The 60,948-nt window shown below is 39.7% G+C and overlaps 1 protein-coding gene across 7 annotated transcripts; it reads left to right on the top strand.

Moving 5' to 3' along the window:
* The first annotated feature begins 443 nt into the window (after positions 1 to 443).
* On the top strand, positions 444 to 47,757 carry SLAMF6 (SLAM family member 6). 7 transcript variants are annotated; one of them, XM_045841605.1, is made up of 8 exons: positions 444 to 573; positions 18,716 to 19,039; positions 23,355 to 23,618; positions 24,257 to 24,367; positions 24,709 to 24,747; positions 25,799 to 25,875; positions 27,363 to 27,437; positions 27,806 to 29,358. In XM_045841605.1, the coding sequence occupies exons 1-8, from the start codon at positions 474 to 476 to the stop codon at positions 27,830 to 27,832; spliced, it is 1,017 nt and encodes a 338-aa protein (XP_045697561.1). In that variant the 5' UTR covers positions 444 to 473; the 3' UTR covers positions 27,833 to 29,358. The 7 variants fall into 7 exon arrangements, with proteins under 7 accessions (XP_045697561.1, XP_045697560.1, XP_045697566.1 ...); XM_045841604.1 differs by having other exon boundaries at positions 25,796 to 25,875; XM_045841610.1 differs by lacking the exons at positions 27,363 to 27,437; positions 27,806 to 29,358 and adding an exon at positions 47,537 to 47,757.
* Positions 47,758 to 60,948: the final 13,191 nt, after the last annotated feature.

Raw genomic sequence — 60,948 nt, 5'->3', positions numbered from 1 at the left:
TCCCATCACACATGGCTATTTGTTTAAACCCTAGCCTGGATGCTCCTCTGTAACCCCATTTCCGACTCCTCCCACAATCGGCTACATCTGCTAGCACTTCTATATTTTCCACCTTTCTTGACTGTCATAATTAGTCCAGGCAGGTGTGGCCCCATGGCATGGGGCAAACTATCACTGTAACTGGGGAGGTGCCTCCCAGCAACATCACAGGTCAAAGTCATGCCCCTCTCCCAAGCTCACACAAACTATTCAGTATTCCTAAGAAGCTAGCCCGCTGTTATCGGTATGCAAAGTAACTCTCAATTGCTGTGCTGCTGCTCTTCCCAGCCCCACCCCCAACTAGGCTTGTTGGGGTTTTCGGGGCTTCTTAGCCTATACTCAGCTCTGAACCTCATTTTACATCTGTTATATTGCCACACCTCTAAGAGGAAGGGAAAGTTTCAGTAAGAAGCACTTTCAGATTACTACAAAAAATGAACTTGGCTGCCGTGGAGTCTCCAGCAGCAGTCTCCTATACTAAGAGCATGATCTGGCTGTTCCAGTTTCTCACGCTTGTCTCCTGCCTTGGCTCAGGTAAATGCCTAAATGGACCCATGTAGTTACTGAGTGACTCCCTGGTTTTGTGTAGCTTGCTCACTCTAAATCACCTATACATAGGTGTCTGAATGTCCCTCTGCCAAGGGTCTGGGTTGGGCTCACAGTGGTGCCTGATAACCTGTTACCTCCTCTCAATTTAGAATGTTAAATGGTTACCAAATTAGTTGTGTCTGCATTTAAGGAAATTGTCTCCTGGGACATGGGAAATGAGTTTTTATAAGACAAGACTCTTCCAGGTTTATCACCAGCATGTTGTAGAATAAGAAGCAGTAAGATTGGGAAAATAAATCATTTTGCCCAACTAGCTACTGTCTTACTGTGCAACATCAGCTACATTATTTATTCCTCCTGGGCCTCACTATTCTCATCTAAAACACTGAAAATCCATGAATCAATTTAGCCAAAATCTCTAGGCCCAACAAAAAGCACTAGAAATAATCTTGTTAGTTTCTGTTTACTATTTTTTTTAAAAGAGTTCTCCAGCTCTCTTTCTTTGATACAAATCAGGAGTTAGGTGGTAGTCCAGCAGTACTTTATATGGCAGAAAAAAAGGAATTATCTGACACTGCCTGCTTCTTGTTCCATGCTGCTCATTATGTAAAACATGCAGGTGTATGTCATGTTTGGGTAACCACAAGTGGTCCACTGGGACCAAAGCATATGATTCAGGAACATATGGGGCAGGAGACAAGACAGGAAAGTTAGGTCAGAACGAGCTCCAGGGTAGGAGATACAAATAACTAATATTTGCTGAGTGTCTATTCTGTTTTCCAGTCATTTGACCAAGTGCTGTACACGCATTATGTGCATAAGCCTCATGACAGTCTGTACTATTATTATCCCCATTTTTATATGAGGAACTACAATAATATAAATAACTTACCAAATTTCATTAGCCTGCAGGTGGCAAGCCCTTGTGATAGTTCTGAGAAACAATGGCATGTTGAACAAACATGGCAGGAGCACGAGAAAAAAAAGGACAGAAATAAGAGTGACTGTAGATGTAGAATTACTGGCAATGGGAATGAGAGGAAAGGTGAATTCATTAAGTCATCCAATAAATATTCATTGAACACTTACAGGATGCCTGGTGTTAGGCTGGAATTGTTCAAGAAAACAGACAGACTCAGTGAGCTAAAGAGCAGGGTTTATTAGCAGGGAATAAGAGGCAAAGTACAGCCAACGAAGGCAGGTTAAGACTCACTTGGTTGTTCTTAGGTCAGGGTTTTTAAGCACAAAACCCTGCGAAGGGTAAATGGTTGTGATGTGAGAGTCTGATTGGCTAGAGCTGGTTGCTGGGTGCCATTTCTGCTGACCATTGTTCTTTTTTTTTTCTTTTAATCTTTGTTCAAGTACAGTTTTCTCCCTTTTACTTCCATTCCAGCCCACCCACCCAACCCTCCCCACTTCCCTCCCATTACCACCCTCCCCCTAGTTTTTGTCCATGTGTCCTTTAAATTGGTTCCTGTAAACCCTACCCATTCTCCTCTGAAATTCCCTCTTCTCTCCCCTCTGGTCACTGTCAGCCTGTCCTCTATTTCATTGTCTTTGGTTATATTTTGCTTGTTTCCTTGTTTTGTTGTTTAGGTTCCTGTTAAAGGTGAGATCATATGGTATTCATCTTTCACTGCCTGGCTTATTTCGCTTAGCATAATGCTTTCCAGCTCCATCCAAGCTGTTGCAAAGGGTAGGAGCTCCTTCTTTCTGCTGCATAGAATTCCATTGTGTAAATGTACCATAGTTTTTTGATCCATTCATTGATGGGCATCTAGATTGCTTTTAGCACTTAGCTATTGTAAATTGTGCTGCTATGAACATCGGGGTGCAAAGGCTCTTTTGTATTGGCGTTTTAGTGTTCTTAGGATATAGTCCCAGCAGTGGAATTGCAGGGTCAAAAGGCAGATCCATTTTTAGTTTTCTGAGGAAGTTCCATACTGCTTTCCATAGTGGTTGTACCAGTCTGCAGTCCCAGTGCACTAGGGTTCCCTTTTCTCCACAACCTCTCCAACATTTGTTGTTTGTTGCTTTGTTTATGATGGCCATTCTGACTGGTGTGAAGTAGTATCTCATTGTGGTTTTAATATGCATCTCTCTGATAGCTAGCGATATTGAACATCATTTCATGTGTCTTTGGATTTTTGTATGTCCTCCGTGGAGAAGTGTCTGTTTAAGTCCTTTGCCCATTTTTTAATTGGGTTGCTTGTCTTCTTAGAGTGGGGTCATGTGAGTTCTTTATATATTTTGGAGATTAAATCCTTGTCTGAGGTATCATTGGCAAATATGTTTTCCCATACAGTTGGTTCTTTTTTTATTTTGATACTGTTTTCTTTAGCTGTGCAGAAGCTTTTTATTTTGATGAGATCGCGTTTGTTTATTCTTTTCTTTATGAGCCTTGCTCTAGGGGACATGTCAGTAAAAAGTTTCTGCTTGAAATATCTAAGATTTTCCTACCTACGTTCCCTTCTAGGACTTTAATAGTGCCACGGTTTATATTTAAGTCTTTTATCCACCTTGAATTTATTTTTGTATAAGGTGTAAGTTGGTGCTCGAGGTTCATTTTTTTGCATGTAGCTGTCCAGCTCTCCCAACACCATTTGTTGAAGAGGCTATTTTTACTCCATTTTATGTTGCTGCCTCCTTTGTCAAATATTAATTGACCGTAGCTTTTTCTTTTTTTAAGATTTTATTTATTTATTTTTAGAGAGAAGGGAAAGAAGAGAGAAAGGGAAAGAAGCATAAATGTGTGGTTGCTTCTCATGTGCCCCCGACTGGGGACCTGGCCAGCATCCCAGTCATGTGCCCTGACTGGGAATCAAACCAACAACCCTTTGGTTTCCAGGCCAGTGCTCAAGTCACTGAGCCACACCAGCCAGGGCCTTCTTTTTCTTAAATAAGTCCCTTTAACATTTCATGTAATAATGGCTTGGTGTTGAGGCACTCTTTTAACTTTACCTTGTCTGGGAAGCACTTTATCTGCCCTTTCATTCTAAATGATAATTTTGCTGGATAAACTAATCTAGGTTGTAGGTTCTTGCTTTTCATCATTTTGAATACCTGCTGCCAGTCCTTTCTTGCCTGCAAAATTTCTTTTGAAAAATCAGCTGATAGTTTTATGGAAACTCCTTTGTAGCTTACTCTTTTTTCTCTTGGTGCTCTTAAGATTCTCTCTTTATCTTTAACCTCTGGTGTTTTAATTATGATGTGCATTGGTGTGTCCTCTTTGGGTCCAACTTGTGTGGGACTCTCTGTACTTCCTAGGCTTATATGTCTATTTCCTTCATGAAATTAGGGAAGTTTGCTTTCATTATTCTTTTCAAATAAGTTTTCAATTTCTCGCTGTTCCTCTTCTCCTTCTGGCACCACTATGATTTGAACGTCGGTATGTTTGGTGATGTCCAAGAAACACCTTATACTATCCTCGTTTTTGAATTTTTTTCTTTTTACTGTTCTGGTTGAATGCTTATTTCTTCCATATGTTCCAAATTATGGATTTGAATCCCAGCTTCATCTCCTCCACTGTTGGTTCCTTGTAGATTTTTCTTTATTTCACTCAGTGTAACCTTCATTTCATCTTGGGTCTTTTTTATTTTGTTGCCATGCTCAATAAGTTCTTTGAGCATCCTTATCACTAGTGTTTTGAACTCTGCATCTGATACATTGGTTATCTCCATTTCATTAAGTTCTTTTTCTGAGGTTTTGTTCTGTCCTTTCATTTGGACCATATTTCTTTGTCTCCTCAATTTGGCAGTCACCCTGTGTTTGTTTCCATGTATTAGGTAGAGCCACTGTAACTCCCTGTCTTAGTGGCATAACCTATTATACAAAAGGCTCCTATAAATTGTGTAAGGAGGAGCTATAGGTAATCACCAGGGTGGAGCAATCACCGCTTTGTGGCTCTGTGTGGGGGAAGATGGCTCATAGAGGAAACAATGCTGCTGCCTGGCTTCTGGACATTTGCCCAGCGCTCACCTTGCACAACTCACACCCTTCCAGTTTTTGCCCGGGTAATAAATCCAAGAGGTGGTTTGTTTGTGTAGGTTTTAAGTCCCTGTGGGTCCTTTAAGCAGAGTTTCCTGACATTCTGGTAATTTTTTCCACCTCCCCAACCCCCCCCCCCTGGATTTTACAGCCAGAAGTTAGGGGATTTATCTTCCTGGCATTGCAACCCAGGACTGTGTGGTCTGGACTTGGGCTAGAATCACTTTCTCCCAAGGTATCCATCCCCATTTTTGTTCACCACACATGCATGCAGGACCACCCATTCCGCTGCTGCTGCCTCTACCCCACAGCACATTTCCACACCCCTCAGCCTGTTTCTGCATCTCTGCCCCTCCTATACATCTGGATAAATGTGGCTTCTTTAAATCCTTGGTTGTTGGACTTCCATACAGCCTGATTTTCTGATGGTTCTGCATGTTCTTTTAAGGTCTAATTGTAATTCATTCTGTGGTTGTGTGAGGAGGTGAAGCATGTTTACCTACACCTCCATCTTGACTAGAAGTCCTCAGAACTGCATTTTAAGAAGCTCTCTTTGCTTTTGGGTAGAAATGGGACTCCATTTTCTTGACAATATCCTTTCAAAATAAAAGTTTTTAATTTTGATTAAGTCCAATTTTTCTATTTTTTCTTTGTTACTCATGCTTTTGGTATTGTTTCTAAAACTCTATTGACAAACCCAAGGGCCGAAAAATTTAAACCTGTTTTCTTCTAAGAGTTTTATAATTTTAGCTCTCATATTTAAGTCACTGAAACATTTAGAGGCAATTGATGTATAGGTGTGAGTTAGGGATCCAACTTCTTTTTTTTTCATGTAGGTATGTAATTGTCCCAACACCATTTGTTGAAGCAACTTCTTTCCTCATTGAATAATCTTTTTTTTTTTAAAGGAAGCAAGAAAAAAAATTATTCTTTTTTTCTAATTTTATTTTAATCATTGTTCAAGTACAGTTTTCTATCCTTTACTCCCATCCCAGCCCACCCACTCCTCCCTGACCACCTCCCTCCCATTTCCAACCGCCTCCCCCAGTTTTTGTCCATGTGTCCTTTATATTTGTTCCTGTAAACCCTTCCCATTCTCCCTGAAATTCCCTCCCCTCTCCCCTCTGGTGGCTGTCAGCTTGTTCTCCATTTCAGTGTCTTTGGCTATAATTTGCTTGCTTGTTTGTTTTATTGTTTAGGTTTCTGTTAAAGGTGAGATCATATGGTATTTGTCTTTCACTGCCTGGCTTATTTCACTTAGCATAATGCTTGGCAGCTCCATCCATGCTGTTGCAAAGGGTAGGAGCTCCTTCTTTCTTTCTGCTGCATAGAATTCCATTGTGTAAATGTACCATAGTTTTTGATCCATTCATTTACTGATGGGCACCTAGGTTGCTTCCAGCACTTGGCTATTGTATATTGTGCTGCTATGAACATTGGGGTTCATAGGTTCTTTTGGATTGGTGTTTCAGGATTCTTAGGATATAATCCTAGCAGTGGAATTGCTGGGTCAAGAGGCAGATCCGTTTTTAGTTTTCTGAGGAAGTTCCATACTGTTTTCCATAGTGGTTATGCCAGTCTGCAGTCCCACCAACAGTGCATTAGGGTCCCTTTTTCTCTGCATCCTCTCTAACACTTGTTTATTTCTTCGTTTATGGTGGACATTCTCACTGGTGTAGAGTGGTACCTCATTGTGGTTTTAATTTGCATCTCTCTGATGGATAGTGTTGCTGAGTATCTTTTCATGGGCCTCTGGATCCTCTGTATGTCCTCCTTGGACAAGTGTCTGTTCAAGTCCTTTTCCCATTTTTTAATTGGGTTGCTTGTCTTCTTAGAGTGGAGTCAAGTGAGTTCTTTATAAATTTTGGAGATTAAATCCTTGTCTGAGGTATCATTGGCAAATATGTTTTCCCATACAGTTGGTTCTCTTTTTATTTTGATACTGTTTTCTTTAGCTGTGCAGAAGCTTTTTATTTTGATGAGATCACATTTGTTTATTCTTTCTTTTATGACCCTTGCTCTAGGGGACATGTCAGTAAAAATGTTTCTGCGTGAAATATCTGAGATTTTCCTACCTATGTTCTCCTCTAGGACTTTAATGGTATCACAGTTTATATTTAAGTCTTTTATCCACCTTGAATTTATTTTTGTATAAGGTGTAAGTTGGTGCTCAAGTTTCATTTTTTTGCATTTGCTGTCCAGTTCTCCCAACACTATTTTTTGAAGAGGCTATTTTTACTCCATTTTATGTTACTGCCACCTTTGTCAAATATTAATTGACCATAGAGACTTGGGTTTATTTCTGGGCTCTCTGTTCTGTTCCATTGGTCTATGTGCCTGTTTTTATGCCAGTGCCACGCTGTTTTGATTACAGTGGCCTTGTAATACAGTTTGGTATCAGGTATTGTGATCCTTTCTACTTTGCTCATTTTTCTCAAAATTGCAGCAGTTATTCAGGGTCATTTATGGTTCCATATAAATTTTTGAAGTGTTTGTTCTATGTCTGTGAAGAATAGCATTGATACTTTCATAGGTATTGCATTGAATCTGTAAATTGCTTTGGGTAAAATGGGGACATTTTGATGATGTTAACTCTTCCAGTCCATGAACACATATATGTTTCCATTTGTTTGTGTCTTCCTTGATTCTTTTCTTCAGTGTTGTGTAATTTTCTGCATACAGGTCTTTTACCTCCTTAGTTAATTTCTTTGCAGGTATTTTATTTTTCTTTTTGCTATTTTAAATGGGATTTTTTCTTGATTTCTGCTTCTGCTGTTTCATTGTTGGTGTACAGAGATGCCTTCGATTTCTGGATATTGACTTTGTATCCGCTGTTTTGCCAAATTCATTTATTAGGTCCAGCAGTTTTTTGGTGGAGTCTACAGGATTTTCTATGTACACTATCATGTCATCTGTAAACAGTGACAGTTTTGTTTCCTCCTTTCCAACTTGAATGCCTTTTATTTCTTTTTCTTGTCTGCTTGCTGTGGCTAAAACTTCCAGTACTATATTGAATAGAAGTGGTGAAAGTGGACAGCCTTGTCTTGTTCCTGATCTTAGTGGAAAAGATTTTCATTTTTGCCCATTGAGTATGATGTTGGCTGTAGGTCTCTCATATATGGCCTTTATTATGTTGAAGAATGCTCCCATTATTCCCACTTTGCTGAGTGTTTTTATCATAAATGGGTGCTGTACCTTATCAAATGCTTTTTCTGCATTTATTGATATGATCATGTGTTTTTTGTCTTTGCTTTTGTTTATGTGGTGTATTACATTTACTGATTTGTGAATGTTGAACCATCCTTGCATCCCTGGGATGAATCCCACTTGGTTATGGTGTATGATCATTTTAATGTATTGTTGGATACAGTTTGCCAATATTTTGTTGAGGATTTTAGCATCTATGTTCATCAGCGATATTGGCCTGAAGTTTTCTTTCGTTGTTATGTCTTTATCTGGTTTCGGGATTAGGATGATGTTGGCTTCATAAGTAGAGTTTGGGAGTCTTCCATCATTTTGGATCTTTTGGAATAGTCTGTGAAGGATATGGGTTGGCTCTTCCTTACATGCATTGTAGAATTCTCCTGTGTAACTATCAGGTGCAGGGCTTTTGTGTGTCAGGAGTTTTTTGATTACTGCTTAAGTTTCATCTGCTGTTATTGGTCTGTTCTGGCTTTCTGCTTCTTCTTCATTGAGTTTTGGAAGATTATATTTTTGTAGAAATTTGTCCATCTCACCTAGGTTTTCAAATTTCTTGACATTTCTTCATAGCAATTTCTTACAATCATTTGTATTTCTGTGGTATCAGTCGTAATCTCTCCTCTTTCATTTCTGATTGTATTTATTTGGGTCCTCTCCCTTCTTTTCTTGATAAGCCTGCTTAAAGGCTTGTCAATATTGTTTATCTTTTCAAAGAACCAGCTCCTGGATTCATTGATCCTTAGTATTGTGCTTTTAGTTTCTATGTCATTTAATGCTGCTCTGATCTTGGTTATTTACTTCCTTCTACTTGTTCTGGGCTGTCTTTGTTGTTGTTCCTTGAGTTCTTGTAGGTGTAGAGTTATGTCATTTATGTTGTTTATTGAAATGTTTCTCTTATTTAGGTAGGCCTGTATCACTATGAACTTGCCTCTCAGGACTGCCTTGGCTGTGTCCCATAAGTTTTGGGTTGTTGTGAGTTCATTTTCATTTGTTTTGAGAAACTTTCTGATTTCTTCCCTAATCTCATTCTTCCCCCATTCATTGTTTAATAGCATGCTATTCAATCTTCATGATTTTGAGGGTTTGGGGTTTTTTTCCCTTGTGGTTGGTTTCTAGTTTCAGTCCTTTGTAATCAGAGAAAATGCTTGGTATGATTTAAATTTTCTCGAATTTGTTGAGGCTTGTTTTGTGTCCTATCATGTGGTCTATCTTTGAAACTGTTCCATGTGCATTTGAAAAGAATGTGCATTTAGCTTCTTTGGGATGGAGGGCTCTGTATATATCAGTCCATTTCACCTAGGGCATTGTTCAATGCCTCAATATCTTTGTTGATATTTTGTTTGGACGATCTGTCCATTTTTGACAGTGGGGTGTTAAAATTTCCTACTATAATTGTGTGGCTGTCAATATCTTTCTTGAAGTCCTCTAAGATTTTCTTTAGTATTTGGGTGCTCCTATGTTGGGTGCATATATATTTACAATATTTGTGTTTTCTTGGTGGATTCTTCTCTTGAGTATTATGATGTGACCTTCTGGGTCGCTCTTTACGGCCCTTTTTTTGAAGTCTATTTTGCTGATATGAGTATTGCTACACAGGCTTTTTTTCCTGTCCATTTGCTTGGAAAATTTGTTTCCAGCCCTTCACTTTCAGTCTGTGTAAGTCTTTTGTCCTGAGGTGGATCTCTTGTAGGCAGCATATGTGTGGATCATGCTTTCTTATCCATTCAGATATTCTATGTCTTTTGATTGGAGCATTTAATCCATTTATGTTTAAGGTTATTATTGACAGGCACTTATTCATTGCCTTTTTCATACCTGTGTTCCTCTCTCTCTCTCTCTCTGTCTCTCTCTCTCTCTCTCTCTCTTTCTCTTTTCCTTCCTTTCCTTAAAGCAGTCCTTTTTGTATGTCTTGCAGTGCTGGTTTGGTAGAGGTGTATTCTTTTAGACTTCTTTTGTCTTGGAAACTCCTTATTTGGCCTTCTATCTTGATTGAGAGCCTTTCTGGGTAAAGTAGTCTTGGTTGCAGGCCTCTAGTTCTCATTACTTGGAATATTTCTTGCCATTCTCTCCTGGCTTGGAGCGTTTCCATTGAGAAGTCAGCTGCTAACCTTATCGGAGCTCCCTTGTATGCTACTTACTTCCTGTTTCTCCCTTACAGCCTTTAAGACTGTCTTTATCTTGGAATTTTGCCATTTTAATTATGATGTGTCCTGAGGTGGGTCTCTTTGGGTTCCTCTTGATTGGGACTCTCTGTGTTTTCTGGATTTTTGTGACCTTTTCTCCCATCATATTAGGGAAGTTTTCCATCATTACTTTTTCAAACTGGTTTTCTAGCCCTTGCTCTTCTTCTCCTTCTGGTATCCGTATTATATGGATATTATTATGTTTCGTATTGTCTTGCATTTCTCTTAATCCCTCTTCATTCTTTCTGAGCCTCTTTTCCTTTTCTTGCTCTTTCTGGGTGTTTTTCTCTACTTTGTCCTCCAGCTCACTGATCTGATCTTCCACTTCATTGATCCTGCTTTTGATTCCTTCTACTGTATTTTTCAGCTCAGAAATTGTATTCTTCATTTCCTCTTGACCCTTGTTGATAGTTTCTATTTCCTTTTTCATGTTGATATAGTTTGCAGTGAGTTCATTGTAGTTTCCCTGTAGTTTCTGGTAACTCACTGTGAGCTCATTGAGCTTCCTGATAACCATTGTTTTGAACTCAGTATCTGATAGTTCAGTTGCCTCTATTTCATTTAGCATTATTTCTGAGGCTTCCTCCTTTCCTTCCATTTGGGGATTGTTTGTTTGTCCTCCCATTGTTTGTGAGACTCTTCTTGTTAGCTTCAGCTTCTTAAATTGATTTGTTCTGGCTCCCTGGGTTTATGGTGTGAACTTCTGTTGTAGAATACCTGTGAGGTTCAGTGGTGCAGTCTCCTTGATCTCCTGAGCTCACTGGTCTTGGTATGTCATTTGAGTAGGCTCTGTGTTTGTCTTTGGGTTTTGATTGTTGTTGGGTCTTTTTTGGTGGGTCCTTCCTTCCAGCTGCTTAACTGAGGGTCACTCTGTCCACCGTCTTTGTATTTTGTTGTGCTGGTGAGGGAAGGTTGTGTTGAATCTGGTTCTTCTATGTGTACAAGGTTTTGAGGATTCTCTCTTACTCTTGTTGAGTTGTTCGTACTGGATAGTTCCTCCACTATTTAGTTATATTTCCAGATAGGTCCTGGATTGAAGTTTGTGTGGTTTTCACTCCCTCCTTCACCTTCTTCTGTTTTTATCTGTTGGTGATTCCTATGTTGTTGGGTTTCCTCTTCCAGTGGGTATCCTGGTGTTCAACACTTCCACCCACTTTTTTTTGTGATCATTTGGAAGGGGAAGGCAAACTGGTTTAAGACAGCAAGAGAGTATTCTATGACATTTACAGTAGCAGGCAGTAGAGAAGAGATGGGATATCCTTTGGCTATGTTAACCGTGTTAACCGTGTTAACCGTGATCTTCCACCTAGCTAGCCACTTTTAAGAAAGGATGGAAAGAAGATAAGACACTTGTTGGGGAGGGAAGGATTGTGAGTTGGATCTAGAAAGCAGCGAGGTTGTGGGAGGTTAGATTCTGAGGTAACGTGAGAGTAAAGGATATTAAATAGGTGTAGTGTATGAGAGAATAGTGTTAACCACTATAGTAATAGAGTTCAGGAAACTGTGAAGTGGGCTAAGATCCAGGAAGGGTGTGAAGTGTTTGCAATTGTATGGAACAGCAATTATTTACAATAATAATGGAGCAACAATTACATGGCAGAATCTATGTGATCTGGATAACAAGAATAGGGAGTATAGGACCTTGAGTAGTATGCTAAAAGAACACAGGCGACCTGAGTGACAGATTAGCAATACACTATGAAAAAGAGAACAGGGAAAACCTGTCAAATGATGCAATATAACCAGCCAAGCAACTAAGACTATATATAAAGAAGAGGAATACAAAAATACTATTAAAATAAAAGATGTAAGAATGATGAAAAAATAATACAAATATGCAATAATTTACAGGTTCTCTGTAATAGCAAAATGAATTTTGTCTCACCATCTCAACTGTTGGGATGCCCCCTCTTTGGGTCCCTCTCTGGTCTTTTCACACTTTCAGGTCTTTTTGTCTCACGTCTGGTTTTTCAGTGTCCACTATAATTTTTGGTCTCTTATTTTCATATATGATGGGGTACTGTTGTCTGCTTGCTCTGTTCCTCCATAGGTCAGCTAGGTTTTTCTCCCGTGTGCAGGGAGAAGTGGAATCTTCTCCCTCCTACCCTGTCACCATCTCCCCTCTCTAATCCTAGATTCTTAAGTGTGGAATGGTATGAGATTTTGTTAAATACTTTATCTGTGTTGATTGAGATGATTTTTTTCTTTTATTCTCACATTGTATCACATTGATTGATTTTGACACATTGAACCACTGTTGTATCCTGGGGAAAATTCCATTTGATCATGATGTATAATCCTTTTAAAATGCTCCTGGACAAAGTTTGTTAGTGTTTTGCTGAGGATTTTTACATTAATATTCATAAAAGATATTGGTTGGTAGTTTTCTTTTTTTGGGGGGTGTCTTTGACTTTGAAAAAGGTATCAGGGTAATGCTGACTTCATAGGATAAATTAGAAAGTATTTTATCTTCTATTTTAGGGAAACATTTGAGAAGGATTGGTGTTAATTATTCCCTAAATAATTGGTAGAATTCACCAGTGAAACCATCAGGTCCTGAGCTTTCATTTGCCAATATATCTCTGATTACTGACTCAATCTCTTTGTCATAGGTCCTAAAACATTTTATTTTCATTCTTATTTTTTTTTTAGATTTCTAGATGTTTTTAAGAGAGGGGAAAGGAGGGAGAAAGAGGAAAAGAAACATCAAGGTGTGGTTGCCTCTCACATGCCCCCTACTGGGGACCTAGCCCATAACCTAGGCATGTGCCCTGACTGGGAATTGAACCAGCAACCCTGTGGTCGACAGATCAGCACTCAATTCACTGAGCCACACCAGCCAAGGCAAATTTTCTTCTTATTCTTAAGTCAGTCTTCATAATTTGTACTAGGAATTTGTCTATTTTATAATATCATCTTATAATCCCTTTTTATGTCTATAAACTCTGTAGTAATGTCCACTCTTTCATTTCTAATTTTAGTAATTTTAAGTGTAATTTTAAGTAATTTTAAGTAATTTAGCATATATATATATGCTAAATATATATATAAAGCTAAGTGCTAGGAGCAAACCAGGTGCCTATCAGTAAATGAATGGATCAAAAAACTATGGTACACAGTGGAATTCTATGCAGGAGAAAAAAAGAAGGAGCTCCTACCCTTTGCAACAGCATGGATGGAACTAGAAAGCATTATACTAAGAGAAATAAGCCAGGTGGTGCAAGACAAATACCATACGACCTCACCTTTTTAAGTATATTTTATTAATTAGGCCATAACAGTTATACCATTTATTTTCTCTCCTTTATCCCCCTCTGCCCTGTACCACCCCCACCAGCATTTCCCCCACTTAGTTCATGTCCATGTGTCATACATATGATTCCTCTGGCTTCTCCATTTTTTATACTATCCTTTTTAAAAGTATATTTTATTGACTATGTTATTACAATTTTCCCAGTTTTCCCCCTTTATCCCCACTCCACTCTGCACTCCCAACCCTCCAGCATTCCCTGCTTAGTTCATATTAATGGACTGTACATATAATTCCTTTAACTACTCTGTTTCCTATTCGATTCTTAACCTCTCCCTGTCTATTTTTATGCCTACCAATTATGATTCTTGTTCCCTGTACCATTTCGCTCATTCTCACCCTCACCCTCTCCACTGAAAACCCTCTATGTGATGTCCATTTCTCTGATTCTGTTCCTGTTCTAGTTATTTGCTTAGTTTTTGTTTTTGTCTTTTTAGGTTCAGTTGTTGATAGTTGTGAGTTTGTTGTCATTTTACTGTTCATAGTTTTGATCTTATTCTTCTCTTAGATAAGTCCCTTTAACATTTCCTATAATAAGGTCTTGGTGATGATGAATTCCTTTAACTTTACCATATCCAGGAAGCACTTTATCTACCTTTCCATTGTAAATGAAAGCTTTGGTGGGTAGAGCAATCTTGGATGTACATCATTGCCTTTCATGACTGAATACTTCTTTCCAGCTCCTACTTGCCTGTAAGGTTCCTTTTGAGAAAGCTGATAGTTTTATGGGAACTCCTTTGCAGGTAACTGTCTCCTTTTTTTCTTCCTGTTTTCAAGATTCTCTCTTTGTCTTTAATCTTGGGTAACTTAATGATGATATTCCTTGGTGTGTTCCTCTTTGGGTCCAACTTCTTTGGGACTCTCTGAGCTTCTTGGACTTGCATGTCTAATTCCTTTGCCAGAAAGGGGAAGTTTTTCTTCACTATTTTTTTTAAATAAGTTTTCAATATCTTGCTCCTCCTCTTCTTCTGGCACCCCTATGATTCAGGTGTTGTAATGTTTAAAGTTGTCCTGGAGTTTCCTAAGCCTCTCCTTGTTTTGTTTTGGGTTTTGTTTGTTTTTTTTTTTATTCTTGTTTCTTCATTCAGTCCCAGTGGAATATTTATTTCTTCATTTTGTTCCAAATTGTTGATTTGAATCCTGGTTTCCTTCCCTTCACTGTTGGCTCCCTCTATATTTTTCTTTATTTCACTTTGTAAAGCCTTCGCTTCTTCCTTTATTTGTGTCCATGCTCAGTCATTTCTGTGAGCATCCTGATAACCAGTGTTTCGAACTCTGCATCTGATAGGTTGGCTATGTCCTCATTGCTTAGTTGTTTTTCTGACTTTTTATCTGTTTTTTCATTGGGGCCACTTTTCTTTGTCTCCTTTGAGGATCAATAGGAGCTCACCTCTTAGAAAAGGTGGAGAAGAGTATTTCAGGCAAAGAAAACAACAGAGCAAAGAAATAGCAGGGCATTATTGGAAGAATCACAAATAATCAAGCAATGGAGAACCTCTGTTGTTATTCAAAACACTGCTACAATTTTATCTCCTCTCTGAAGTGTTTCCTGACAACCCCCAACTCTCCTTGACCATCATTCTCACAATCTGTGCTCTCACAAAGCACATATCTCTGTCAGTTCAACATTTAGTGAAGTAGAAATTGTGCTAAGTACTAAGCATACACAGATAATAAACATAATTCCTACCCTCAATATTATGGAAAAGAGAGGGAAAATTCTCATAATAAAAAGAAAGAAGTTCTTGATATTTAGCACGCAGAGTGCAATTAGTGGTTTGAGGACAATGTGGAGGCAAGCTCTATCCTACCTAGGTCAAGGCCTAACTCACCACATCATAGCTACTGTCTACCAGTCAGATTCCTCTATCACATGCTGATCCCAGAGGACTGATGTGTGTTATTAATATTTGTATTCCCAGTCTTCAGCCCAGAAACTAGTACAGAAAAGGAACCTGATACATATGGTCTGAATTCCATGTTTCCTAAAACTTTGCTCACTAAATTGGCACAGAACTGAGAAAATATTAGAATAAATGGCTTGTTAAATAAACAAATATTTGCAATCTATAAAAACAAAGGAACCTTAAAGGAATGTATTGGTGCCATATAAACAGTTCCTGGATAGTCCTTCGGCCACAGAGTATGCCCAGGCTCCTTAAAAAAAGTCCTTGATATCCTGGATAGAGAACCTTCAAAAGAAGGGATAAGATGTGTCCATTCACTCAACAAATACCCATTGAATACCTACTGTGTGCCAAGCACTGTGTATAGATGTTCACTATAAAAACAAACAAAAGACAAACAAAAAAATCTTGGTTTTAATGAAGCTTACTTTCTAGTGGAAGGAAAAAAGAATTTTTAAAAATCAAATATACAAATTATAAGGTATGCTAGAGAGTAAGTATTATGGGGAAAAACAAATTCAAAGGCAATTGAGTGTATAGAAGTAAGGGTGGGTGATGAGGAAAGAGTGGGCACAGAAGGCCTCTCTAAGAGGGAATATTTGTGTTAAAGACCTATGGAGACAAAAAAGTAAAACACATGGATACCTGGGAGAAGCACATTCCAAGTAGAGTGAATTGCAAGTGTACCATCACTGGCCATCTCAAAGAATACCCAAGTCAGCATAGTTTGAGCAAAGTGAACACAGGGAACAGTTAGAGGAAATTAGGAAGAAGAGAGAAAAATGACCAGAACATTTGGGTCAATACATGTCATGGTCAATGTTTTGTTTTGGTTTGGTTTTTGTCGTTGTTTTAACATTTTTTACTAAAATGTAATATACAGAGAGAAAATCCTAAGTGTCAGCTCAATGAAATACCATAAAATGAATAAATGGGTATATGCAGATGCCAGTCAAGAAGTATAACATTACCAGCACCCTGGAATTCCCCCTTTGTGCTCCCTTTCTTAACTTGCCATCCTTCCCTCCTTCTCAAAGGTAACCACTACCTTGACTTCTAATAACATAGATTTGTTTTTTCTATTTATTAACGAAATAAATGGAATCATACCATTATATTCTATTTGTATCTAGATTTTTTTTTTGCTCAAGATTTTGCCTGTGATGTTTACCCAAGTAGCTTCAAGATAAATAAGAGTGTGTTAAAGTGCTGATGGGAAAGATTTAGTAGATAGGTGGGAATGATGATAGCCATGTTCATGTGCCTAGCATTCACATGACAATTTAGGAAAAAGGAAGCATGAGCACACCCAGGAGCTGAGTGTCAGGATTCCAAGAACATTTCCTCCCTTACTCAGATCTTCTCCTGAGAATTAGGAGGTTTCAAGAAGACTGGGGTCATGGTTATAGTTATTTACTGATTGATTTACTCAAATAAATACTACTTTGAATCAGGCATAATGCTGAAATACAAAGATAATTAAAACATGATCTCCTAGACACACAAGTATACAGAGATGTACAAAAGGGTGTGATAAGTGCTAAGTATTTAACAAAGGTGTTAAGGAAGCATCTTCTTTAAGAATTATTGAAACTATTTTACCTTTCTTGTTCAAACATTATTTGGCTCTGAGATAGTCTCATGAGAATATGGCCATTATATATCCTTTTGAGATATTTATTACTTTTATGTTTCTCTCTTCTTCTAGATTATAATATTTTTTGAGTTTTTTTATTGCTGTTCAGTCACGGTTGTCCCACCTTTTTCTCCATTGCTTTCCCCTGCCCATCCACCCACACTCCACAGTCAATCCCCCCACCATTGTCCTTGCCCATGAGCCCTGTAATTGTGTTCCTTTGCTTGTCCCTTCCCCGTCTTTCCCCTTTACCCCATCCCCCGCTCTGATCACTGTCAGTTTGTTCTTTATTTCCAAGTCTCTGGTTCTATTTTGCTTCTCATTTGTTTGTTTTGTTGGTTAGGTTCCACTTATAGGTGGGATTGTATGGTATTTGACTTTCATAGCCTGGCTTATTTCACTTAGCATAATGCTCCCAGTTCCATCCATGCTGTTGCAAAGGGTAGGAGTTACTTCTTTCTTTCTGCTGTGTAGTATTCCATTGTGTAAATGTACCATAGTTTTTTTATCCACTCACTTACTGATGGGCACTTAGGCTGTTTTTAGCCCTGCAGTATTGTAAATAATGCTGCTATGAACATTGGGGTGCATGGGTTCTTCTGAATTGGTGTTTCAGGATTCTTAGGGTAAAATCCCAGCAGTAGGGTCACTGGATCAAAAGGTAGTTCCATCTTCAGTTTTTTTAGGAAATTCCACACTGTTTTCCAAAGCAGCTGCTCCAGTCTGCATTCCCACCAAAAGTATACTAGGGATTCCTTTTCTTCACAACCTTGTCAGCACTTGTTTGTTGATTTGTTTATGATGGCCATTCTGACCATGTGTCATGGTATCTCATTGTGGTTTTAATTTGCATCTCTCTAATGGCTAGTGATGTTAAGCATTTTTTCATATGTCTAAATGGGCTCTCTGTACATCCTCCTTGGAGAAGTATCTGTTCAGGGCCTTTTCCCATTTTTAATTGGATTGTTTGTCTTCTGGTGTGGAGTCTTGTGAGTTCTTTATATATTTTGGAGATCAAACCCTTCTTTGAAGTATCATTGATAAATAGGTTTTCCCATATGGTTGGCTCCCTTTCCATTTTGTTGATGTTTTCTTTAGCCATGTAGAAGCTTTTTAGTTTGATGTAGTCCCATTTGTTTATTTTTTATGCCCCTTGCCTTAGGGGATGTATCAGTGAAAACATTGCTGCTAGGCAATAATCTTTTTGAGAAAAGAATAAATATCTTTGGGTATCATGAAAAGAGCAAAAAGTATTTGGAGTCAAAGTAGTTGAGTTTGAATCCTGACTCATTCTTTAGCTATGTAACCCTGGGAAAATTACTAGTTAACTACTCTGCCTCAGGTCCTTTATTTATAAATGGAGATAACAACATCCATCCTTACTCACCTCACTGAAATTGGTATAAGCATTAAATGAAGTAATGTATAAAAAGAACTGTAAATTCTGATTATTAGTCCTCTAAATCTCACAACTCTATATTTGGACATACAGTATGTAATCAGTAAATATTGAGCTTTAATTATTATACATTATGAGCAAACACCTATGGACTTGGAGCCTGTGGCAGGAAGTTGATATAGTTCCCAGCCCCCCTCTACTTCATGCCCACAGAAAGAACTCAGAAGTTGGGGTCAGATAGCGTGTATGACCCAGGGTAACCAACCAGTGTGGGAGGATGAACTGGGTCAGTATCATCTCGGCCAACTGCCCGTTACCAAGACACTTTGTTGGGGTGGTGTCTTTCTGATAGTCCATTTCAACAGTTTTCCTAATGTTTTCCCTCTTCTTCTGATCTCTGGGCTTCAGTAGAGAGCTGTAACATACTGACAGAGCTACAGAGAAAGAGTGTAGGAGGATGGTGAGAAAGGGGAAGTTACAGCAGTTTCTCTTCTGTGTTTACAGGAAACGCAGTTACACAAACCACAGCAACCCCATTGCTGGTGGTGAATGGGGTGCTGGGAGAGTCAGTAACTCTCCCCCTAAAGTTTCCTGGAGGACAGGATACCAGTGTCATCTGGCATCATGATAAAATAACTATCGTCTTCATACAGCCAAAGGGAGCACAAATCCAGGTGATTGATCCGAAACGGAAAGATCGACTGCATGTTGCCCAGTTCTACTCCTTGCAGATCAACAACCTGACTATGGCAGACAGTGGATGTTATTACGCCCAAATAAGCACATCAAGCTCCACAGAGATTTCCAAATACAATCTGGGGATATTCAGTGAGTCAAAACTTTGGGTTTAATTGTGTATAGACTAAACAATATTACATATTTCAATTCTATGTGACTGCAAACATGCAATGTAGCCTACTGGTAAAGAATATGGCATTTGGAGCTAGACTGAGATCCAGTGGTAAAGCTAATCAATGACATCACACAACCAGTTAGTGATAGAGCTGAGAATAGAACCTAAGTCTTATGACTTTCAGTCCAGAATTACCTCACTCTTCCTCATAAAATGGTCTGGGATGGGAGTAAAAGACAGAAAACTGTACCTGAACAACAATAAAAAAAAGAAAAAAATGGTCCCTTTCAACTAGAAATGTAGAGGAAGTAATGAAATACCTATAATCTTGTTACCATGTGTATTACATGTATCTGTCCCATAATCCTCACAAAAGCTCCATGAGGTAAGTACTATCCTTACCCCTGAGACACAGCGTCAACCACAGCAACCCCCTACAGTCACAGAGATAGTAAGTGGGAGATCTTCCCATGTAACTAGCTGGTATGATAAGTCTCTTAACACAAAGGCTTTTCTGACCCAGTGGTCAATGTACAGAACAGCGGTCTACATAGAAAATGTTCTGTAAGGATGATCTGGAATAGAGAATGTCTATTCTACCAAGGTTGTTTAATTAACAAAACAATATTTTCCCCAGACAGCTTGTGTCCTCAATATAAAATTATGGAAACTATAATGACACAATTTATGAGTCAAGGTCAGAAAAACCTTCTAGCAATCAATGATACCATGAATGGCAGAAATGTTGAACAGGAGATTCAATCATTAAATTGGCAACTTTACAGGCCACTGAGATTGTGTAATTCTTATCTACTAGAGAACCCAGTGTCTAAAATTCACTGGGTCCTTTACATTAAGACATGCTATCTGAAAAAAATACTGTTCAAGTAAAATGTAACATGTTAACCTTTAGTACCCCCTGAATACTTGGTAGGATAACCATGCTAGATTAGTCAGTCATGTTCCTGAAAGAATAGGACACATGACAAGTAAATGTCATGGCAAAGAGAGGATGTCTAGGAAAGTTCAGAACAGGGATTCCAAGTTAAAGGGCAAAATTACCCTGGGGCAGTGTATTTCCTGAGATTGCCAAAACAAAATACTGCAAAGTTGGTAACTTAAAACAACAAAAATTTTATTTTTTTACAGATCTAAAAGCCAAAAGTCCAAAATTAAGGTATGGGAATGGTTATAGCTCCTCTGGAAACCAGAGAGGACAGAAGATCTGTTCTTTGCCTCTTCCAGCTTCTGGTTGCTGATGGCATTTCTTGGTTTTCCTTGGCCTATGGTTATATAACTCCAATCTCTGCCTCCAGGGTGACATTACTTCTTCCTCTTTCCTCTGTTTTCTCCTCTTCTGTCTATTGCAAATATCTCTCTGCTTTTCTCTTATTAGGACACTTACTGGATTTAGGGCCCACCCAGATAATCTAGAATCACCTTATCTAATTTAATTACATCTGCAAAGGCCTTTTTTCCAAACAAGATTCTGAGAAAGAATATCTTTGGGGATGTCCTCATTCAACCCACTATAGGCAGAATCACTCTGGGTAATCAGTGATCATCAAGGCAGTGCTAGGACCCTGGAGAGAAGAAACACATCCAGTGGAAAGTCTGAGAACATACCCTGCATCAGGTTTCATTACAGTTGTTGAGACAATGTTCTTCTGCTACCATTCAAAAAAGACTAGGCATCACTTCTGCAACAAGCACACTCTTGAGGCTCAATGTCCATCCCTCTTTAGAATCATTTAAAGTCTCTCTCCTTCAAAGGTACTTTAAATAAAGAGATAAGTAAGGCTACACCAATATGTTTTACAATAGTGCAAAAAAAGTTCAACATATAAGCTATATAAGTTTTTTAAAATATTGACCAGTTACTCCATGTGCCAGGCTATGAATGGCAAAGATTTTATCTTTATAGACCAAGACCAATTAGTTGGGAGTAACTACCTACAGTTCATTGTTAAGGAAGGTTGAAGCCATGCTACATGTATTCATTTGTTGACCGTAGACAATGTACAAGTAAATGTTTTAGGCACTTAAAATGTATCAGTGAGCAAAACAGACAAAGGTTACTGCCATCCTGGAGCTGACATTCTGGGTGGAGAATTGGAGGTAGTAATAAACAAGCATATAGTAAGGGTGTCTTTTGGTGTCTCTGGGCCACACTGGAAGAAGAGTCGTCTTGGACCACACATTAAATACACAAACAGAATGAAAACTGATGAGCAAAAAAAGGTTTAAGTAAATTTATAGTTTTGTGTAGGGCCATATTCATAGTCATCCAGGGCCATGTGCAGCCCGTGGGCTGCAGGTTAGACACCCTTAAATGACACAGTATGTAAGGAAGCCATGAGTGCTGTGGAGTAAAGAGATGAGAACAACATGAGAAGTCATCAGGAGTGCCAACAGGGAGCAGGGACCAATTTTAATTAGAGTGGTCATAATAAGCCTCATTGGGAAGATGACATTTAAGCCAAGACCTGTTGGAGGTAAGGGGGTATGCCATAAGAATCTATGGATGAAGAACATCAAGTAAACACACTCTCCTGTGCTGGCATGCTCAAGGAACATTAAGGAGCAGAGTAGGGAGAGAGTAATAGGAAATGAGGTTCTGTAAATAAATAAGGGGCTACATCATATAAGGCTCTGAATCTCAGTGAGATTGAGAACCATAGGAGGGTTTTACAGAGCATACAGTTTTACTTACTTGCTTAAAAGATCCCTTGCTACTCTGTTGTGAATAGTTTGTAAGGGACAAAGGTGGGAGCCACTGGATCAATCAGGAGGCTATTGCAACAATCCAAACAAGAGATGATGCTGGCTTGGACCCGGATGAGAGCAGGGGAGATGGTGAGAAGTTATTGGATTCTGGATATTCTTGGCTATTGGCCTGTGTGACTAGAAGAATGAACTCATTCTCAACTAAAGTGGGGAAGGCTGCAGATGGAGGTTTTGGAGAGAAAAACGGGAGGGAGTTCATTTGAACATGTTGAGTTTGAAATATACATTGCATCCCAGTGGAGATATCAAGTGGGCAGTTACATATTTATCAAGCGGAAAAAGGTAATAAGATAGCTTTTTGAGGTCAGCCATGAACATCGGCTGAGAGAGATGCGACATTCACACCAAATATTTGCCATTGCTGTGCTAGGCACTGTCTCACTTAATCATAATTACCTAAGAAGTAGCTATTATTGCCAGTTTTACAGAGGCTTGAAGCAATACACAATGTATTCATGGTCATGTAGCCAATAAATAACAAAGTAACAATTCTAACTTAGGTCATCCCAACTCCAAGTTCAACACTCATGCTGTTACATAAAAGCTCTATTCTGGCAAAATAGTTACACTAGCTCTACTCAGTTAACTAAACTTAAAGCATTATTCTGTCTCTTCTAATCAGACAGTTACAGTCATTCTATTCTTTACTGGGCCACCTTTACTTCAACCCTCAGGCCAAGTCTATGTCACTGACCTTCTCTATACTGCTCCCATATCCCCTTTGACCCATAGCTACTGACATCTCACTAGCCAATATTTCCTGGTCTCTGCTATCAAAAATTTCTGCAGTAAATGTTTTATCAAATGTCTAAATATATTACACTTCCTTGCTTCCCAGAATACCTTGCTTGCTCTCTCAGTTTCTTCACTTCTTTCTTCCCCAGTTTTCTGGTTCTCAACATGTCCCTTTCTTCTTGCTGACATTCCACATCAGGGTCTCTTTGTCACCACTGAAGCTGACATCAGAAACAATGAGGACCAGGATTCCTATAGACTTATGGAAAGTATAATTTCCCAAGGAAGTTAAGCTTCCGTCTTCCACCCCAGCTAGGGAATTCTGATTATGAAGGAAACAGGGCTCTTGTGCCTGATTCTGGTTCCTGATCTGGCTAAGGTAAGGCTGGCCCTCAGCTTAGTTTCCAAATTTCTTTTACAAAGGGACAGAAAATAAAGGCTAGAAAGGATCCCAGGAATAAACTGAAGTGCAGAAAAGTAATGTGACCAGCCCAAATGACCCAACTATTTAGCGGCAACCTCAGTCTTTTAATTCTCATTTCTCACACTGACTACTCTGTCTCATAATGATGTCTCTTATCATTTGCTCACCCCAAATGCTCATCACATCAATTAGGCAACATAAACAAAGTTATTTATAGAATATACAGATCACAACATACAGCAGAGTGTCAGATGGAATACAGAAACATTGAGGAGAAAGATACTTTTCACAGAGGGATGAGCCAAGCAATTTGTCCTTAATCCAACTCTTTTCTCTGCACACAGGACGACTGAGGAACTTACAAGTCACTAATCACACTGAACTCTCTGACAATGGGACCTGTGAGATCCACCTAATCTGCTCTGTGGAGAATCCAAATGACCATGTCTCATTCAGGTGGCAGATCACAGGAAACACACCTATAGAGGAAGCAAACCTCACTATCTCTTGGAACCCCAAGAATTCCAGTGAACAAACCTACACTTGCACAGCTATGAACCCTGTCAGCAATTTATCCTTTTCTCTCTCTGCCCAAAGTCTCTGCAAAGGTAACAGTCTATCTCAGGTATTTCTAAGAACCTTGAGTGGCTGTGGGGTATGGCATGACTACAAGACCTACATGATTTCCAAAACAGCAGCCCAGTAGGGAGCAGCCAAAGATGCTGGGAGAAGACAGACACCCTCTGGTGCTCTGTGCCTCTCACTAACCCCAGAGGCCTTACCTTCCTCCCCTACCACACTCCCAACCCTTCTCCAACACACTCAGAGCCCAAGAGCAAAGTCCTTGGGAAGGCAGAATTGTTTCCCTCTCTTGGCACTAACAGGCTCTACCCCACCCTGTCTCCTACTCCCAGAAATTCTGTCCGGAGCCTCAGAGCTTCTGGGTATAGATGAACCCACCCCTAAAGGTGGCCTGGCAGAGGTTAAGTGTAGGCTATGAGAAGAACACTGGGCCTCAATCTCTTTTTTTTTTTCAGAGACAACAGAAGTGGGGGAGAAAAAAAGGGAGATAAACAGTGTGAAACATTGATCAGTTGCCTCTCGAACACTCCCAGTCAGGGAGTTGGTCTACAACCCAGGCATGTGCCCTGACCAGGAATAAAACCAGCCACACTTTGCTTTGCAGGATGATACCCAACCCCCTTAATGTGTCTTAAGTGTAACTTCCTTTTTTCTTTCTTTTCAGGTGCTTTTAACAAGAAAAATCAACACCCAAATATCATATGGATTATAATAGTGCTTTCTTTTTTCTGTATTGCTATGTGGCCAATGTTTGTTTGGAGGAAAAGAATGACAGGTTTTCTTTCTTCCTACTTGTTTCTTCTCTAATGTTTCAGACAATTCGAGTCTGGGGTTACCTTTACCTGTCTCTTTTGGAAGACAGGTAAAGAGAGGGAGGATGTAAATACTGGTTCAGCTAGTCCACTGGGACAACATCTGGAGTATGACCACACACCTGCTAATTTCCTGATAAAGGTGTCCTACTAGGAAATATAGGACCCAGCCTCAGGGCCTGCCTGCCCTTCCCTTTCTGGTCCTCTTCCATCATATCTTCTGGAGAGACACCTATGGGGGTGGAGGCATGGAAGATCTCTCTCACTAGTCACAAGTTTCAACTTACCTGATTTTATTTTCCAGGTTTCTTACAGTTTTCTACTCATCAAACCCAGAATCATGGTGAGCTTCCAGACTCTTAAATCCCAATCATAAAACAGATGGGGAGAGCCAAATGAAAGAAGAAAGGGGCCAGTCAGAGGCCTGGATAATAGAGAGGATAGAGGCAGAATTTCATTACTCAGATGGACCAGATGGTGCCAGAGGAGAACCTGTAACTACAAGTTTGTCCCCTATGGAGCCTACAGGGTCCCTTGCACACATGTGAACAAGTCACTGACACAATTTCTTAATAGGATTAGAGTCATTCCCCATCCTGCTGATGGAAAAACTAAGTGTCAAAGAAAGTGATCATAGCCTGGCCATTATCACCCAAGAAGTCCAGGGCAAGAATAGGATTAGAGCATCAAAGCCCCAAAAACAAACTGCCTGACCACATCACTTTATTCATCCAGGGTTTGGGTATTGAATAAAAAGAATCAAAAGAGAAAATGTTATAGAGACACTGGAATGCAGACTCTGGACTCAGATTAGCACTGAGCCTCATTTCATGAATGAAGAGATATATGATGTCACGTGTAGAGAGCAGGGCATAAGGTTTGGAGTCAGAAGGCATACATTTAAGTTCCTTATTTCACCACTTCCTCTGTTATTTTGTACCAAGTTAACTGAATTTTCTAAGCTCACAACTCCTCATCTCTAATATAATCAAACCCACTTTAAGGACCTCTGAAAAGTTTAATAACACGTACATGAAGTAATCCAGCTTCACTATGCTGGCCAGTGAGGTTCTCTAGTTCTTATGTATGTGGTACCATTTGGTCCTAGGAGCTTCCTTGCTTACATGTGAATACAGTGGGAGACTCTAGAACTTTAGGCTACCACAAGACCATGCACCCCCAAGAGATGAGATAAGAAATACATCACATGACTGAGAAGTTCCTGGTTCCACCCAGAATTCCAAAGACTGTCAAAAATGAATGAACCATAAGGAAGGGCAATGCCTCAAACAACTACATTATTAGGGCCAGAAAGTCCCCTGGGGTAGACAAGGTCCTGGGAGAGCAGATCCAGAGTGCACTTACAACTGACACTGCCTCTCTGTTCACAGTAGAGATCCTAAGGAACTCAGACTATGGCCCAATCTCTCCAGGAAACACTGTGTATGCTCAGGTCACTCATCCAAACATGGTGAGTCCTTTCAACTTTATACTCCATCATTATCATTATTTTTAGTCATTATTCACAAATTTGTCACCACAATTACCTGATTAATCCAAATTATGTATACCATTGAGGAGAGGAGAAGGCAGTTGCAGGCATTGGAAAGTTCTATGAGGGACCTTTCCAGACCCCACTGCTCTTGCCCCAGTGGAATGTTCGCTCATGTCCTCACTGACATTGTTCTCTAACTGTTTAATGTTTCAGTAAGTAGTCCCTTCAGTTTAGTTACAAGCTGCCCAAGAGTGAAAATTAGGTCTTCCTCTATCTTCCCCTATGTCTTAGCATGATGCTCAGTAAATACTTACTGAGTAGATCTGAGTTCAATCAAGTTTGAGAGTTTGCAAAAGAGACAGTTCTGTAGTAAGGGCTTCTCACCTGGATGTGCAAAAAACAGGGGTACTCAGCAGCAGTCTCTTTAGAGGAGGACAGGAGCAAGAATTTGCAACTCCTACACAGTAGAGAACACTACAGGTATGACATGCCCTCAATTCTCCCCACACCTCTAGCAACATAGCCAGATGGCCTTGGTCAGGCATCAACAATTCCCTACCACCAGCAAGAGGCATATTTCTGAAGAACACTATACATCTTGAGAGGCCAGTTTCCATGTCAACTGAAAAACAGCCCAAAGAACTCATCATTCTCCAACTAATGGGAGCAATGGTCTAGCTAGAAATCTTGGATCACCTCATACAGCCTCTCACAGGTATTTGTAAAGCAGGCTCCTTGAAGAAGGAAACACAGAGGAATACTCTTACTTGTTCAGATATTTCTATGTCTTTTCAATTTCTTGGAGACAAGATAAATCACTCTCAACAAACCAAGAAACTAGTCTCCTGAAAATTTTACTTTTTCTTTAGTACAAAATTGTACTTTGGAGAGTTTCAGAAGTCTTGATAATACCATAATATTCCTTAATTAATTTTAAATGTCAAAATCTCTGAGCACAGGGGATTCCTGCTGTTATTGCTATACTTTGTATTCCAAGCACAGCCACTCTCAATACCACATGTTTCTGCAACTCTACCAGTTCCTTCTGTTTGAGGATAACCCAATGACTTGATGACCAAGCAGTTAGAATCACAGGGACAAAATGTAGCAGGTAATACCTCCAGTTACAGCCAGTAAAATCTGAGGCAAAAGACAGTAGAGTTGGGTTCAGGACAAAAACATTTTATTTTCTTTACAATATATGTAAAAAAGGTCATCACCCTTCTGCCTCTCTCTGGTTCTTGAGCCCAGTGGTTTGCTGGGGTGTGCTTCTGTTTGGAGCTCAGAAAATGCCACTAAATTTTCACATGTTTCAGTGGTGTTTGGTCTCCAGCTCCTCTTGCTAAACACTCCCTAGCATTCCTCTGGAAGAACTTTGTCATACTACCTTTCCCTGGGAATATGTCTGTGCATGAATATCTCTTTGCCTGTGTGAGCCAAATCAGTATGATTATTTATTACAGAAAACAGAAATCCCAATACCTATGAAAAACAATGATTCCTCCACAATTTACTCCACAATTTCTCAATCCCAACAGGTAAGCCTATGATTGCCCCCATGTTCTTACATTCTTACCTCTCTCATCAGACCTACAACTTTGTGAAAGAAGTAAAAGTTAAGGAGTCATTTTACAGATGCACAGATACCAGTAGGATACAGAAAGTCTCAGGACATCAGCAAAACACATACAAAAAGTTACCTTGTTTTAGGATCACCACACATATTTGAGATTTCAGCCTATTTGTTTTTTAATGTAATTCTGCCTTATTCTATCAATATCCCTACTTCCTTCTAGTCCTTTCCTTACCTCCTCTGTAGCCCTAGGTGGGTGGCCTAGAACTCTGGTCCCTATTAACCTACTTCACTTTCCTCTTTTTCCTAGTAAAATAAACCTATTTCTTCCAGGGCAACTGTCATCATCTAGGTTGCTGAAAGGTATCAAAGGATTTCAGGAGTGACACATCTTCTCCTGATCCCATGGGAGAGAAGAGAGCTTAGTTTCTGCCTGAAAATAGAATTTGAATATCTAGGACTATCACTTCCAGCTCTCCAGACTTAAACCTGCTTACCTGGCTCAAAAATTTAAGGAATAACATCATTTTCAGCCTGTGATCCAAATAACATTTTCCAGTCTGCTCCAGAACAAACCATGCTTCAGATAATACACCTGGAAACTAAGCAAATGGAATTATGGTTGACAAAGAGACTATAATTCAGAAGATAACCATTTCTCTCCTTTTAGAAAGCAGCAGAATTGTGACCCATTGGGAGAGAGTACAGCATGTTGGTTACATGTGCTGTCTCTAGAGTTCGATGGACTCCTGCTCAAATCATTTACCCTAGACATATCTCCTGGTACATGCTACTGAAGATCTTGGGCCTTTGGTCTCCCAGAGTGAAAAAGGATGGTAGTACATCAGCTGTTACCCAAACCAGGAACTTGAGTTATCTTTGGTTTTAGCTTTTCCTTCACTAGGCCCTTTGGAGTCTACCTCCAAATATACATCTTAAACCTATCCACGTCTTCGGAAATCTTCAACCACCATCCTATATCTAACCATCATCATCTCTACTCTGGAATGCTACAATAAACTCTGAACAACTCTCCCCAATTTTTGCTCTTACCTCCCTTTACTCCATTTTCCACAAGACAGCCAGAATCATATTTTTAATATGAATTGGATCTTTTACTTGTCTACTTAAAGCTCTGTGAGATTTTCCCATGCACTGGAATGAAACTGCACCTCCACAGCTCTGGCAGGTCTGGCCCATCTCCAGCCTCAGCTATCATCACTCTCCCACCTCTATCTCTATTTATCCTCACTGATCCTCCTTCAGTTCCTCTATTAGATGAAAGATTTATTTATGTTGAAGTTATTCACATCTGCCTTAAGGCCCTTCCTCTGCCTGCCTGGCTTCTTATTCTTTCAGGCTTAGCTCACATATGTCATCTTCTAAAAGAAACCTTCTCAGCCCTGACCAGTGTGACTCAGTTGGTTGGAGCATTGCCCCATAATTGAAGGATTTCAAGTTCTATTCCGGGCCAGGGCACATGCCTGGTTTGCAAGTTCATTCATTCCCCCATCCAGGCAGATGTGTAGGGGAAGCAGTCATACATGCTTCTCTCTCATATTGATGTTTCTCTCCCTTCCTCTCTAAAATGCAATGAAAAAATATCCTTAAATAAGGATGAAAATATAACAATAAATAAACAAGACCTTCTCAAACACTCTATCTGAAGTGCCCTCCCCAATATACTGTTATAACTTCCATGTCATTTATCACATGTCAATAAATATTTATTTATTTGTTTAATGTTTGTTCTTCCTCCTATACCACAAACCTTCCAGGAATGGGGATCATAATGATTTTATTTATTACTCTTCCCCTAGCATAGTATCTAGCACATAATAAGTGTTCAATAAATCTTTTTAATAAATAAATGAATACATAATAAAGTTTTGTGAGAATTAAATAAGACAATGTACCTGAAGCCTTTAGCATGGTGCTTAGCCCATAAAACAGCTCAATAAATGTCAGCTTTTGTTGTTATTATTGTTATTATTATTAAATTACATCCTTCTGAACTGACAGAATTTTCTCACAAACCTTCAAAGAAATAAAAGAGAAAGGATATATTGTCTGAGCCCTGCTTTCCTATCATTTCTTACCTTTTCTCAAATTCCATTATTTTATCGCATTTGAAAAATAATGTTCCTCTTCTCCTGGGAAGAGTTCTCTGATTTTTTGTGAGTTCAAGTATTTTTTAATGTTTAAAAAAACACTTTATTGAGGTATGATTGACATACCAAAAACTATACATAGTTAATGCATAAAACTTGATGAGTTTGTACATAAGTATACATTCGTGAAACCACGATTGTAATCAATACTGTAAACATATCTATCACCTCCAGAAGTTTCCTCTACCTTTTTTATTTTATTGATTTGTAATTTTTTGTGTATGATAAGAATATTTACCATAATACTTACCCTTTTATAAATTTTTAAGTATATAATGCAGTATTGTTGACCATAGGCACTATGCTGTACAACAGATTTCTGAGACTTATTCCTTTTGCATAACTGAGATTTTATACCCTTTAACCAACATCTTTTTTATTCTCCCTCCACTTGTCATTTGGTGACTACCAGTCATTCTCTGCTTCTATAAGTTTAACTATTTTAAATTCTTTACATAAGTAGGATCATATGGGTGTGTGTGTGTGTGTGTGTGTGTGTGTGTGTGTGTGTGTGTGTGTCTGGTTTATTTCACTTAGCACAATGTCCTCAATGTTCATCCATGAATTTTATTTCTTTTGGATATATATAGTCAGAAGTGCAATTGCTGGATCATATGGAAAAAATACCATATGATCTCACCTTTAACAGGAACCTAATCAACAAAAGAAAAAAGCAAGCAAAATATAACCAGAGACATTGAAATGAAGAACAATCTGACAGTAACCATTGGGGAGGTGGAAGGGGTTAATGGGGGAAAGGGTTTTCAGGAACAACTATAAAGGACACATGGACAAAACCAAGAAGGGGGTATGGAAGTAAGGGAGGGAGGTGGGTTTGGCTGGTGGGGGGAGTGGTTGGGGGATAAATGCAGACAATTGTAATTGAACAACAATAAAATGATTTTTTAAAAATTCTATTTTTAATTTTTTGAGGAAACTTCATATTGCTTTCCACAGCAGCTGTACCAGTTTACATTCCCATCAACAGTGTACAGGAGCTCCCTTTTCTCCAAATCCTCAACAACACTTGTTATCTTTAAAAAGATTTTATTTATTTGTTTTTAGAGAGAGGGGAAAGTAGGGAGAAAGATAGGGAGAGAAATATCAATGTGAAAGAGAAACATCAATCAGTTGCTTCCTGTATGTGCCCCAATCAGGGACAAACTTGCAACTGAGGTATGTGCCCTGAACAGGAATCAAATTGGCGATCTTTTTCTTTGCAGGACAACACCCAACCAACTGAGCCATACTAGTCAGGGATTTAAAAAACATTTAAATCTCACTCAAGCATATGTCTATTGATTTTAGAGAGAGGGAAGGGTCGGAGCGAGAAACATCAATGTGAAAGAGACACATCTATCAGTTGCCTCCCACACATGCCCCAACCTGGGATGGAACCTGAAACCTAGGTTTGTGCCCTGACTGGGGATCAAACCCGCACCTTTTTGGTGTACTGTATGATGCTTCAACCGGCAGGGAAAACAAACACTTGTTATTTTTCATTTTATTTTTTTGTAATAACTATTCTAACAGATGCAAGGTAACATCTCTTTGTGGTTTTGATTTGCATTACCCTAATGATTAATGATGTTGAACACTTTTGCATATTCTTGTTGGCCATTTACATACTTTCTTTGAATAAATGTCTATTCAGATTATTTGCCCATATTAAAGTTGGTTTATTTGGGTTTTGCAATTGAGTTTTGGGAATTTCTTATATATTTTGGATATTAATCCTTTATTCGATATATGGTTTGCAAATGTTTTCTCCCATTCCATAGATCATCTTTTCATTTTATTGTTTCCTATGCTGTGTAGAAGCTGTCTAGTTTGATGTAATCCCATCTGTCCCTTTTCTGCATTTGTTGCCTTTGCTTTTGGTGTCAAATCCAATAAGTCATGGCCAAAACCAATGTCAAGAAGATTTTCTCCTATGTTTTCCTCTAGAAATTTTACATTTTCAAGGGTTATCTTTGTCTTTAATCCATTTTGAATTGATTTTTGTGTATATTATCAAACAAGGGCCAAATTTCATTCTTCTCCATGTGGATATACAGTTTTCTCAGTACCACATATTAAAGACCCTATTCCTTCCCTATCTTATATTCTTGGCACCATTGTCAAAGATCTTTTTACCATATAGTCAAAGGTTTATTTCTGAGCTCTCCAATCCATTCCACTTGGTCTCTTTGTCTATTTTATGTCAAGACCATACCATTTTAATTACTGTAGCTTTTTATTAAGTTTTGGAATCAGGCATGTGATTCCTCCAACTTTGTTCCTTTTGAAGGTTGTTTTGACCATTAGGGTCCCTTGAGATCTGCATAAAGTTTAGAATAAGTTTTATTTAAAAGAGAATTCTTAGTATTGCAGATAAAATGTTCTTCTGCAGATAATTTTACTTCTTTCTTTCTGCTTTTGTTTTGTTTTGCTTTGCCTAATTACTCTGGCTAGGACTTCCAGTATTATGTTAAATAGAAGTAGCAAAAGCAGCCATCTTTGTCATTTTCCAGACTATAGAACAAAAGCTCTCAGTTTTTCACCACTGAATATGACATTCACTGTGTTTCATATGCGGCCTTTATTGTATTGAGATAAGTTCCTCTATGCTGAAATTGTTAAGGGTTTTTTTCATGAAAGGGTGTTAACTTTTGTCAAATGCTTTTTCTGCATCTATTAAGACAATCATGTAATTTTTATCCTTAATTTAGTTAATATGGTATATCACATTGTTGATTTGTGTATGCTGAATCATCCTTGCACTCTACGGATAAATCCCATTTAGTCATGGTGTATGAACCTTTTAATATGCTGTTGAGTTTGGTTTGCTAATATTTTACTGAGGATTTTTGCATTATAGTTTTCTTATGTCTTTATCTGGTTTTGGTATCAGAGTGATGATGGCCTCATAAGATGAGTTCAGAAATGCTCCAACCTCATATTTTTTGGAAGAGTTTAAAAAAGATTTGGTATTAATTTTTCTTTAAATATTTGGTAGAATGCACCTGTAAAGTCATCTGGTCCTGGGCTTTTCTTTTATTACTAATTCAGTATCCTTATTTGTTATTTATCTGTCAAACTTTCTCTTTCATCTTGATTTGTTCTTAGTAGGTGGTATGTTTCCAGAAACTTATCTAATTTTCCTAGGTTGTCCAATTTGTTGGCATATAATTTTTCATAATAGTCCCTTATGATTGTCTTTTAATTCTGTGGCATCATTATGATGTCTCCTCTTTAATATCTGAGCCTATTTTTAAGTATATTTTATTGATTATGCTATTACAGTTTTCCCATTTCCCCCCTTAACTACCCTCCACCCTGTACACCCTCTCCCGCCCACTTCCCCCCCCTTTAGTTCATGTCCATGTGTCATACTTATAAGTTCTTTAGCTTCTACATTTCCCATACTATGCTTACCCTCCCCTGTCTATTTTCTACCTACAATCTATGCTACTTATTTTCTGTACCTTTTCCCCCTCTCTCCTCCTCCCACTCCCCTATTTCTAACCCTCCATGTGATCTCCCTTTCTGTGGTTCTGTTCCTGTTCTAGTTGTTTGCTTAGTTTCTTTTGGTTTTGCTTTAGGTGTGGTTGTTAATAATTGTGAGTTTGCTGTCCTTTCACTATACATGTTTTTTTATCTTCTTTTCTTAGATAAGTCCCTTTAACATTTCATATAATAAGGGCTTGGTGAGGATGAACTCCTTTAACTTGACCTTATCTGAGAAGCACTTTACTTGCCCTTCCATTCTAAATGAAAGCTTTGCTGGATAGAGTAATCTGTGATATAGGTCCTTGTCTTTCATGACTTGGAATACTTCTTTCCAGCCCCTTCTTGCCTGTAAGGTCTCTTTTGAGAAATCAGCTGACAGTATGATGAGAACTCCTTTGTAGGTTACTGTCCCCTTATCTCTTGATGCTTCTAGGATTCTCTCCTTCATTTTTATCTTGGCTAATGTAATTATGATGTGCCTTGGTGTGTTTCTTCTTGGATCCAACTTTGGGACTCTGAGCTTCCTGCACTTCCTGCAAGTCTGTTTCCTTTGCCAGAATGGGGAAGTTCTCCTTTATTATTTGTTCAAATACGTTTTCAATCTGTTGCTCTACCTCTTCCCCTTCTGGTACCCCTATAATTCAGATGTTGGAACATTTGAAGATGTCCTGGAGGTTCCTAAGCTTCTCCTCATTTTTTTGAATTCTTATTTCTCCACTCTTTCCTGTTTGGTTGTTTCTTTCTTCTTTCTGGTCCACTCTATTGTTTTGAGTCCCAGTTTCCTTCCCATCACTATTGGTTCCCTATGCATTTTCCTTCATTTCTTTTATGGTAACCTGCATTTGTTCATCTAATTTGCGACTAAAATCAACCAATTCTGTGAGCTTCCTGATCACCAGTGTTTTGAACTATGCATCTGATAGGTTAGCTATCTCTTGGTCACTCAAAAGGATGAGTTCTGGGGCACTGATTTGTTCTTCTGTTTGAGCCATCTCTCTCTCCCTCTCTCTTTCTCTCTCTCTCTCTCTCTCTCTCTCTCTCTCTCTCTGTCTCTCTCTTTTTGGTCTGGTCACTCCTGTTATGGTGAGGGTGGAGTCTTAGGTGTTCACCAGGTCTGGGCACCCCAGTCACTAGATTGTGACGTTGTATGTGAGGGCCGGGTCAAGAAGGAACAATGGTGGTAGGTCCGTTCTTCATGGGACCTCAGTCCCTTGCCTGGGATCGTGGGTTGTGCACTCTGCCCTGCTCCACAATTGCTGCCTCACTGGATCTGCCAGCTGCCGCTTGCATACTCAGGGTTCACCCGCTGCGATCTTGCATGGCCCAGATGCCTTACACACTCCCGGTTGCTTTATGTGCCCAACTCTCCCTGTTCTCCATGCGGTGACCCGCGCTCGGCTGGCTGTCTCCGCCCCTCCTACCGGTCTGGATGAACGGGTCTATTTCTCCTTCTCTTCCAAACCTCTTTTTGTTCATTTTGTGTTGTTTTCCTGATTATGTTTAGTTGTCTGTATTCTCCTGTAGCTCACTGAGCTTCTTTAAGATGATTATTTTTTATTCTTTTTTCAGGCAATTTGTAGACCTCCTTTTCCTTGAGGTTAGTTACTTTATTTTGTTCCTTTGGTGGCATCATGTTTCCTTGATTCTTGATATCTTGATTTTTTTGTAGCCTTGCCTTGGTGTCTGTGCATTTGAAAAACCAGCCACTTTTTCCACTCTTTACAGACTGGTATCAAAAGGTAAAGGCCTTCACAGTCAGTGGGCTAGACATTCTAGGGAGAGGGAATCTTGCAAATTTTTATGGGTATACCCACCCTACTCCTCACATACCCTGGTGGGGCACAGAGGGTTAAGTCTTAGGTATTTTATGCCTTCTCTTAATTCTGCACAGCTGTGCTGGGTACAGAGCACCACCTACTCCTTTTCCCTAATCAGTGTTCTGAAATTCCAGGTCACTGGGTACAAGTTCCACTTTTATCTAGGATTGTCTGCCTTCTCCCAAACCTGCAGAGTCCAGCTGGCTGCTGAGATCCCTGTGCTGTTTTCAGGGGTAAACATGAGGTGCCATCTGAGGGGACACATACAGGTATGCAGTCAGATCTGACTCCATCTGAAAAGCCAGCTTCATCTGAATCTAAGTCACCAGTTCTGAGTGAATGAGGCCAGATCTTGGATCACCTCTCCTTCCCTGACTGGACTCTGGAATCGGTACAGAGGTTTTGGACTAGTCACAGAGTTCCCATCAGTCCTTTCAATGGTGCAAGGAGCCCCAGATGTTATTTATCTCCTGGGTACCCGGTCCTAGTGGTATCTGGCCTCTTGGTCTCCCCAATCACTCACAGACTCTTTTCCTAGCACATAAGTCCATCTCTAAGGGAGATAAAAGAGGATTGTCTAAGAGGTGAAAGATGGGAGATCTGACTGCCCTACAGCCACCCAGGACAATTTGTGCATTTAAGTTTCCTATTAAATTCTCTAAACCGATGAGTTAGACTTGTCTGCCTCATTCTTTGGCTTATCAGTTCTTTTTGTATTTGGGGACCACTTTTCCCCCATGGCCTTTTCACAGAACAATGGGGCACTGTTGCAGGGTTATATTCAGGCTAGCTACTAGGGTCCACTGGGTGGCTAGCTGGCTGCCTGGGTCCTTGGACTGATCGCTGGGGTCCACACATCAGTTTCTGGGATTCTGTAACCCTTTTTCTTTGTTCTCAGATGTCCCTTGATTAGCCAGATATGTGAATTCCCTCAGCATTCTGGGTGAGACAAGGCAGAAGGAGATTTCTCAGGCAGCATTGAAAAGACTAGGGAAGCAGGACACTCATTTCATTCTCTATTTCTCCTGTGGGAGAAATCAGAGACTTAAGGAATCTCTCTCAGCACTGAGCTGGCCCACTTTGGGGACAAGGTGATATGAGTAAAGGAAAAAAATGTCCTTTTTATCTTTTTCAATGTGGCTATTCTCAGATCTTGTGTTCCACTGGAGTGCTTAACCTCTCAACTAGACTCTGGAGTTCTTAAAAAGGTATTTTTGTGTATGAATGGTAGTAAAACTGGTGTTTTTTGGGGAGAACCAGGGCTAAGACCTCTTATTCCATCATCTAGCTGATGTCACTCTAATATATCTCTTTTTAGTTTCTTTATGTGATTCCCCAAATAATAGATACATGATCATTGTAAGTAATTCAAACATTCTACAAACAAAAATCTACTAGAATCTCCTAAATAACTACTATTAATGGTTTTATACTAAAAAAAACTTTCTTACCAGAATAAAATATTTTTTAGAATATGCCTTTTTTTTTGCTTAAGAATATCTCTTAAACAACTTTCCAGTGTCAGAATATGTTGTTCTGCTACATTCTTTTTGCTTTTGATTATTTTTTTCAGTTTTACCTACAAATAGGTAAATGTCAAATAGTGCCTTAAAATGTATATAACAACTAAAAACAGTCTCATATTCCCCATTCCCATACTTTCCCTTTTCCATACATACACAAACAACGTATTATCTATTGACTTCTTATTTGTAGATTTATTCTCTGCCTGCCCTATCCTTCTAATATAAAGACATCTCAATTCCTGTTAAATACATATTCAAATGCTTTCATTATTGTGACCATGTAAAATACTGTTGATTCTGAGCCAAGAAGTGATTATGATTACATTTCCCTTCTTGTATAGCTTTTGGTAGCTTTATCTTGGAGTTAATTGCCTCATTTTTTTCCTTGCCTCATTTTCATTAATCATTTGACTCTTTCCATATCATTCATTAGCTCTGTAAAAGTGATTCTCAATACAATTTTCTATACAGTAAATCTGTTACATAATGTGGAGCATCTGAGGTCATATTTCATTATGAACTGGTTAACCTCTATGCCTGATACACAGCAATTATCTTGAGATTTCCTTTTACCATCACCTTAGGCAACCCTTTTACCTACTTCCTCTGTGAGATACCCCAAATTTTATATTCCATGATTTTCCCTCTCTCTCTCTGTATATATATATATGTGCGTAGATATATATAGATAGATGATAGAGATAGAGATAGAGATAGAAAGATATAGAAATATGCCTACGTATGTATATATACGTATATGAATTATTTAAGTAGTTATAGTAATAGTGTATTGTTTTGTGACTTTAAACCAAATTATTCTATAATTTTAAATTAATTTTTAAAGTTAAGTACAAAATGTTAAACAGTTCAGGACTGTTGAAAAGAATTCACATGCTAGAATTCACATGAAAAGAATTCACATGCTGGTAATGAAGACCAGTTCTCAAGACTTCAAGAAAAGATGAGGCAATTGGAGTAGGAAAGAACTGAAATAATGGTGGTAAAAATAGAGCAAAACGAAATTCACCAAAGTTAAATCAGTGTCAAATACTGGTTATTAACTACATTATCAGGAAGAAGGAAGAAGGAAAGTCTTCCAGATATAGAGTCATGATGTCATTAAAGAAAAGAAAAGAGGGTTACTGCTATGTCCATACAAGATGGCCTAAAGCTCAGGGGAAATCTCTTTGGGTAGGTAAATAATGTCTTCCTTATCAAGGAAATCAAGAGAGGGGGGAAGTAAAATTTCCAAGGTTCTTCAGAGGCAAAAAGTAATAATCTGTGAAATCAGGGCAGGTAAAAAAAAATGTTTCTTTTGTTTTCACACCCGAATCAAATTTACTTATTATTTATTTATTTATTTATGTATTTACTTTTAGATGGGATTTTTTTCTCATTTTTTTATTGTTGTTCAAGTACAAGAAATGTTTCAACATCTAAGATGCTCAGAAACTGCTGGAAAATTAGGAACCTTATCATGGAAGAGACTGCTAATCCTTCTGGAACAGGAAATCTACTATATTTGCCCAGGTTCTGGACAGCACTGGGGAGGATCACTATTAAAACAAGAACTAGGAACATAGCCATTAAAATCTAAGAGATCAATAAGGAAAGTGCTTACAAGAAAAACTGAACTTAGATTTCACTGTAGACCAGTTCATATAATATAGGCTTTTTGATTCTTACATTTCCTTGAACCTTTTCAACATTCTCCTGGTTTTCCTCCTTCCTTACTAGCAACTTTTAGCCTCATTCTGAACCTCTTTCTCTTCTGCAGGGCCAGTAAAGACTGTTACTAAAGCTCAGACGTGGGCCACTTTCACCTTTCCATGTACATATTCCTTTTATGCGATGTCAACCATTCCCATTGCCTTAATACCCTTTATATGCTAATAGTTCCCAAATTTATATCTTTGGCCCTGGTGTCCTGGCTCACATCACCAATTGCCTGCTTGACCATCTCCATTTACACATCTAATATACATATCAAATTTCAGATGTCAGAAAGAAAAGAAAAACTCTGGATTTCTTTTTCCAAGTCTTTCCTTCTACTTATATGAGTAAATGGCACCATTGTTATGATAAACTATCAAATCTCCTTTATAGCCCAGAAATAGTGATTTAATTGGTCTAGCCTGGGATTCAGGCAGCACTGCAGACATGCCTTGTTTTATCAAACTTTGCTTTATTGTGTTTCATAGGTGTTGCATTTTTAATAAATTAAAGGCAAAACCCTCCACAAGCACAAAGAGTGTGACTAGCTTTATTGTGATATTCACTTTATTATGGTTGTTTGGAACCAAACCTATAATATCTGCAGTATATGCCTATATTTTTAAACTACACAGGTGATTCCAGTCCACTTAATAGGAGAAACATGCATTTTTGCATGTAGATTACATAGGGTAGTCTTCAAGAAGAAATTAATCTCAGTGAGGTTATGTGTTTATCTTCAGGTACTTTAGGGGAAAACTGGTGACATCCTTATGCACTTGAGAAACTAAACTAGAGTTGAAATGTCCCCAATCTTTCTCTCATTCCTACCTATAGTACATTGCCCATTCTTCTTGCCTCAGAGCCAGCTGCTAAGGATGGTGGAAAAAATAGTACAAGCCCAATTACTATCTGAGGAAAGGAAGCCAGGGACAATAAGACAAAAGTGTTGTGGGATGGGTAGTGGCCAGTAATGACTTAAGGACTGAGTAGAGTATTCCCTTGACAAAGTTCCCCAAATCCTAGACCTGAAATCACAAACTGGCAGCTGGAGACTTGGATCGTATCTATAGATATTTGGCCCCAATGGTGCTTTAAAAAAAAGCAGCATAAAAAATTGAGACAATATACCTGGAAATTCTGATTTTATACTTTTCTTCAAAAAGGTTTTCCAGCTATCTGACCACATTGGAACCACATTCCTACAGGGCAACAATTATTTGGTGCTAAGTAGCATTTGTCCTATCCTAAATGGTATTGGCACTCTACACTTCATTCCCAGCCTGCCCTTCTTACTTTACTCATTTATTATATCTGCCTGATACCTATAAACATTTAAGTTTCTAACCTCTAGCCTAAGCCATGATATTTACTCCATCTCAAGTTAATAAAAGGAGCAAATAAGCTAGTCCCAAAATAACAAAGCCTGATCTCCCTTGCCTGTTGGGAGCCGCCATGCCTGGTTCCAGAAGCTATAACTAACCCCCATGGCTAAGGCTGAGTAAAGAGACCTTGAGACCACAAGCCACTAAGGAGACAAAGCTTATCTACCTAGTAGGGGTGCCATCTCTGCCCCCTTTTACTTCATCCTGCTTGGCCCTAGGCAGATGACTGGTTAGCCAATGATGGGTAAGAGTTCTCAAGGGAGGGATGACCTAAGACAGACACAGTCATGAAAGGGCCCTCAGGGAAGGACTTGGGGGGCTATAGAAAAAGAGGGTGATGGACCTTTGCCCCTCAGCTTTGATGTAGCCTGAGTCCTCATTTTGTCTACAAGAAGTCTCCTAATCTCTTGGCTGCCTTACTTCCCCTGCCTGACTTAAGCCTGAAACAATGCTGGATGGTGGTGCAGCCCTGGGCAGGAATAGCAAGTTCCCCTGGGAGATCAGGTCTAAGAAAGAATGCATAAAACCCTGTGAAAACTGCTCTGCTAAGAATGTTCTCAATTTCATGATAAAGGTCCAAGCATGAAATGAGTTTGTTTCCCAAACTTTTATAGCCCTTTAACTAACTGACCCAGGCTCAGAATAAGCCCTCATAGTTTTCTGAATATTATCTATTATTTGATCATTACTGCCTGACAATGATGAATGAAAACCTTCCTTGAGGTAATGCTCCCAGAAATTCAATAAAAGCTTGTCCTTGCAAGGGCCAGAGTGCTCTCTCACCCAGAGAGTGGCTATGCTGTCCCTTTTTCTCCATAGGACTTCTGCAGTCCATGTGAATTTGTTTGTAGCATCCACAACAAACAGACCCTGCTGTACAGAGTCTGCATCACTTTCCCACTCCCTATTCTACCCCCAAACAACACTTGGACCATGTGTGACTTTAGGTCATTTACTTGAAGCTTTTAACCTCCCTTAGGGTCCAGGGTATATGTAGATATAAAGAAGATTGCTAAAGATGGGTGCAAAACAGAGAGAAGGTAACGCTGCTCCAGAGTCGTTAAACAGACATTTCATTCTATATTTCAAGGTGATAAGAATGGGCTGAGAAGTGCCTTCTCAACTAGAGAGGCAGGAAGTCTGACTCCACGAGTTTCCTCTTCCCAGTGGTTAGCTAAATATACTTTCTATGGGAAGAAAGGAAGACTATCAGACCTCTAGAATGAATGGTTTATGTCCAAAACTTTTACTTCCTTACACTTAGCTCCATCACTTTTCTGAATTGCATTCTTAAAAAGGCACCAATGTCCAGATGCAGGGGTCTTTTCTCTCTATTATGGTGCTTTCCCTCCTTGTAGCTTTCAGTAATCCACACCATCCTACTCTTCTCTGTTTTTCTGGCTCCTCCTTAACTGTCCTTGGCTTGACTTCCCCTAAGATTCCTGTCCCATTAATAGATTTGTTTCCCTAGATTCTACTGACTGAACACCTCCTAGATGCCCCACAATCACCTTAAATTCTACTTTTCTCTCTCCCTTCATTCATTTCCATAGACTGAATATGATTAATACTCCCAGTGACCCTAGGAAAGGAGAATATCCCTATCAAAGGCCCTCTCAGGATCTGATGACAATCCAAGTTATACGGTAAATTCATAGGGCAATATATGACAAAAAGGAAAGTAACTTGAACAACTAACTTCTTAGAAAAGAAAAGGTAGGAGGGTACAGGAAAAGAGCCTGCTTATGAGAGACAATAGAAAATATAATTTGAAAAGGCATAGTCAATATTATAATTTTATACTTAGAAAGCAAAGGGAAGAAGATGGTGGTGAGGTAGGTAGGAATTGAACCCACTTGCTCATGTACCCAACTGGGACACCTAGCCAATCTCCCAAGAAACAAACCAAATATCCAACAGAATTACAGCTGATATGAAGTATGGAAGCTAAAGTTTGCAAATGATGGTATGGAGATTTTGCAGGCAGACAGGAGGGTCCCTGGACCCTGCCCCAGAGACCACAGCTGCCAAGGCAGCTTTGGAGGAGATCCAGGTTAGTGATTGTGACTTTGCAGCTCCCTCCCCTCTCAAAGCAGTGAGATTGAAGACCCATCCCAGAAGAGATCTGGACACTTAAAGTTGCGGGGGATAAAGACACAGTAAGAGACACAAAGCTGGCAGCATGTCCCAGCTGGGATGGTGATCACCAGCTGGGACAGTATCAGAGAAATCGGGGAGCCAGGTGATACCTGGAGCTGGGAGAAGATATGGGCCATGACTGGCCTTGACCCAGATAGTCTCTGGACTGGTCAGAGAGCTGGTCTGTGTGGAAAGCCAGGCTCTTGTTAGGAACAGCCTGTGGCAAACAAGGGGGAATTACTCAAAAAAACTCTCTCAGCTGCTGTGTAAGGACCTCTCACTCAAAGCCGCTGGGCCAGCAAAGGGGTGGGGACATGATTTGCTCCCATGCAGGGCACCTTGCAGATTGATCAAAGCGGGGACCTGGGGCTCAGAGAGGTAACAACACCTATGAGGCAGGAGGTAGTCAGGAAGGAAGCTCCAGAGGCCCCACAGGGCTGAGGTAGAAAACACCTATACATGACAAAGACCCCCTAAGATGGGTTGTTCCTGTTTTCTGGGATAACTCTGAATCATAGAATGTGCCTGCACTACCCCTGATTCATTATAATATCATTATAATGAAATAACATTGTGGGACTCCCTTCTCCAGTAGCCAGTCAAGAAAGTCATGGGAAACCACGCATGCGCAGTAGCTTTGAAATCCAACTCCTTGTACCTGCACAGGAAAAGCCCGCCAAAGACTAGCAGGGGGCTTCTGCCCCTATAAGAATAGAATCCCCCAGCCCACGTGCCCTTTTTTTCCCTCTGCTCAGAGCTGGCTCACTCCCGTGTCCTGTGGTATGTACTATCACTTAATAAACCTCCCCTCTTTCTTTATGCTATAAACTTTGTGTGTTCGGTTCAATTCTTTGTCCTCGATCACTAAGAACCTGGTTACCTGTGCACACCTGTGCACACCTGTGACAGTTTTTGGCGAGCCAGCTTAGGAGAAGACACCAGAGTGGTAAGCCCCCTTTGCTGCTCTGATACCCGGGATGCCCTTTTCCGTTATCACCTATTCTGTTTCGGTGACTCTGATGTTCTGTGATGGAAGGTCGGCCACTAACTTGCGGGCACAGGTCAGGCAGTTAAAAGCCACAAGGGTGCCCGCCGCTTGAAGACTCCTGTGATAGGATAACTTGGATGCGGAACGGGGTTAGCCTTAGTCCCCACCAGGTACAAGAAAATGTCCGCACAACGGTCAGGCACACTGTGGAAAGCACAAAACACTGCCCCACCCTGCGGCCACTCCCCCAGTAGGCATAGTCGGACCTTCCAAGCAGGATATCAGTCACCACCTCACATGCGCTATGACTTCCTTTTGCAGTCTTTTCATCAGGCCCACGGACAGTCTTTTATGCTTTTCCTCCCCAACTGACTTCTGATCTTTATACCTTCACTCACACCCCACTTGCCTTTTTATGTATGAAGGGTTCCTGCTGTCTTTGTACTAAGATATCTACCTTGGGGTCATTGATAGGCTAGCGCTAAGTACAGTTGCAGGAATGAGCCACTCCCATCTTTGCCATGTGTATACTATTATTGTAAGCAGCAACATCGCTCAGAACTGCACAACAGGTGCCTGCTGGTCGCTGGTTACTAGAATGGCTGCATAGAGCCACTCTTACCTAATTAATTGAATTTGGAATTCTAAGGTGGTTTACTTGTTCCTATAAGGGTATTTTAATTTCCCCCTCTCAGTTCATTGTCCCTCCATGAGATCCGCCTCCAGTATGAAGGATGGTGTTTTAGACATCTCTTGAGGTCCCTTCTGGGAGATTTCAGATGCAGGTACAATTTCTTAAAGCTCTGGAAAATTACATAGAATATTTAAGGGTCTTCTTTGTGATCTGGAAAAGAGTCATTTTATAATAAGATCATCTTGGTGCTCCTCTTAATGGTTTACAGGGCCAGAAATTATTTTTCTAGTAAGACACTTCCTTTGCCCCAGATCTTAAAGCTTACAGGAAAATGAGGGTCCCCATAGATGAAGAATACAGAAATGGAAATGTACTAGGGCCACAAGGGTAGAGTCTGGGATTTTCAGGATTATAGGCAATTGCTCAAGTATGCAGGACTGGTTCCTTCCCAATAGTTAGAGACAAAAGTAGACTGTGGTGATTCTCTCAAGTCTTTTCGATTTCTGTCGGCCAACACTCACTAGGATTTCTTTCACCAGAGACGTCTGGTAGTTCGGTGGGATCCCAGGGGACGCCCATGGCCCACTAGGAATCTCCTAAGGGCAGCAAAGAGAGGGACGCCTCTAGTCTGCAAAGGAGTATCTTTGTTTCTTTTCCTTCTTTCTTAGGATCACCGCAGTCGAGATGGGAACTACATCTTCCATCCCTTCCAAATCACCATTGGGTTGCATTCTCAGCAACTGGGATAAATTTGACCCAAAAAATTAAAAAAAAAAGAGAAGAAATTAGTTTTCTTTTGTAACACTGTTTGGCCCCAGTATAAATTAGGGGGTGGAGAGATATGGCCTGAGAATGGGAGCACAAATTATAATACTATCCTACAGCTAGATCTATTCTGCCGGAGGAAAGGCAAATGGTCTGAAGTTCCTTACGTGCAGGCATTTATGGCTCTGTACCGAGATCCCTCATTTTGTTCCAGCCCCACCCTGGCAAAACCTACAGGCCCAAGTGTTGATCAATTAGAAGATACCCTCCTTAGCTCCCCACCTGTCTCTCAAGGGAGATTAAGGGAACCCCAAGAGTTCTGAAGTCTCTGCCCCTACCTTAGAGGGAGTGACCTCTCCACCACCTTATGCTATGGATAACCTAAAGCCACCAGCTGAGGAAAAACCCAGCCCTGCAGGACATACTAGAAGTGGCGCTTCTTATCTCCCTACCACTCCTGCACTCCTACCCTTGAGGGAGGTAACAGGCCCTGAAGGTGCTATAAGGGTACAAGTGCCATTCTCTATAACTGATTTACAACAATGTAAAGACAGGCTAGGGAGTTTTTCAGAGGACCCTTCACGTTTCACTAGTAATTTCCAGACTCTTACTCTAGCATTTAGTATGTCGTGGAGGGATTTGTACATAATTCTGACCACCTGCTGTTCTCCAGATGAGAAACAGCGGATCTGGGAGGAGGCCCGTAAGTATGCAGATCAGCTGCATACCCAGAGCCCTGGCACTAACCAGCCAGCTGCCCAAGCTGTCCCGGACCAGGAACCTGACTGGGGATACAATACTCAGGCAGGGATCCGGAGTAGGGATGCAATGATAGATTGCTTACTGGCAGGAATGAGAAACTGCATCAAGAAACCTGTGAATTATGAAAAGGTTAGGGAAATCTTTCAGGGCAAGGAAGAGAACCCAGCTCTCTTCAGAAACAGACTAGTAGAAGCCTTCCAAAAATATACAAACTTGGACCCTTCATCCCTGGAGGGTCGAATCTTGATAGGACAGCATTTTATAATTCAATCTGCCCCTGATATTTGCAGGAAGCTTCAGAAATTACAAATGGGCCCACAGACCCCCTTAGATCAGCTCCTGGATACAGCCTTTTCAGTCTTTAACAATAGGGATTTGGAGGAAAGAAAACAGGGAAAGAAGGAAAGGGAGAGGCAAGCAGAGCTCCTTGCACTAGCCTTTAGTAGTGCCATTGGCGGAAACCAGCCCCATCAGGGGAGCTCGGGGAGGCCTCAAAAGAATCAGGGGCAACAGGATCAGACCTGTTATAAGTGCAAGCACCCTGGACACTGGTCAAAGAACTGCACTCAGCCACCTCCGAGGCCCTGTCCTCTATGCAAAAACTTCAGTTCTGATCCCTGGCACTGGAAGGTAGACTGCCCCCGTTCCCATAGTGGAAAGGGGTCATCTCCCAAAGCCATGGCTACTCTTGAGGACTGAAGGTGCCCGGGGAACAGGTCGGCCCCAGGGAATACTCATATTCTCATCTCTACCGAGGAGCCCCGGGTAACTCTAGATGTGGCAGGTAAGAAAATCGACTTTCTTATTGATACAGGAGCCACTTACTCTGTCCTTAACTCTTACTCTGGACCTCTTTCCCCCAAATCAGTTAAGGTAATGCGGGTCGAAGGAAATCCTAAGGCATATTTTTATACATTCCCTATCACTTGCCAATTTGAGAGCCGAATATTCAAACACTCCTTTTTAATTGTTCCTCAGTGCCCTATTCCTCTGTTAGGCCGGGACCTTTTAGCTCGGATGGGAACCATCTTGTTGTTCCCTGAAGTGCCATTTGAGTTAAGTAAGGTGATGATAATCAGTAGTGTTCGAAATCAGGAAGAAATCCCAAGTTCAGTTCTGGATGCAGTAAACCCACTAGTTTGGGAGTCAGGGATTCCTGGAAGAGCAAAGACTGCATTACTGGTTAAAATCCAGTTAAAATGAAAATGTGTTTGTTGTTTCTATTAACCATTCTCTACTCGCCTGCACCCTGTATAATGGAATGGGATGAAAATTTTCTAGTGAATGCTTCTCAAACCTTAGCAGCAGAAGAAAACCTGGCCCAATGTTAGATATGTCATCCTAACCCGGAAACTCCTTCCAGATATAATACTCATAAAAGCCTACCCAATAGCTAATGAATCCTTAATCAGTGCTTTGAATTCCTCTGCCAATTACATGCGTTCCTCTTTTTCTTTAAGAGTCACATGGGAGCAAAATCCTCCTTTGTGTTTCCGTATGACCCCACTAGAATTAAAGCCATTTAATTACTCCAGCACCTCTCTTAAGTGCGACAGTACGATGGGATGCACCCCATGTTATAATAATACTCATACAAGGGCCATTGACCCATTTAAAGCCCTGGCTTCTCTTTCAAGTTCCAGCTTTCTAGAGAATCTTTCTGAGGAAGAAATTTTCAAACCTTTAAATTGGTCACATATAGTATGCTACCCGAATTATGATTCTAACTGTATTCCTAATAGTACCCATTGTTGCTTTGACAAAACTCACAATGCAGATACAAACGATACTTCTAAATGTGTTACTTGGAAATTAAACCAATCTCTTCAAGGAGTATTAGCAAAATTTCTACCACCTCCTGCAGGGGGGAAAGATCAAGGAAATAACTTAGGCCCTTTTAAGGACTGCCTTTCCCCCTTGCCATATGCCCTCCTTAACAAATATAACTCCATTAATGCCACAGTTATTGCAGCACCCCCGGGGCTTGTCTGGCTATGTGGGACTCCCAATAACTGGCTAACGGATCATTGAGAACTTCAAGAAGCTACTGCTTATACTCATCTCAGCAACTCTAAACATGGGGGTGACTGTACCTTAGGGACCTTGGCACCCCAAGACCTTACTATTATAAATATAACCATGGGTCCTGGGAGTCCATCTCTCAGCAGAAAAAAACGAGCTTTTGGTCTAGTAGTGGCTGGAGCTGCTGCCACTATAGCCGCTGCAGCCCCCTGGGGAGGCTTCGCCTATCATGAGGCCACTCTAAGGGAACTCACTAAGATTATAGAAGAAATCTCCAAAGATACTGCTGGTACTCTAGCTGGACTCTCAAGATCAGTAGACTCATTGGCAAATGTAGTCATGGATAACCGCCTTGCCCTTGACTATCTTCTAGCAGAACAAGGAGGGGTGTGTGCTGTTATCAATAAAACCTGCTGCACCTATGTAAATAACTCTGGAATGATCGAAACTAACATAAAGAAAATTTATGAACAGGCAGAATGGCTACATAAGTATAATCAACAGGGCCAAGGGATTAAGGAAGCCCTGACCTCCTGGTTCCCTGGCTTAACATGGTTATTACCCTTCTTAGGGCCCTTAATAACACTGCTGGTTTTACTACTTTTAGGACCTTGCTTATTTAATTTACTTGTTAAATTTGTTTCTTCTAGACTTAAGCAATTCCACGTCAAACTGATAACACTTCAAGGTTTCCAACCAATCCCTGAAAACGATGTCGAAGCTGACAGACATACAGCATCTGCGGCGGCCTCAGGAATTCCTCTTCAACCCCTAGACAGAATAGGGCGAGAGTTCCGTGGTTCTCAATAGGCAGGGTCTACTGTCCAATCTAGGCCTGAAGCAGCTATGGAAGACAGATCTTCATCCTTCAACAACCCCAAGAAGATTTTTGAGAACCATGTCTCTCAGGGGGAAGTTGAGGCAGGAGGTAGTCAGGAAGGAAGCTCCAGAGGCCCCACAGGGCTGAGGTAGAAAACACCTATACATGACAAAGACCCCCTAAGATGGGTTGTTCCTGTTTTCTGGGATAACTCTGAATCATAGAATGCGCCTGCGCACTACCCCTGATTCATTATAATATCATTATAATGAAATAACATTGTGGGACTCCCTTCTCCAGTAGCCAGTCAAGAAAGTCATGGGAAACCACACATGCGCAGTAGCTTTGAAATCCAACTCCTTGTACCTGCACAGGAAAAGCCCGCCAAAGACTAGCAGGGGGGGCTTCTGCCCCTATAAGAATAGAATCCCCCAGCCCACGTGCCCTTTTTTTTCCTCTGCTCAGAGCTGGCTCACTCCCATGTCCTGTGGTATGTACTATCACTTAATAAACCTCCCCTCTTTCTTTATGCTATAAACTTTGTGTGTTCGGTTCAATTCTTTGTCCTCGATCACTAAGAACCTGGTTACCTGTGCACACCTGTGCACACCTGTGACACCTAGAGAGACTTAATTCAATAAGGGAACTTAACTGCCCTAAAGGGACTTTGCACAGGCACAGTCACAGACCCAGACCAACAAAAGTAAGAAGGAGCAGTGTGGTTTGCTCCCAGCCAGTGTACCTCACAGACTAATCAAAGGGTTGGACAATGAGGTGGATTAGAGGTACCAGCCTGGCGTACATTTGCACTGGACAGTGTGGGCTGCAAAACATTCTGAAAGCATGGGCCTGAAACTGGGCACCCATGAATATTGAAGCCCAGACCAAGGCCCCATCCTTCAGGAAATACAGGAAAAGGAAAAGAAAGGGAAAAAAAATGGAGCCCAGCCCACCTACCTCCTGCAGCATCCAAGAAGTATACAGCAAAACCTGTTTGGCAGGTTTAAAGTAAGCAGGAGGCGCTTCTCCCACCACCCAAGTACAGACAAAAAGACCTCAAGCTATGAGAAAACCAAAGACAGAGCCAGAGAGAAGAAGGCTAACACCAACAGCTGAGACAAATCTCAATTTGCTATCTTTCAGAAATTCCATTTTATTATTTTTTATTTTATTTATATATTTTTTTAGAGAGAGAGAGGAAGGGAAGGAGAAAGAGAGGGAGAGAAATATCAAAGTATGCTTGCCCCTCGTGCACCCCCTACTGGGGACCTGGCCCACAATCCAGGCATAGGCCCTGACTGGGAATCATACCAGCAACCGTTTGGTTCCCAGCCTGCACTCAACCCAATGAGCTACTCCAAACAGGGCTTTTTTATTTATTTATTTTTTATTTCTCTTCTTTCTGTTTAGCTTTTCTGGTTTTGTTTCTTTAGTTGAATTCATTGATTGGTTTTCTTTACTCTCCCTTTCATAATTGCATTTTAATTTTTCTTCTTTCACTTCACTCATATTCCAATAACACACTACTCTTGATCTTTTACTTTTTGTTCTTCTCATTCAGATTGTATATTTCTAATCATATTATTGTTATTCCAAATCTCTCAGGGCACCCTACCCTGGTCTTAATCCATTTTGCTATCTTCCTGAGCTTTATTTCTATTAATGTTAACATTATATTTTCACACACTACACCAAGTTTCCATCCCTTACTCTCACTGTATCTCACCATCTAACTTTGCATAAGTGCTCTGCTTTCTAAAGTCAGCTCACATTCTTTTTTTCCTTCTAATAAGAGTCTTATTTCTTTTTCACCTTTTATAAAATGTGGCTACTTGGGTAAAATATCACAGTTATTGCTGTACTTCTCCAAAGGACTTCCTACCTGTTCACTATATGTCTGTATTTCAAATCCCATAGAATACTTTCCTGCTGTCTTACTCCATTTCACCTTCACCCTGCCCCTGGTCATATACCAGAAAAGGTGGGAGTTGTGAATACCAGTAAACCCACTAGAGAGAAGAGCCCACCAGCAAAGGAGCCACCAACAGGTAAAACCCAAATACAAGAGAGTCCACACAAATGGAAGAAAAGGCAACTCTAGAGCATCCAGACAAGGAGATCAAAGAGACCACACCACTGAGTCCCACAGAATTCCTACCATAGAAGTTCACCCTATGAAAAGGCTGGCAAAGCACAGCATCACAAATCACAGAAACAAAAAAAAGCCACCTAAAATGGGTGGCTTTTTAGCCAAAGAAAAACACCACAATCAAAAGGAATGGAAGACTCCTCAGTAAAAGAGCTAAAAGAAATGGAAGCAAGCAAACTATCAGATATAGAATTAAAAAGAATGGTGATAAGGATGCTCAAGAATCTCACAGATGACTTCAAGGAATTGAGTGAGAACTATGACAGTATGAAAAGGAAATAGAAATTGTAAAAAAGAACCAGGAAGAAATGAAGAATAAAATTTCTGAATTTTTTAAAAAAATACACTAGAAGGTATTACCAGCAGTCTGGATGAAGCAGAAGACCAAATTAGTGAGCTGGAAGACAAGGTATAAACACCCACATAAAGCAGCTGTAGGAAAAAAAGACTCAAAACATATGAAGATAGCTTAAGGGAATTGTAAGACAACATGAAATGCAACAACATTTGAATCATAGGAATACCAGAAAGAGAAGAAAAGGAATAGGGATAGAAACCCTGTTTGAAAAAATAATGACAGAAAACTTCCCTACCCTGGAGAGGGGAAAGCCACACAAGTTCAGGAAGCACAGAAGGTCCCAACCAAGATGAACCCAAAGAGGCCTAAAGCCAGACACATAACTAAAATGCCAAGTTTTAAAAGCAAAGAGAGAATCTTAAAGTCAGCAATGGAGAAATAAGAAGTAGCATATAAGGGAACTCAAATAAGGCTAGCAACTGATTTCTCAACACAAACATTTCAAGCAAGAAGAGAATGGCAAGAAATGATCCAAGTAATGAAAAGCAAAGGCCTGCAACCACAACTACTCTACCCAGCAAGGCTCTCAATTAAAATGGAAGGTGAAATAAGGAGTTTCCCATACAAAAGGAGGCTAAAAGAATACACCTCCACCAAATGAGCATTGCAAGATATGCTAAAGGGACTGCTTGAAGAAGAGGAAGAAAAACATTGATAGAGAGAGGAACATGGGTACAAAGGGGAAAAATTGCAATGAATAAGTACCTATCAGTAGTAACCTTAAATGTAAATGGATTAAATGTTACAATAAAAATACATAGGGTAGCTGAATGGATAGGAAAATATGATCTGCACATATGCTGCCTACAAGACACCCATCTCAGAACAAAAGACCTACACAGACTGAAAGTAAAGGGTTGGAGAAAAGTATTGCAAGCAAATGGGAAGAAGGAAAAAGATGGTGTAATACTTATATCAGACAAAATAGAATTCAAAACAAAGGCCATAAAAAGACACCCAGAAGTACATTTTATATGGCCTAAGTGAAGAATTTATTGAGAAGAAATAAACATTGTAAACATGTGTGCACCCAACATAGGAGCATGCAAATATATAAGGATCATCTTGGAGGACTTCAAGAAAGATATCAACAGTAGTACACATAACATCCAACTGTCAAAAATAAATAGATCTTCCAAACAAAATATCAGCAAGGATATTGCAGCATAGAACAATGCCTCAGATCAAATGGACTTAACTGACATATATAGAAACTTTCATCCCAAAGAAGCAAAAATACACATTCTTCAAATGAACATGGAACATTTTCAAAGATAAGTCACATAATAGGACATAAAACAAGCCTCAACAAATTCAAAAAAATTGAAATCATATCAAGCATTTTCTCTAACCAAAGGTGACTGAAACTAGAAACCAACCTCAAGGAAAACACTCAAAAACACTCAAGTTTGTGGAGAATAAATAGCATGCCATTAAACAATGAATGCATTAATAATGAGACCAAGGAAGAAATTAAAAAGTTTCTGGAAACAAATGAAAATGAACTCACAACAGTCAGAAACATATGGGACACAGCAAAGGCAGTCCTCAGAGGGGAGTACATAGCAATATAGGCCTATGTAAAAAGATAGAAACATTCCAAATAAATAACCTAACCCTACATCTACAAAAACTGGAGGGAAAACAACAGAGCCCAGAGCAAGTAGAAGGAAGTAAATAACCAAGATCAGAGCAGAATTAAATGACATAGATACTGAAAGAACAATTCAGAGTATCAATAAATCCAGGAGCTGGTCCTTGGAAAAGATTAACAAAATAAACAATCCTTTAAGCAGACTCATCAAGAAAAAAAGAGAAAGGATCCAAATACATAAAATCAGAACTGAAAGAGGAGAGATTATAACTGATACCACAGAAATACGAAGGATTATAAGAAATTACTACTATATGCCAAGAAATTTGAAAACCTGGAAGAAATGGACACATTTATAGAAAAATATAACCTTCCTAAAATGAATGAAAAAGAAACAGAAATCTTGAACAGACTGATAACAGCTAGAGAAATTGAAGCAGTTTTCAAAAAAACTCCTGGCACACAAAAGTCTTGGGCCAGACAGTTTCACACTAAAATTTTATTAAACATTTAAGGAAGAGTAAACTCCTATCCTTCTCAGCCTATTCCAAAAAAATCCAAGAAGAGGGAAGACTCCCAAATTCTTTTTATGAAGCGAGCATCATCCTAATCCCAAAACCAGATAAAGACACAACTTAGAAAGAGTTGTGTCTACAGGCCCATATCGCTGATGAACATAGATGCCAAAATCCTCAACAAAATATTGGCAAACCACATCTAGTAATACATTAAAGAGATAATACATCATGTTCAGGTGGGAGTAATCCCAGGGATGGAAGGAAGGTACAATATTTGCAAATCAATCAATATAATACATCACATAAAGAAAACAAAAGACAAAAATCACATGATCATATCAATAGGAGCAGAAAAAGCATTTGATAAGGTACAGAACCCATATATGATAAAAACACTTAGCAAAGTGGGAATAGAGGGAGCATTCCTCAATATAATAAAGGACATTACAAGAGATCTACAGCCAACATAATACTCAATGGACAAAAACTTAGAGCTTTCCCACTAAGATCAGGAACAAGACAATGATATCCACTTTCACCACTCCTATTCAACATAGTACTGGAAGTCCCATCACAGCAATCAGACAAGAAAAAAAGTAGAAAGGAGGAAGTAAAATAGTCACTGTTTGCAGATGACTTGATATTGCACATAGAAAACCCTATATACTACACCAAAAACCTACTTGACCTAATAAATGAATTTGGCAAACCAGCAGGGTACAGACTCAGTATTCAGAAATCAAAGGCATTTTTTACACCAACAATAAAATATCAGAAACAGAAATCAGGGGGAAAATCCTTTTTGCTAAAGCAACAAGAAAAATGAAGTACCTAGGAATAAATCTAACAAAAGAGGTAAGAGAACTGTACTTGAAAAACTACACACTACAGAAAGTAATTAAGGAAGACACAAATAAAGGGAAGCATACAGCATGTTCATGGATTGGAAGAATTAACATCATATCATCAAGATATCCATACTACCCAAACCAATTTACAGATCTAATGCAATCCCTATTAAAGTACCAATAACATATTTCACAGATACAGAAAAAAACATTTCAAAATTTACATAGAACCATAAACCAACTCAAATAGCCACAGCAATTTTGAGAAAGAAAAACAAAGTATCAAGGATCACAATATAAAATTATATTACAAGGCCACTGTTATCAAAACAGCCTGGTACTGGCATAAGAACAGACACATGGATCAATGGTACAGAAAAGAGAGGCCATAGAGTTCTGGCTAAAATGCAGGTGTAGGCAGAAACCCTTCACTTCCTCACACAACCAAAAGGAATATAACAACCAATCTAAAATCAATAAACAACCAGAAGTGCCAGAAAAATCAACTACATGGAACTCTGACAACCCAGGAGTTGATACAGTCAACCATAACAACCAGATGGGTAAGGCAGCAGATGGAGAGAATCCATGGTGAGGCAGCTGTCCATGCAGGTGGGACTTATTGAACAGGAAACTGAGACTCTGAGCTCACTGTGCACTATAGCATTTCCTGTGGTGGGAGAAACTCCCAGTCTCACACGAGAGTTCTTTGCGAAGTGAGGCTAGCAACAAGCAGAAGAGCTGCATTGTGCCCTCTCTGGCCCCTTCCCCACAGGCAGCACCACAACACAGCAAGGAGGGTTGCCCTGCCCTGGTGAATACCTAACACTCCACCCCATTACAACTTTACAGATGCCCTGAGACAAAGAAATATGGCCAAATGAAAGAACAGAGCAAAACTTCAGAAAGAGAGCTAAGCGATGAGGATATAGCCAAGCTATCTGAGGGAGAATTTAAAGCCCTGGTAATCAAGATGCTCACACAGCAACTTCCAGCAAGATGGAGGCAAAGGTGGATGCACCATACCTCCACACACAACCAAGATTAGAACAACAACAATTTAGAGGCAGAATAACACCCAGAACTGATAGAGAATTTATCTGAATGGAAGTCGGACAGCCAAGAAGTTGAAGTAGACCCGTTCATCCAGACCAAGGGAGGGGCAGAGAGGAACAGCCGGGCGTGGATCGTGGGGCACAGAAAACAAGGAGAACTGGGCGCATAAGGCAACCAGGAGTGCGTAAGGCATCTGGGGCGCACAAGTTCGCAGCAGGTGGACCCTGTGTATGCAAGCGGCAGCTGGCGGACCCAGCGAGGCGGCGATTGTGGACTAGGGCAGAGGGCGCAATCCAGGATCCCAGAGAAGAGACTGAGGTCCCAGGAGAACGGAGCTACCACCATTGCTCCCTCCCTCCCCCGCCCCCACATACAACGTCACAATCTAGCGACTGGGGTGCCCAGCCTCAGTGAACACCTAAGGCTCCACCCCTCACTGTAAAAGGAGCGACCAGACTAAAAAAAAAAAAAGAGAGAGAGAGAGAGAGACATGTCTCAAACAGAAGAACAGATCAATGACCCAGGACTCATCCTTTTGAGCGACTAAGAGATAGCCTATCAGATGCATAGTTCAAAACACTGGTGATCAGGAAGCTCACAGAATTGGTTGATTTTCGGCACAAAGTACATGAACAAATGCAGGTTACCATAAAAGAGATGAAGGAAGATGCATGGAGAACCAATAGTGATGGCAAGGAAACTGGGACTCAAAACAATAGAGTGGACCAGAAGGAAGAAAAAAACAACCAAACAGGAAAGAATGAAGAAATAAAAATTCAAAAAAACAAGGAGAAGCTTAGGAACCTTCAGGACATTTTCAAACATTCCAACATCCGAATTACAGGGGTACCAGAAGGGGAAGAGGTAGAGCAACAGATTGAAAACGTATTTGAACAAATAATAAAGGAGAACTTCCCCAGTCTGGCAAAGGAAACAGACTTGCAGGAAGTGCAGGAAGCTCAGAGAGCCCCAAAGAAGTTGGACCCAAGAAGAAACACACCAAGGCACATCATAATTACATTAGCTAAGGTGAAAATGAAGGAGAGAATCCTAGAAGCAGCAAGAGAAAACCGGACAGTAACCTACAAAGGAGTTCCCATCAGACTGTCAGCTGGTTTCTCAAAAGAGACCTTACAGGCAAGAAGGGGCTGGAAAGAAGTATTCCAAGTCATGAAAGACAAGGACCTATATCCCAGGATACTCTATCCAGCAAAGCTTTCATATAGAATGGAAGAGCAGATAAAGTGCTTCTCAGATAAGGTCAAGTTAAAGGAGTTCATCCTCACCAAGCCCTTATTTTATGAAATGTTAAAGGGACTTATCTAAGAAAAGAAGATAAAGAAAAAACATGTATAGTAAAAGGTCAGCAAACTCACAATTATTAACAACCACACCTAAAGCAAAACCAAAAGAAACTAAGTAAACAACCAGAACAGGAACAGAACCACAGAAAGGGAGATCACATGGAGGGTTAGCAACAGGGGAGTGGGAGGAGGAGAGAGGGGGAAAAGGTACAGAGAATAAGTAGCATAGATTGTAGGTTGAAAATAGACAGGGGGAGGGTAAGAATAGTATGGGAAATGTAGAAACTAAAGAACTTATAAGTATGACACATGGACATGACTAAAGGGGGGGATATGGGTGGGAGACGGTGTACAGGGTGGAAGGGAGTGAAGGGGGGAAAATGGGACAACTGTAATAGCATAATCAGTAAAATATATTTTAAAAAAAGATGCTCACACAACTGATTGAGCTTGGTCAAAAAATGAAAGGACAAATTAAGGATACCCAAAATGAACAAAGCAAAATATTCAGGGAACCAACAGTGACAGGAAGGAAATTAGAACTCAATCAACAGTTTGGAACAAAAAGAAATAAACATCAAACCAGAACAGAATGAAGAAACAAGAATTCAGAAAAAAAAATGGAGACTTAGGAACCTTTGGAACAACTTGAAATGTTCCAATATCCAAATTATAAAGGTGCCAGAAGGACGAAAGAAGTTGAAAGAAATTGAAAACTTATTTAAACAAATAATGAAGGAAAACTTCCCAATCTGGCAAAGGAAATAGACTTCAAGGAAGTCCAGAAAGCCCAGAGAGTTCCAAAGAAGTTGGACCCAAAGAGGAACACTCTAAAGCACATCATCATTAAGTTACCCAAGATTAAAGACAAAGAGAGAATCTTAAAAGCAGCAAGAGAAAATGAGACAGTTACCTACAAAGGAGTGTCCATAAGGCTATCAGCTGATTTCTCAAAAGAAACCTTGCAGGCAAGAATGTACTGGAAAAAAGTATTCAAAGTTATTAAAGGCAAGGGCCTACATCCAAGGTTATTCTACCCAGCAAAGCTATCATTTAGGATGTAAGGGCAGATAAAGTACTTCCCAGATAAGGTCAAGTTAAAGGAGTTCATCATCACCAAGCCCTTATTATAGGAAACGTTAAAGGGACTTATCTAAGTAAAAGAAGATAAAAAACTATGAACAGCAAAATGACAATAAACTCACAACTATCAACAACAAAAAAAGAACCTAAAAAAAGATGGAAAAACAATGAAAACAAAAACTAAGCAAACAACCAGAACAGGAACAGAAATAGAGAAATGGACATCACACAGAGGGAGTTCAGTGGGGAGGGGGAAGGGAGGAATAGGTGGGAAAAGGTACAGGGAAAAAGAAGCATAATTCATAGGCATAAAATAGATGGGGAAGGATAAAAAATGATATAGGAAACAGAGAACTCAAAGAACTTACATGTACAACCCATGGGCATGAACTAACGGGAGAGATGCTGGAGGATTGGGGGTACAGGGTGGAAGGGGGATTAAGGTGGGAAAATTTTAATACCATAATCAATAAAAAATACTTTAAAAAAGAAACAAAAATTTAAAAATATATTATGCAGGGTAAATAAATCCTTATTTATGTAAAACATGGTCTTTGTGCTTCCTGGTGATTTACAACCTAGTGTATTCATAACTAAGACAAAGGTCCAGGATATCTAAGTATGTTAGTCACAATGCTTTTGGTTATAAAATATGAAAATATTTTAAAGTAAAGTAAGGAAAAAAAGGTGGGGGAGAATTTATTGGCTCATATAGCTAGAGTGTTCAATAGATAAAACTGGCTTCAGACCCAGCACAATCCATGGTTCAAATAGTGCCATTAGAACATTATTTCTCTATCTCTCAGCTCTGCTTGCCTCTACTTGACTTCATTTTCTTCCAGATCTTTCCAAGAATGGCAGGATAACCTCCAGCAGCTCCATTTTTACATATTCCTTAGAATTTATAACCCCATAGGCTGATGCTGACCTTTCTCTCACAATATAGTACATATCGCTTTCTAACAAAAATTGTTTAAACACTGGGATCAGGGGCCTACACCTCTGATGGGTGTGGTTAAGCCACATGACCAACAGCCCCATCAGTACCATGTGGAATGAAAGAAGAGCAGTTCCCAAAAGATATAGGTGTTTATAACAGAAAAATAATAGGTAGACTTTGGCAGAAAAAAAAGTGAGTCCAGAAAAGAGACAAATAAACTGGAAAAAAAAGTAAGTGGGTCATTGGAACAGAGATATTTATAAGGCTTATAATTTGTGTGGCAAAATGACACAAGAGATGGAAGGATAAAAAATTGTCAAGAAGCAAAAATAGAAATGCAATATTTTGGACAGGTAGAGCAGTCCTAGATGATAGTTGTCAAGGTCTAGTTTGTGGACATAGAAGAGGGTGGTAAAAATAAAGATCTGAGTCAAGATGATTAAGGTGCTAGATCAAGATTATCAAGTATAAATTTATATTTAAGGCATTAAATGACTAATGAGTAACAATTATCATACCTGTATTAGTTGCAATTTAACAAATTATGCCAAATTTAACACCTTGAAACAGCAGACATTCATTACCTCACATGGTTTCAGACACTTAAGAATTTAGGAAGGCTTAGTTGAGTTGTTCTGGCAGGAGGTTTCACAGGAGGTCACAATCAAAATGCCAGCCAGGAGTGCAGCAATCTGAAGGATAAAGGGATCTATTTCCAAGTTCATTCACATGGTCATTGGTAGATCTCAGATCTCCAGTGGCTATTGGCTGGAGACAGCAATTCTTGGTCAGTTGGGCCTCCATGAGCTGCCTGAATGTCTTCAAGACATAGCAGCTGGCTTCCCACAGAATGAATGACCCATGAGTGAGAGAGAGAGCAATCAAAGCCCCAAGGCCAGTGAGCACAAATCATTTATACCTGGGAATCACCAACATATAAGTAATATTTAAACACATAAGTCTAAATGAGGTCACCTAGAAAGGGAGTATAAATTGAAAAGAAGAGAGGCAAAGGCAGACTGCTGACTCTGTAAGAGGAAGATATAACAAAGGAGGCTGACAAGGAGTGGTGAGAGAGATGGGAGAGAAGCCATGTATGTGCCAGACAGCATACTAATATTGTATACAAAGTATCTCATTTACTCCTGTTAACAACTCTATGGTTTAGACCCTATTATATCTATTTTATGGATGAAGAAATTGAGGCTTCAGAGCTAAATTGCTTGCTTAAGTTTCCACAATAGAAAGAGGTAGAGTAAGATTAAAATTCAAGACTAAGTGCTAATGTTGTGTTTTCAATTGGTATACCACAGAAAGAATCAGGTTTCAAAGCCTAATGTGATGACAGCCCATTTACAACAGAGTCTGGAGAGTGAAAGAGCTCAGGAAACCAGACAGCATTAAAATTAGAGAGCTATGGGTTTATTTTAGGTGTAAAATGATAAGGTGTTCACCAGAAGAATTAAATAGAGGTAAGAGCAACATTAGCAAGGAAACATTCACAAAACTTTAAAACTGATTACACATGGTAACAAACAACAATTACTCAAAGATGAATCCAAAGCCTTATACTTGATGATTGTGATAAAAAGAGAAAATAGGAACTTGATAGTATGGAGAAGTCAGCTTGGGAGGTGAACTAGAAAACACTTCCGTATTTCTCCTGTACTTTCACACTATACTACACTCACAACACTTCTGACACCAGATGTGTGCATTTTCCAAACATCTAGCACTACTCCAGCACCAGATGGGACTCCTACAATTCAATTCCGTTCTGACACTATCTATCTGGAGTTAGCATTAGATAATACAGATTAAGAGATTAGTCCCCTGAAATTAAAATACATGTATCAAAAATATGTGGAATCATGAAGACATTACAAACATCTGTGAAGTCTGTAGTAAAAGAGTTAATGGAAATATATCCCATATTCTAAGACTTAAAGTAATAATCAGATCTGCTGGACTTTAAAGAGCTGACCGTGTAAATATAAATGACTGTCAGAAAGAATAGATGAGCAAGAATGACCAACAGGTGTATTTTTATTACTATACTTATCTTTTCATTTTATAATTAACTTTCTAATTCATTGTACTTTAAGAAAGAGGGAGAGATTAGTCCCAAAAAATGTACTCACTCCCTCACTTCAGATGCCAATCAGAAGTCCCAGGTTGTCACTTACTCTTCTCACCAACTGGCTATAAACCAAGGCTGCTACTACTCCATCTTTGGGTTCCATAATTTGCTAAAATGTCTCACAGAACTGAGAGAAATACTTACATTTACTAGTTTATTACAAAAAGATATGATAAAGGATACAGATGAACATCCAGTTGGAAGAGATGCATAGAGCATGGTATGAGGGAAGGAATGTGGAGCTTTCATGCCCTCAGGCATGCCTTCCCAATACCTCTGTAGGTTCAGCAACCCAGAAGCTCTCCAAACCTCATACTTTGGGGATTTTTATGGAGACTTCATTGTATAGGAATGATAAATCATTAACTCAGTCTCCTGCCCCTCATCTCTCCCTGAAGGAAGGGAAGTGAAGCTGGAAGTTTTAACCTAATCATGGCTTGGTCTTTCTGGTGTCCAGCGCATTAACAATCATTAGAACAAAAGACACTCCTATCATCCAGGAAATTCCAAGAGCTTACCCAACCAAGAGATGGGAAATGCTTCCAGCAATTTTACATGTTAGGATATTACAAGGGTTTCAAGAAACTGTGGGGGGGGGGGAGAGGGAAGGAATTATGAATTTGTCTCTTATAAGAGCCTGTCTCTTATAACCCCTACCTTTTAACCTACTGTTTCATTTTTGCTGTGGTCTGAGAAACACAGTTACCCTTAATTCTATATAAATTAAGAGTTGGTGGACTCTGAAAGATTACCCTCCAGAGTTTTCGGCTAAAGGCATAGTGGCAGCCATTTCAGAAGATTAGCCCTTCTTTATATACTGTTTCTCCTGGTTGGGTAATCCAAATGTCTAACATTTCAGGAGTCCGGGGCAATTTCTGTAACAATTTTTCTGGCAAAACTTTTGGAACTCGCTTTTAGTACTGTCAAATCACAAAACTAAAAAAAATGTAATAATGAATTTGATGTCCTTTATTCAAGGGAAAACAATATATGGATTGGAGAAGTACAGTGCCTCACAAGCAGCAGAGCACTCTTCCTGAGGAATTTTGGGGGCAAGAGTGAGTTTTATAGAGTATTAGAAGAGGTAATGTATGATTGGCTAGGAAGTCAAGGGTTTCCTTATAAGGTCAGCAGGTCCTCACTTCTAGGTTAAGGTAAGCTAGCTGAAGCTGAGTTGGAGAATTGTGATTGGTATATATGAGATTTCCTTGACAGGCATTCCCCATAAGTGCAGGCTGACAGGTTTAGATTT

This window comes from Phyllostomus hastatus, unplaced genomic scaffold (assembly GCF_019186645.2).
Source record: "Phyllostomus hastatus isolate PE091 unplaced genomic scaffold, TTU_PhHast_1.1 phas_contig_36, whole genome shotgun sequence".
NCBI classification, from domain to species: domain Eukaryota; kingdom Metazoa; phylum Chordata; class Mammalia; order Chiroptera; family Phyllostomidae; genus Phyllostomus; species Phyllostomus hastatus.
This window is presented reverse-complemented; position numbering and strand designations above follow the sequence as displayed.

What these genes read in the sequence shown, in the direction of transcription:
- SLAMF6 (XM_045841604.1), top strand. Translation starts at nt 474, where the DNA reads ATGAACTTGGCTGCCGTGGAGTCTCCAGCAGCAGTCTCCTATACTAAG. An exon ending in ATACAATCTGGGGATATTCA is followed by an intron (nt 19,040 to 23,354) that starts GTGAGTCAAAAC and finishes CTCTGCACACAG; the next exon opens with GACGACTGAGGAACTTACAA. An exon ending in TCATCAAACCCAGAATCATG is followed by an intron (nt 24,748 to 25,795) that starts GTGAGCTTCCAG and finishes CTCTGTTCACAG; the next exon opens with TAGAGATCCTAAGGAACTCA.